Genomic DNA, 72,089 nt, shown 5'->3' with positions numbered 1-72,089 from the left:
ATGTATGCAAAGCCAGACCATAGCTCTTTTCTTTTACTGATGGATAGGTTGTATTATAATAATCACTGGATAAAAATGCCAAGAATGTTGCCAAAGAGACAGTTCAAGACAATGTATATTCACACTGTTATTTGTTAGAAATTTTATAAATTGTTTGTATATTTGAGTAATATGATGGGGCTGAAAATTCTCTGCTCCACAGGCAGGCATTCCATTTTACTATCACTGGCATACACTCATCAAAGAACTCTTTTCAGTGAAGAAAGATGAATGATGATGTTATTCTTATCTTTAACAAAGATATTGTAAACATCATTAGTTTTAATTGAACTAAAATGCTCAAATACCTCATCATTCCCACAAGCAATTCTCCTATTTCATCTCTCGGCATTCGTTTTAATTGCAATGATCTTGTCATAGACAATAACAACCTTGAGAGTTCTTGCCATTATTGATTGACATTATTTAGCCTTGAAAAAGTATATGCTGGATAAGCCAATTTTGTTAAACATTCTTTATCATTCAGGACAAAAAAAGGAATTAATTCATCTTATTCAAAGCCTGACCTTTTGTTGGATGTCTTAATTCCCCTTTCCTGTGAGGAAAACAATCATTGAAGCCAGAGTTACAATGCTGTGGCACCCTGCTGCACACGTGGATTGCAATTTTCCAGATTAAGCTAGAGTTCATCTGTGAAGTAAGTTTTCAAAGTCACTTCCTATTGTTTTTTAAAAAGTTATTCAAATCACCAGAGTTTTTGTTAAATGAAAGTTTCCATTTTTGCCACCCCATTGAACACACTGAGGAAATCAGAAGGCATATTGCTTGAGGTGAGTATTCTTGGTAAATGATGCAGAGGTGCTGGGTCATTCAGAATGAGCAATGTCCTTGATGTGGGTTGCCACTCCCAAAGTTTGATATGGGCACCTTTTTTCAGCTTGGCTGCCTCTTTTTGATCCAAAATAGATTTAGTCATGCCTATAGCATGAGTGCCATCAAATAGTCTCCTGTTACATTAGCTTCATCTTTTACAGTATTTTGAAAATGCCCTTGAAGTTAACTTTGAAAGATATTTCATTTCCCTGTTTATATTTTTATTGAATTCTCCCTAGCACAGTGTTCTACTTTTTTTAATTTGAAAAAGATCTCTAATAATTATTCTTCAAAATTTGCTAATTGTGTTTTAAATGCTTCTGCAAAAGTGATAGTATCAGACTATTTTGTCCCAGGGTTTTTTAGCAAAAGGTTTCACAGGTGTTAGGTTTGTTATCCCTCCATCGTAAAAACCCATATTTTATATAGACATCAAAATATATTTCATTTTGCTGATGCTTACTATTTATATGGTAGCATTTTAAATGTACTAAACATCATATATACTGTGAGTCTCTGGAACACAATTTCTGAGATCGCTCTCAATACCTTCAGAGTTTTCTAATTTTATTTTTCTAATTTTGTATAAATTCACAGTCACAGGTTTCAAAGCTTCTGATTAAGTCTTTCTGGTTTAAGCCAATATTTTATACATCCATTACAAAATGTAATTTCAAACAACAATAATGATACTATAATAAAAAGTAACATTTTGGCTATTTTGTAATATTGTGGCAGTTACTGTGGTGGAAATTACAGCTAAATTTGGTTGTGTTCATATAAAGTTATTTGAATCATAGATTGAAATATTTATCTTTGTGCATTTTATTTCCAACTTGAATGTGGCCTTTGCTAATTAGTGAGAGATATCCCTATTGCCTTGAGATGTTTTTATGGGCATTTAAAAGAGCTCTAGGTGTTCAGGTTTTTTGACATCCAGAACAGGATTTTGAAAATCAGAAGGGGAGACTTGAGAGAAGGAAGGGTTCAATCCATGTCAATGGAATTAGGAAGAGACAGATATAAGAATTCCCTCTTTCTCTGAAGTTCATATGCCTGGGGGTGATTGAGCTGGAGGGAAAAATGAGAAGTCAAACATGGGAAAGATTCAGCCCACAGGGAACTATGTGAACAGGTTCAGGGGCAGCATTAGGAGACTCACCAACGTTCATTTTCACGAAGCTGCCGAGACGGTCCACCAATTCCTGTGGATCATCCAAGGCCCTTTGAGAAAGCACCAGCCCTGTGGGGTATGCCCTTTTTATCCTTAGCAGCAGGCATAATATACTAATGCACCATCCAGCAGAGAATGTATCTGCTCTGATACTTTGCAGACATCTGATCAATTTTCCCTGGTAGATACATTTTCAGCAGCCTCCATTTTTAGCAGCTCAGATAATTTATAAGGCCCCTGAAGATAGAGGGTGAGAGTTTTATGCAATCTAGGAACAGAGATGAATATAAAATGGAAAGTACATGGGAGAAACTTTTAAGATCATGAAATCCATCCTCAGTACATAAAACATTTTATTGAATGTGGTTGTGTCAGGAAGAAACAATGATTGTATATGAGTGTATATATTCAAAACAAAAATGCCAAACAGTCAGTTAACACACAAATCTATAAAATAAAAGGAAAGCCCAAATGGGTTGCCAGTGAGAATTATTTTCAAATTTGCATGTTTTAACTTATTTGGACAGACAAGAATTAGCCTTGAGGACCAGTGACTAGTGACCATTCTGGTCTTGTCACAGCAGTGTTTGCTGTTGATGATGTAAACGGCATGCTAGGTTTTCAATTATCACAAAAATACTAGATTTCTTATTCAGCACACAAAAACCTTTTGTTCTTTGGACTTTCATGAAAAAGCAAAGGATTAGCTGACATGGAATATACATTCTGTCGATTCTTGTGTATGTATGCGACAAACCTCTCAAAGACATCAACAACACAACAACACCAAAAAAGACTCTGCCCCAGTTTTGCAGTAAAATTAATTTCATGGGTACATACGCCATGCTTATTCTATGGGTTGGGTGCCTAAGTGTGCAACACTAGGGGATATGCAGGCCCTAATTTAAGAATGACTATTTGGTTTCATGTCATTATTACAATTTATGGAGTATACCTAAAGATTAAATTGCAGCTATTTTTATCAGTCTCCTCAGCAAAACTATAAATTTCTGAGAGATTATATACCAATTGTAAAAAATACTTAAAATAAATCTTAATTGAAACTGAATCTTATTGAAGCAGGGCTAATGACTGAGGATGAAAAAAATAAATGAATCACATGATTTTTCAGTCCATATGCTGTAAAGCCAGTTTTCTTGTTTTGTAATCTAGGTATCCATTGCTTCTTTGATTTATTTAGTTCCCTGCATATATTAATTCTACCCATATTTTACTGTCCCATTAAAATGCCATCTCCAGCAAAGTGGTTTCCAGAATGCCTTAGCTGAAAGAATTCATTACTGTCACTATTTCTTCATTTAATGCTATTTGGTATTTTTCATAGGGTATGTGATTTTCTAATTCACATTTTACTTATTTATATGTATGGCTGATTTGTTTGACCAGAGTGAAAGGGCCTCGAGGACAGGGAAAATGTGTTACCCATCTTTGTATCCTCCAGACATAGGGAGTAGGGAACATTTTCTATAAAGGATGTAAAAGTAAATATTTTTGTTTTTTTGGGCCACAGGTGGCCTCTGTCCCAAAACTCCACTTTTTTTAATAACGATTAAGAAATGTGAAAAACATTCTCAGCTTGGAAGATGTACAAAACCAAGTTGTGAACCAGATTTGGCCCATGGACCAAAAAAACAACCCCTGCTTCAGAGTATCTGGCAGTGCATATATAAAAACAAAATGTTTGTAAAAAGAATGAGTAATAATAAAAACTAATAATGACTAAGTAATATATTGGAGTATTCAACAATATCCCTATTCTAATCCACACATGTAAAAGTAAAAAAAAAAAATTCTATTTCCATTAAACCAATTTACCAGGTCATCTTCTTTCCTCCAGAAACGGTTTATTCAAAAAACAAATAGAATTGACATTTTTCTACTACTGAATTTTGCTTAACTGTCATTCTCCCTGGGTGTGTGGGATGTTAGATATTTTAAAAAGCCATATTCACTGTGTGTAAGATCCATATGCAGGAAAACAATAAATAATATGAAATACACTATTGTAAAGGAACAAGGCTTAAAGTCTGTGAGTTCTCAAATAATGTATCTATCACTAAATATTTATTGAGTCATTTCTCCCCAAAGAGGAAAGTACTATGAGTGCTTCTGCTTACGATGTAGAAAGACTCAGGAATCAGTCCTTCCTACTCTAAACATGAGAGAGTGCCAGAAAATTTAAGAAATTATAACTAGCTTCGAACCCATCCAAGACTTGAGATTGTAACACAAAGAAGGAAACTGAATTCCAGAGAGGGCAAAGATCTCCTGAGGAGAGATGGGAAACATGACCTGTTTCTCCCTTGGAAGAACTGAAGAGGGGAAGGCGGTTGCCTTAGACGCAGGTGAGAGGAAATTAGCTAAAATATTGATGAATTTTTAAAGGCTAAAGTGTAAGCTAGTGCATCAGTTTAGAATACCTGGAAGGCCCAAAGACACATTCACTCCAAGGCTCTGCTTCATGAACCCTGCCGAGTGCTGTCAAGAAATATTAGAGGCAGAGCTGGAGGCTGCTGCAAACCCCTCAGTGGCTCAGGCATACAGAAAGCCAGTGTTGCATTGAGGTAGAGTTATTGTCACAGGATTGTCATCTTGTAAGTGAAAGACTTACACCTCTGGGAAAGGGGCGGAAAACTGTATTGTCCCCAGGGTTATTGTGGAGGGATAGATATAAAGCCCCTCTGCCTCTTGAAGAGGGATAGCAAGCTCTACTTCATGCCATCAGAAATCAAGAGAAGATCTATTGCTTCCAATGAAAGCATTCTGCTTCCAGGAGAGAAACAAGAAAACCTCTTGGGCCAATGATACTGCAACAATACAAAGCAGATTCTCTCTGATGCTAAGGGAAGAAATGACAATTCTCTCCTGCTCTAGAACCTCAAGAGATATAAGATAGAATTTGGTTGCTTTGAGGACAAAGGAGCAAGAAAAATGAGAAAGCCCCACCCCCAAATGCCCAGATTCAAGAACTTTCCTAATATTAAAACTAGAACAAGGAAACAGAGGATCTACCTAGCTCCACCATGAGCTTGGCATTGAAATAGTCTACCCAGGGAGATAGAGTAAGAGAAGCAGTTGGCAAACAACAAACAGTCTGTGGGCCAATTCCACTCAGCAGTCTGTTTCTGTAATGCTTGTGAACTAAGAAATGGTGTTTACAGTCTTAAAAGATTGTAGAATAAAACTAAGGAAAAATATGGGTCGGAGACCATATGCAGCCTAAAAAGCCAGATTATTTAGTATCTTACAGAAAAAGTTTGCTGACTCCTCTATTGCACAATTGTATAAAAACATCTAAACATGAGGATGGAGTTGGAAGACAATGAAAAACCCTATAGCTTGCCAGGCCCCACTCATTAAGCCCTATAATGTGAGGCAACCCCTGAAGGAATTTGAAGCTTAGGTGCACCAAAGTTAATAGTAGTGACACAAAACCCATGCCTGGCTCATCTAACTCAACTACAAACTAAATTGACATAACGCCTTCACATTAACAGCCTAGCAGAAGAGGCATGTCTATTTCTAGGTATAAAAATTATTTATTTCATTGTATTTTTACCTCACATTGCAACGTACATATTTCTTTTTTTAAATATAAAACACAAAAAGTAGCAAGAAATAAATAATCTATTTTAAATGATAAAGCAGTCAACAGAAGGAGACTTGGTGAAGACTCACATGTTAGAATAATCAGAAAGTAACTTAAGTAATAACTACAACTAATATCATCAAGTATCCAGTCAAAAATATAGAAAATATGTATGAACAAGAGCTGAAAAAAGCATGGAAACAAACTCTCCCCTAGTCCCTCTAGAAGGGATACAACTCTGTTGATACCTTTATTTTAGCCCAGGACAATCTATTTTGGACATCTGATGTCTAGATAATCAATTTATGTTGTCTTAAGACATTAAGTTTGTGGTAATTTCAGACAGCAGCAGTAGGAATCTAATAAAAACACAGATACAAAGTCTTTGAAAATATTAGCACATCAAATCCAGCAATGTGAAAGAAAGATACTATATCATGAGCAAGTATGATTTATGCCATGAATGTCATCTTGATTAAACATTTGCAAATCAATGAATATGGTTCATCATATAGAGGCTAAAACCAGAAATAAGGCTACACATAATCATCCCAGTAGATGCAGTGAGAAGGTTAATTTTATGAGTCAAATATGCAAGGTCATGGTACTTAGAACCACTGTTTATTTCTCTGAAGATATTTTTTAAGATGAGTTTAACAAGTAAATCAATAGATTTTGAGTAAAACAGGTTGCCTTCCCTAATGTGGGTGGGCTTCATCCAATCAGTAGAAGGTCTTAAAAGAAGGGATTTCTGCCAGCAGACTGTTTTCAGAGTTGAGCAGCAACGTCAACTCTGCCTTGGGTCTCCATTCTGTGGGCCTACTTTGTACTGGGGGTCTTAACATTTGCAGTTAGATAAGAAAAAGAAACTAACAGCATCAATATTGGAGAGGAAGAAGAAAAACTTTTCACAGATAATATAATTGTCTACAGACAAAATACTCCCAAATCTACAATTAATTACAATCACAAAAACTAATAAGAATGTTATTAAAAAGTCAGGAAACAACAGGTGCTGGAGAGGATGTGGAGAAATAGGGACACTGTTACACTGTTGGTGGGACTGTAAACTAGTTCAAACACTGTGGACGTTAGTGTGGCGATTCCTCAGGGATCTAGAACTAGAAATACCATTTGACCGAGCAATCCCATTACTGGGTATATACCCAAAGGATTATAAATCACGCTGCTATAAAGACACATGCACACGTATGTTTATTGTGGCACTATTCACAATAGCAAAGACTTGGAACCAACCCAAATGTCCAACAATGATAGACCGGATTAAGAAAATGTGGCACATATACACCATGGAATACTATGCAGCCATAAAAAAGGATGAGTTCATGTCCTTTGTAGGGCATGGATGAAGCTGGAAACCATCATTCTCAGCAAACTGTCGCAAGGACAAAAAACCAAACAACGCATGTTCTCACTCACAGGTGGGAATTGAACAATGAGAACACATGGACACAGGAAGGGGAACATCACACTCCGGGGACTGTTGTGGGGTGGGGGGAGGAGGGAGGGATAGCATTAGGAGATATACCTAATGCTAAATGACGAGTTAATGGGTGCAGCACACCAACATGGCACATGTATACATATGTAACAAACCTGCACGTTGTGCACATGTACCCTAAAACTTAAAGTATAATAATAATAAATTTTTTAAAAAAAGAATGTTTGGCAATATTACAGGGTATGAGATCAATATACAATATCCGAGTGCATTTCTAACACTATAATTGAAAAATTGGAAATTGACATTAATTTTTATTATTTTTATTTAAAATGACATTTAATTGATATGTGTGCAATAGCATCAAAGCATGAAATATGTATGAATGTAACAAAATATATGTGCGAAACTATAAAACATTGATGTGGAAATTTTAATTCGGCAATATACCAGGATAATCAATTGGAAGACTCAATATTGTTAAAATACCAGTGTTCCCCTAGTTGATCTACAGATTCAGTGTAATCCCAATCAGTCCAGCATGCATTTTAGTGGAAATTAGCAAACTTTTTCTAAATTTACATGAAGAAACAAAATATCTAGTAAAACAACAATTTTGGACAATTTGTACTACCTAATTTCAAGACTTCAAAGAAAACTATACTAACCAAGACAATGTGGCATTTGGATAAGGCAAATATTTATATTAATGGAATAGAGAAAACAGTCCAGAAGGAAAGCTACACATGTATGGTGAGTCCATTTTTTGTACAGCTGCCCAGGTAATTAAATATAGAAAGGATAGCTGCTTAAATTAGGTGCTGCTTTAAAATGAAACATCCAAAGCAAAAAATGAGCCTTAACTTACACCTCGCCAATTACAAAAATCAAATCAAAATGTATCATAGACCTAATTGTAAAAACTAAAACAAACTTCAAGCCAAATATTTTTTAAACAGAATACCTAAAGCATAAACGCAAAAGAAAACATTGAGAAACTGGAATTAGTCAAATTCATAACAGCTACCTTTAAGGAGTGGAGGGAACAGTTCACAGAGTATGAGAAAATATTTGTTAACACAAATATATGATAAAGGATTTCCACACAATATGTGATGACTTCATAACTCCATAAGAGGCTCCATAAAATAATACGGGAAAAATATTTACGCAAATGTTCCACCACGGAAGAGATATTAATGGCAAATAAGTATATAAAATATGCTTAACATCTTTAGTCATTAGGGAAATCCAAATTGAAACCATGGTGAAATACCACTACACATGTACTCTGATAGGAAAAAAAGGCAAGCCACATATTAATATAAACATGGAGTTATTAGAATCCTTAAATATTTCTGGTGAGTATGCAAAAAAAATGGTAGAGGCATTTTGGAAAACATTTGCCAATTTTGTATAAATTTCAACATACATTTAATAAACTATTCAGTCGTCACACTTCTAGATGTTTACCTAAAATAAAGAAAAACATATGTCCACAAAACATACACAAATACACAAATGTTTATAGTGGCTTTTATTTATAATACTCAAAAACTGGAAACACGCAGATGCCCATTAACTACCATTCAGTAATAAAAAGGAATGAATTACTGAAACGTGCAACAAGGATGAAACTCAACAGCATTACACTGGACAAAAAAGTTACACTAGACGAAAAAAGTTATATATTGTGCAATTTCATTTATATGACATACTGGATATGGCAAAATTATAAGAACAGAAATCGGATCAGTGGTTGCCGGGAACTGGGAATTGTGAGGAGCATATTGACCCAAAAGGGAACAAGGGAACTTTTAGTGAGGATACACATATTCAGTAGCTCAATTGTGGCGATGGTTTCATGACTGCACACATTTACTAAGAACCCATCAAGCTGTAGATCTAGAAAGACTGAATTCCACTGCATGTAAACTGTATTGCAAGAAATCTAAATTTTCAAAAAGGGGGAAGAAAACAGCCTAGGGAGAGCTGAAGGACTGGTTTGAGGGGGTAGAGGCATTTACTTTGGATATTTAAAACGTGCGCAACATAGTGGGAGGATTTGTAGCACAAGGAGAATAAGGATGTTCTTTAAACAAGATATGTGGCTTCAAAGACAGAGAAATGTTAGTTCTGAATGAAACTTTGGGGGATATCCTGTATGATTTATTTATTTATTTATTTATTTATTTATTTATTTATTTATTTATTTATTTATTTTCAGACAGAATCTCGCTCTGTCGCCCAGGCTGGAGTGCAATGGCGCGATCTCGGCTCACTGCAAGCTCCGCCTCCCAGGTTCACGCCACTCTCCTGCCTCAGAGTAGCTGGGACTACAGGCGCCCGCCACCACGCCCTGCTAAATTTTTTGTATTTTTAGTAGAGACGGGGTTTCACCGTGGTCTTGATCTCCTGACCTCGTGATCCGCTCACCTTGGCCTCCCAAAGTGCTGGGATTATAGGCGTGAGCCACCATGCCTGGCCGTCTGTTATTTTTTATAGAAATAAGCTGAATACACTTAAGTGTGGTTAAGTTAGATGCTCAAGGTCACATAGATGGTCAACGGACATTCTTAAGTTCTTCCCATGCTGTCTTCTCTAGATGAAAGTAATGCTTAAGATTGACTTGGGCTTTGATCATGAAAGTGGAAACATGTTTTGGTTGAAAATGGTAGGCAAAATGAATTGAACATGGGAACAATGAGAGTCAAGGAATCCAGTAGACATTAGCAATCACACTATATATTATTTTCTACAAGGCCTAGAATTTATTTTTCCTGATTTCCAATCAATGCAGCTTATACAAGAGTGGAAATGAACACCTTCATAGTAGTTGTGGAAGTAACCTGGCTGATTATAATGAGAAAACAATATCAGGTTCCCATAAAACATGATCCCATGTTTTATGGGATCCTGATATTGAGTTGGTGGTCTGCACCTATGTATGCCATGGCCCCACGTAGCTATCAACATCAGGTCTTGCCAATGTTAATAGATTTTTCTCTATGTATCTTTCCTTTTATAAAATTTGTTTCATATTTTAAAGTGATTGCTAAAAGAAATTTTAAAAATCAAACAGTGAAAAAAACCACTTCCTTCATTCCTCTTCACCTTAGACATGAACTCCTGTGTTATTTTTATGGAGAAATTGGGAGAGTGCATCCTTCCAAAATTTTTTGTGCATAAAAGCAAACAAGCACTTTGGAGTGGCTAATGCCAAAAAATTGTTCAAATCTATGCAACTTTTTGTCTGTATATATTTCATTAACATATAATTCATGTACTCAAAAATTCATGTACTCAAAACAACTCAATGGTTTTTACTATATTCCCAGAATTGTGTGTGACCATCACCATAGTAAATCCTAAAATATTTTCCTCATTCCTAAAAGAAACCCCCCCCACAGTAGCATTTCCCACAGTAACCCTAGCCCTAGGCAACCACTAATTCACTTTCTCTTCCTATAAATGTTTCTACTTTGGACTTTTTATATAATGGAACTCATACAATATATGATTTTTCTTGATGCCCTCTTTCAGTTAAAATACTGTTCTCAAGGTTCATCCACGTTTTAGCATGTATTAGTACTTAATTTTCATTACTGAATCATATTTTATTGTATGGATATGTCTCATTTTATTTATCCATTTATCAGTTGATGGTCATTTGGATTGTTTCACTTCATCCATTCATGAATAAAGCATCTATGAACATGCCTGTACAAGATTTTGTGTGGACATACATTGAGGTTTTTGTTGGGTATATACCTGGGAGTGGAATTGCTAGATCATATAACCATATGTTTAAACTTCTGAGGAACCTCCAGAATTTTCAGACTCATTATCTTATATTCACACCAGCAGTGCATGAACATTCCAATTTCTCGAAATCTTCATCAACAGTGGTTATTATCTGTTTTTTTTTTTAATTATAATCATCCTGGCGGGTGTCAAAATGTATCTTATTATGGTTTTGTCTTTAATTTCTCTAATGGCTAATGATATTGAGCATTTTTCATGAAATTATTGGCCATTTGTATATCTTCAATAGAGAAATCTCTATTGAGATCCTTTTTCCGTTATAAATTGGATCTTTATTACTGAGATCAAAAAATTCTTTACAAATTCAAGTCACTTATCAAATATATAATTTACATGTATTTTCTCTCATTCTATGGATTGTCATTTCCCTTTCTTCTTTTGAAAGTATAAAATGAAGTTTATCAGCTATTATAATAAATTATACTGAATGCCAGCTCTATATTTTACTTTATTATTTATTATTTTTTATTTCATTTCAATAGGTTTTTGGGGGAAGAGGTGGTGTTTGGTTACATGAATAAGTTCTTTAGTGGTGATTTCTGAGATTTTAGTGAACCCATCACTCAAGCAGTGTACACTTTACCCAATATGTAGTCTTTTATCTATCACACCCCACCCACCCTTTCCCCTGAGTCCCCAAAGTCCATCATATCATTCTTAAGTCTTTGCGTTCTCATAACTTAGCTTCCAGTTATGAGTGGGAACATACAATGTTTGGTTTTCCATTCCTGAGTTACTTCACATGGAATAATAGTATATGATTCTATCCAGGTTGCTGAAAAGAAGTCATTGTACAAAAAAGATAGTTGCACATGCTGCACACGTATGTTTATAGCAGTACAATTGCAATTGCAAAAATAGGGAACCAGCCCAAATGCCCATCAACTAAAGAGTGAATTAAAAAAATATATATATACATATACGTGTATATGTATATATGTGTATATATATATACACACACACACCGTATGTATATACATATACATATATATATATATATATATATATATATATATATATATATATATACACACACACACACACACCATGGAATACTACTCAGCCATAAACAGGAACAAATAATGACATTTTACTTTCTTGATGGTATTCTTTGAAGTACAAAAGAGTTTATTTTGGCAAAGTCCAACTTAGGTATGTTTTTTCCTTTGTTACATGTGCTTTCAGTGTCATATCTGAGAAACCGTTATCAGCCTAGGTCACTGAAACATCCTTCTATGTATTTTTCTAAGATAGTTGTAGTTTTAGCTTTATATGTAAGTATTTGGTTTAAATAACTTGACGGTTAAACGTTTAAACATTTTGGTTGAAGTTTTGTATATGTTGTGAGGTAGGGATTCAACTATCCAACTTCATTTCATTTCTTTCCTTTTCTTTTTGCCTGAAAAAATTCAGTTTTCCCAGCACTATTTGTTGAGAAGACTATTCTTTCTTCATTGAAGGATCTTGGCACACTTGTTGATAATCTGTTGACCACTGATGTACAGGGTTGTTTTAGGAGTCTCAACTCTACTCCATTAGTCTGTAAGTCCATCCTTAGGCCAGTTCCACACTGTTTTGATTGCTATAGCTTTGCAGTAAATTTTGAAACTGTGAAGTATAAGTCTTTAATATTTGTTCTTTTTCAAGATTGCTTGGCTATTCTGGGTCCCTTAAATTTCTGTAGGGGTTAAGTATGGTGGCTCCTGCTCTGTAATCCCAAGTACTTTGGGAAGCCAAGGCAGGTGGATATCTTGAGCTCAGGAATTTCAGACCAGCACGAACGACATGGTGAAACCCCATCTCTATAAAAAAAAAAAAAACAAAAACAAAAACAAAAATTAGCTGGGCGTGGTGGTGCACAGCTGTAATCTCAATTTCTTGTGGTGCTGAGGTGTAAGGATTACTTGAGCCCAGGAGATTGGGGCTGCAGTGAGCCATGTTTATGGCACTGCACTCCAGCCTGGGAGATGAAAAGAGACCCTGTCTCAAAAAAAAAAAAAAAAATCACCTTTCAATTTCTATAAAGAAACTGGCTGAGGCTTTGATAGAGATTGCTCTAAAAATGTGGATTAATTTGGAAGTATTGTTATCTTAATTATCAGCTGATCCTTTAACTAAAGTATATTTTCATATTTAGGTCTTTAATTTCTTTCAACAATGTTTTGTGGTATTTCTTATTTAAATGTTGTACTTTATTAAATTTTCTAAATATGTTATTTATTTTAGATTCAGGAGTACATATGCTTGTTTGTTACATGTGTATGTTGTGTCATGGTAGAGATTGGGCTTATAGCATAGCCATCACCCAAATATTGAACAATATACCCAATAGGTAATTTTTCAACCCTCACTCCCTCCCACGCTCTCCCCTTTTAGAGTCCTCAGTGTCAATTATCTCCATCTTTATGTCCCTGTGTACCCTTTGTTTAGCTTTCACTTATTAGTGAGAACATGTAATATTTGGTTTTCTGTTCCTGCATTAGTTTACTAAGGATAATGGCCTCCAGCTCCACCCATGTCTTTGCAAAGGTCATGATTTTGTTCTTTTATATGGCTGCATAGTATTCCATGGTGTATAAGTAATACGTTTTTAAAATCCATTCTCTCATTGATGAACATTTAGGTTGATTCCATGTCTTTGCTATTGTGAATAGTGTTGCAATGAACATTATGTGTGCATGTGTCTTTAAAATAGAATGACTTATATTCCTTTGGGTATATACCTAGTAATGGCATTGCTGGGTTGAATGGTATTTCTGTCTTTAGGTCTTTGAGGAATCTCCACACTGTCCTCCACAATGGGTGCACTAATTTACACCTCCACCAATAGTATATAAGTGTTTCGTTTTCTCCACAATCTTGCCAGCATCTGTTTGTTTGTTTTTTAGTTTTTAGTAATAGCCATTCTGACTGGTATGAGATGATATCTCATTATGGTTTTGATTAGCATTTTTCTAATGATTAGTGATGTCCATATACTTGTTAACCAAATGTATGTCTTCTTTTGAGAAGTATCTGTTCATGTCCTTTGCCCACTTTTTAATAGAGCTGTCGTTTTTTTCTTGTAAATTTGCTTAAGTTCCTTATTGATGGTGAATATTAGACCTTTGTGAGATGCATAGTTTCATTTGCCCAGTTGTTAATGGGGTTGTGTTTTCTGAGTTGTTGACATTCCTTGTAGATTCTGAATATTAGTCCTTTGTTGCAGAAATAATTTGCAAATATTTTTTCTCATTACCATTGTAAAATGTATATGTATTTTACACTTTTGTTATTATAAACAAATGTAGTTTTGAAATTTTATTTTTATTTAAAAAATTATTTATTTATTTTTGGGACCGAGTCTTGCTCTATTGCCCAGGCTGGAGTGCATTGGTGTGATCACAGCTCACTGTAGTCTTGATCATCAGGGATCAAGTGATCCTCTCACCTCACCCTCTCAAGTAGCTGGAACTACAGCTGTGTGCCACAACATCTGGTTAATTTTTTAAAGTTATTTATAGAGACAGTGTCTCACTGTGTTGCCCAGGCTGGTCTCAAACTCCTGGGCTCAGGTGATCCACTTGGCCTTCCAAAGTGCTAGAAGTACTGGTGTGAGCCACCATGCCTGAACTCATTTTCTTATTTTTTATTGCAAGTATATAGAAACATAATAGATTTGTGCATATTTGATCTTGTATCCTGCAACTTTGCTGCACTCATTTATTACTTCTAGTAGTTTCTTAGTGGATTCCTTATTATTTTGCACATACAGGATCATGTCATCTGCAAATAGGAATAGTTTTATTTCTTCTTTTCCAATCTTGATGACTTTTATTTTATTTTACTTTTCTAATTGTCTGGGCTAGAATCTCCAAGACCATATTGAGTAGAAATAATGAGAGTAGAGTTCTGTATCTTAGGAGAAAAGCACCCAGTTTGTTATTATTTGATTTGCCTGTGGGTTTTTATAGTGAGGCCTTTTATTATGTTGTTTCTCTCAGACAGTTACCATGATCCTTTTAATTGCTTACCATCACAAGCTCTACTGTTTTGAGAGTGATCTTAGACTTGAACTCATCCACCCTCTGGTGCAAATAATGTCAGTTCCTTTGGGTCCAGGTTCACTTCAGATATGTACACTTATGACTTTCCTCTCCCCCTTGACAAAATATCTGAGCCACAACTTCAGAGATAGGGACAGGGACAGTGGTCCACTTCTCTTGGAGTGATACAATCATTTTGCAGGGCACTGGTTTAGGTGGTAACCCCAGGTGTCCTCAGCTTGCCTTTCCCAGTATGATACTTCTGTTCTAGGAACAAGCTGTGGCACAAATAACTAGAGTGCCAGTGTTCTTGGCTTGCCATGACTGGAGTAGAACCTACAGCGTATGATTGGGAAGAGGGGAGCCTTCTACCTCTCAGCCTCACTCACCTGTAATTTCACCTCTGCAACATGTAGGTGAGTGGGATGAGAAATGCTGGTAGCCTCTACCTCTCAGGGAGATACTGTAATCTCTGACTGAGAGCTGAAAGGAGAAGGAGCCATGTGGTCTTGGCTGCTCTCACCTCCAGCGGAGTTTCCATCATGCTGAACTTGAGAAGGAAGAAGAGTGTGACTCAAATGCCATAGACTTGCTGCTCTTATCAAGTTTTAGCAAATTTAATTGAATACATGCTTCTTTACTTTCTGCACATTCTAGGACTATTTCTAGTGACTTTAATTTCTGTGTTTTCTTTTAAGAATTTTTAACAGTTATGCTTATTTCCCTGGGGAGCAGGTCCATGGATCTCATGTCCCTTACAGACGTGCAACCTTCATATAGCTTATTTTTTTAAATTCAGTGATGTGCTTACTGAGAATTTTCTGTGTCAGAGCACAAATAATTGAACCCTAATCACGTAAATATCTATATATTATACTTTTAATGAAAAATCATACTTTGTAATCACTTCTCTGAGGATAAAACTTTATTTTGATCTCAATTTAAATGTAATACTCTTGTGAAATTTTTTATGCATGCAATGTGTATACATATAGAAGTAAATATATGGAATATATTTTTTAATTGCATATGCATTTTAATTTAGTCAACTATTGCCAATAGTACTTCAGGTATACTGTCAAAAATGTAGTGATGACATGCTCTCTCATGCTGCCATCCACACTGGGTTGTCGAAGTGTTAATTCATTGATAGTGAGAAATGTCTTCACATTTTAAGTTTCATTTTGTTCTTCATAATTAACATTATTTTAATATGCTTCTGAACTTTTTGCCTATTTTTTTTGTGACTGCCTATTCCCCTCATTTGATCAGTTTTTTGGGGTGTGAGGGGAGAAGTCTTTTTATTATTGATTTAGAATGATTATTTACATATCAAAAATTTACAGTTTAAAGATTCTGTTTTAATTTGGCATGTCCCTTTTTATACTTCATTATTTTCTTTTTATTATCTTATTTCATTTTTATTGTTTTAAAGAATAGTTGCAGACATGTGGCATTATTTCTGAGGGCTCTGTTCTGTTCCATTGGTCTATATCTCTGTTTTGGTACCAGTACCATGCTGTTTTGGTTACTGTAGCATTGTAGTATAGTTTGAAGTCAGGTAGTGTGATGCCTCCAGCTTTGTTCTTTTGGCTTAGGATTGACTTGGTGATGGGGGCTCTTTTTTGCTTCCATATGAACTTTAAAGTAGTTTTTTCCAATTCTGTGAAGAAAGTCATTGGTAGCTTGATGGGGATGGCATTGAATCTGTAAATTACCTTGGGCAGTATGGTCATTTTCACGATATTGATTCTTCCTACCCATGAGCCTTGGAATGTTCTTCCATTTATTTGTATCCTCTATTATTTCATTGAGCAGTGGTTTGTAGTTCTCCTTGAAGAGGTCCTTCACGTCCCTTGTAAGTTGGATTCCTAGGTATTTTATTCTCTTTGAAGCAATTGTGAATGGGAGTTCACTCATGATTTGGCTCTCTGTTTGTCTGTTATTGGTGTATAAGAATGCTTGTGATTTCCGCACATTGATTTTGTATCCTGAGACTTTGCTGAAGTTGCCTATCAGCTTAAGGAGATTTTGGGCTGAGACGGTGGGGATTTCTAGATATACAATCATGTCAGCTACAAACAGGGACAATTTGACTTCCTCTTTTCCTAATTGAATACCCTTTATTTCCTTCTCCTGCCTGATTGCCCTGGCCAGAATTTCCAACACTATGTTGAATAGGAGTGGTGAGAGAGGGCATCCCTGTCTTGTGCCAGTTTTCAAAGGGAATGCTTCCAGTTTTTGCCCATTCAGTATGATATTGGCTGTGGGTTTGTCATAGATAGCTCTTATTATTTTGAGATACGTCCCATCAATACCTAATTTATTGAGAGTTTTTAGCATGAAGGATTGTTGAATTTTGTCAAAGGCCTTTTCCGCATCTATTGAGATAATCATATGGTTTTTGTCGTTGGTTCTGTTTATATGCTGAATTATGTTTATTGATTTTCGTATGTTGAACTAGCCTTGTATCCCACGGATGAAGCCCACTTGATCATGGTGGATAAGCTTTTTGATGTGCTGCTGGATTCGGTTTGCCAGTATTTTATTGAGGATTTTTGCATCGATGTTCATCAGGGATATTGATCTAAAATTCTCTTTTTTTGTTGTGTCTCTGCCACACTTTGGTATCAGGAAGATGCTGGCCTTATAAAATGAGTTAGGGAGGATTCCCTTTTTTTCTATTGATTGGAATAGTTTCAGAAGGAATGGTACCAGCTCCTCCTTGTACCTGTGGTAGAATTCGGCTGTGAATCCATCTGGTCCTGGACTTTTTTTGGTTGTTAAGCTGTTAATTATTGCCTCAATTTCAGAGCCTGTTATTGGTCTATTCAGAGATTCAACTTCTTCCTGGTTTAGTCTTGGGAAGGTGTATGTGTCCAGGAATTTATCCATTTCTTCTAGATTTTCTAGTTTATTTGCTTAGAGGTGTTTATAGTATTCTCTGATGGTAGTTTGTATTTCTGTGGGATTGGTGGTGATATCCCCTTTATCATTTTTTATTGCATCTATTTGATTCTTCTCTCTTTTGTTCTTTGTTAGTCTTGCTAGTGGTCTATCAATTTTGTTGATCTTTTCAAAAAACCAGCTCCTGGATTCGTTGATTTTTATGAAGGGTTTTTTGTGTCTCTATTTCCTTCAGTTCTGTTCTGATCTTAGTTATTTCTTGCCTTCTGCTAGCTTTTGAATGTGTTTGCTCTTGCTTCTCTAGGTCTTTTAATTGTGATGTTAGGGTGTCAATTTTAGATCTTTCCTGCTTTCTCTTGTGGGCATTTAGTGCTATAAATTTCCCTCTACACACTGCTTTGAATGTGTCCCAGAGATTCTGGTATGTTGTGTCTTTGTTCTCGTTGGTTTCAAAGAATATCTTTATTTCTGCCTTCATTTCGTTATGTACCCAGTAGTCATTCAGGAGCAGGTTGTTCAGTTTCCATGTAGTTGAGTGGTTTTGAGTGAGTTTCTGAATCCTGAGTTCTAGTTTGATTGCACTGTGGTCTGAGAGTCAGTTTGTTTATAATTTCTGTTCTTTTACATTTGCTGAGGAGTGTTTTACTTCCAATTATGTGGTCAGTTTTGGAATAGGTGTGGTGTGGTGCTGAAAAAAATGTATATTCTGTTGATTTGGGATGGAGAGTTCTGTAGATGTCTATTAGGTCCGCTTGGTACAGAGCTGAGTTCAATTCCTGGATATCCTTGTTAAGTTTCTGTCTCGTTGATCTGTCTAATGTTGACAGTGGGGTGTTAAAATCTCTTATTATTATTGTCTGGGAGTCTAAGTCTCTTTGTAGGTCTCTAAGGACGTGCTTTATGAATCTGGGTGCTCCTGTATTGGGTGCATATATATTTATGATAGTTAGCTCTTCTTGTTGAATTGATCCCTTTATCATTATGTAATGGCCTTCTTTGTCTCTTTTGATCTTTGTTGGTTTAAAGTCTGTTTTATCAGAGACTAGGATTGCAACCCCTGCCTTTTTTTGTTTTCCATTTGCTTGGTAGATCTTCCTCCATCCCTTTATTTTGAGCCTATGTGTATCTCTGCACATGAGATGGGGTTCCTGAATACAGCACACTGATGGATCTTGAGTCTTTATCCAATTTGCTAGTGTGTGTCTTTTAATTGGAGCATTTAGCCCATTAACATTTAAGGTTAATATTGATATGTGTGAATTTGATCCTGTCATTATGATGTTAGCTGGTTATTTTGCTTGTTAGTTGATGCAGTTTCTTCCTAGCCTCAATGGTCTTTACAATTTGGCATATTTTTGCAGTGGCTGGTACTGGTTGTTCCTTTCCATGTTTAGTGCTTCCTTCAGGATCTCTTTTAGAGCAGGCCTGGTGGTGAAAAAAATCTCTCAGCATTAGCTTGTCTGTAAAGGATTTTATTTCTCGTTCACTTATGAAGCTTAGTTTGGCTGGGTATGAATCTCTGGGTTGAAAATTCTTTTAAGAATGTTGAATATTGGCCCCCACTCTCTTCTGGCTTGTAGAGTTTCTGCTGAGAGATCAGCTGTTCGTCTGATGGGCTTCCCTTTGTGGGTAACCCGACCTTTCTCTCTGGCTGCCCTTAACATTTTTTCCTTCATTTCAACTTTGGTGAATCTGACAATTATGTGTCTTGGAGTTGCTCTTCTTGAGGAGTATCTTTGTGGCGTTCTCTGTAATTCCTGAATATGAATGTTGGCCTGCCTTGCTAGATTGGGGAAGTTCTCCTGGATAATATCCTGCAGAGTGTTTTCCAACTTGGTTCCATTCTTCCCATCACTTTCAGGTACACCGATCAGACGTAGATTTGGTCTTTTCACATAGTCCCATATTTCTTGAAGGCTTTGTCCGTTTGTTTTTATTCTTTTTTCTCTAAACTTCTCTTCTCGCTTCATTTCATTAATTTGATATTCCATCGCTGATATCCTTTCTTCCAGTTGATTGAATCCACTACTGAGGCGTGTGCATTTGCTATGTAGTTCTTGTGCCTTGGTTTTCAGCTCCATCAGGTCCTTTAAGGACTTCTCTGCATTGGTTATTCTAGTTAGCCATTTGTCTAATTTTTTTTCAAGGTTTTTAACATCTTTGCCATGGGTTCGAACTTCCTCCTTTAGCTTGGAGTAGTTTGATCGTCTGAAGCCTTCTTCTCTCAACTCGTCAAAGTCATTCTCCGTCCAGCTTTGTTCTATGGCTGGTGAGGAGCTGCGTTCCTTTGGAGGAGGAGAGGCACTCTGATTTTTAGAGTTTCCAGTTTTTCTGCTCTGCTTTTTCCCCATCTTTGTGGTTTTATCTACCTTTGGTCTTTGATGATGGTGATGTACAGTTGGGTTTTTGTTGTGGATGTCCTTCCTCTTTGTTAATTTTCCTTCTAACAGTCAGGACCCTCAGCTGCAGGTCTGTTGGAGTTTGCTGGAGGTCCACTCCTGACGCTGTTTGCCTGGGTATCAGCAGCAGAGGCTGCAGAACAGCGGATATTGGTGAACAGCAAATGCTGCTGCCTGATCGTTCCTCTGGAAGTTTTGTCTCAGAGGAGTACGCGCCCGTGTGAGGTGTCAGTCTGCCCCAACTGGGGGGTGCCTCCCAGTTAGGCTATTAGGGGGTCAGTGACCCACTTGAGGAGTCAGTCTTTCCATTCTCAGATCTCCATCTGCGTGCTGGGAGAACCACTACTCTCTTCAAAGCTGTCAGACAGGGACATTTAAGTCTGCAGAGGATTCTGCTGCCTTTTGTTTGGCAATGCCCTGCCCCCAGAGATGGAATCTACAGAGGCAGGCAGGCCTCCCTGAGCTGCAGTGGGCTCCATCTAGTTTGAGCTTCCTGGCTGCTTTGTTTACCTACTCAAGCCTCAGCAATGGCGGGCGCCCTTCCTCCAGCCTCACTGCCGCCTTGCAGTTTGATCTCAGACTAACCTGACAAAAACAAGAAATGGGGAAAGGATTCCCTATTTAATAAATGGTGCTGGGAAAACTGGCTAGCCATATAGAGAAAGCTGAAACTGCACACCTTATACAAAAATTAATTCAAGATGGATTAAAGCCTTAAATGTTGGACCTAAAACCATAAAAACCCTAGAAGAAAACCTAGGCAGTACCATTCAGGACATAGGCATGGGCAAAGACTTCATGTCTAAAACACCAAAAGCAATGGCAACAAAAGCCAAAATTGACAAATGGGATCTAATTAAACTAAAGAGCTTCTGCACAGCAAAAGAAACTACCATCAGAGTGAACAGGCAACCTACAGAATGGGAGAAAATTTTCGCAACCTACTGAACTGACAAAGGGCTAATATCCAGAATCTACAATGAACTCCAACAAATTTACAAGAAAAAAACAACCCCATCAAAAAGTGGGTGAAGGCTATGAACAGACGCTTCTCAAAAGAAGACATTTATGCAGCCAAAAGACATATGAAAAAATGCTCATCATCACTAGCCATCAGAGAAATGCAAATCAAAACCACAATGAGATACCATCTCACACCAGTTAGAATGGCAATCATTAAAAAGTCAGGAAACAACAGGTGCTAGAGAGGATGTGGAGAAATAGGAACACTTTTACACTGTTGGTGGGACTGTAAACTAGTTCAACCATTGTGGAAGACAGTGTGGCGATTCCTCAGGGATCTAGAACTAGAAATACCATTTGACCCAGCCATCCCATTACTGGGTATATACCCAAAGGATTATAAATCATGCTGCTATAAAGACACATGAACACATATGTTTATTGCGGCACTATTCACAATAGCAAAGACTTGGAACCAACCCAAATGTCCAACAATGATAGACTGGATAAAGAAAATGTGGCACATATACACCATGGAATACTATGCAGCCATAAAAAATGATGAGTTCATGTCCTTTGTAGGGACATGGATGAAGCTGGAAACCATCATTCTCAGTAAACTATCGCAAGGACAAAAAACCAAACACCGCATGTTCTCATTCACAGGTGGGAATTGAACAATAAGAACACGTGGACACAGGAAGGGGAACATCACAGACTGGGGCCTGTTGTGGGGTGGGGGGAGGGGGGAGGGATAGCATTTGTAGATATACCTAATATTAAATGACGAGTTACTGGGTGCAGCACACCAACATGGCACATGTATACATATGTAACTAACCTGCACGTTGTGCACATGTACCCTAAAACTTAAAGTATAATTAAAAAAAAGAACAGTTGCATTTTATAGTTATTTTAGGATTTCATGTCAATAAAAATAGATTGACTTTAACTTTTTTATCACTATCATGTGTTTTGTATACAGAGTTTGTAAACTTTCCACTTTATATATCGGCAGATTGTTAAAACATTGCTAGAATAATCTTTTCCTTCACATTGTAAAAGAGTTGCTCATGTAGGCTTCATGGTGTTGTTGTAGATATAGCTTCTTAATATTATTTTAAACTCCTCCATGGTAGTTATCCTGGTTAGATTTTTCTATCTCCTCTGGTGCCTTTTTCAGTAACTTAGTTTCCTAGAAAACATACTTATTTAGGTTTATCATAATTTTTATAAACTTGAGTAAGATTTTTTATTACTCTGATTTTCATTTACTTATATTATTTCTCCATTGACACTTTACATTTGGGCATTTGTGCTTTCTTTTTATACTTATACATCCACAAATCATTTATGCATTTCTTTTTGTCTCTAACTTCTTACATTTATTTATTAGTCCTACTTTTCTCTCTCATTGCATTAAGTTGTTTTTTAGCTTTATGAAATTCTGTAATTTCCCTTTTGAAGTTGTCTTTGGTTACATTGCTCTTATTTATTTGTATTCATTTACTTTGATTCTTTTTTGTGTATCTATACTATGCTTTACACTAGGAACTGCTTTAACCATATCTCATAATTCTGACACAACTTCATTGTTTCTAATTTATAAGTACTCTGTAACTTTAAGTTTTAGGTTGTCCTTTTTGACTCAAAAGTGATATAACAAAATTGTGGAATGTCAGAGTTGTTTAGTTTCTTTCTCTTTTGTGTCTATTTTTTGAAAAGAAAATTCTAGTTTTATTGGGCTATAATAAAAGAGTTAACAACACTGAAACTTTTTGGAATTCAGTTAGGTTTGCCTTATAACCTGCTAAATGATATCTTTTTTTTTCTTAGTACTTTGTACCATAAGCTCTAGAAAATAACTTTTAGATCCTGCTTCCAGGGACTGATTTTAATGCATGTCTTTACACCAAACCTTTATTTCTTAATAAAAATCAGAAAGCTAGTGCAGTTAACATTCCCCCAGTATCCTCAGCACACTCATAACCTCCTAATTGCAGCTAGACATGTCATGTTTCCTGACATTGTAGGTCTTATAACATTGTATTTTCTTTTGTATTTATAGCTGGTATGTAGCCTTAGCTATTTCCTATTGGGGCTTTATTATTTCTGAACTCTATAATTTGATTCATTTCTTAATTGTCTAGATTCTGTAAATTAGAATGTTTTTCATGAAAAACTCATAAGTATTATATTCCCCGAATCATGATATGTCTCTTGCCTTTGTACTTGAAGAAGAATTTAGTTCAGTTTAAGACTATTGGGTCATACTATTTTTTTTCTGCATAACGTTATAGCCATTTTTAAAGCAATATTCTATCCTTGAATAATGTCATGGAAAAGTTTGAGACCACCCAGATTTTCTAAATTCTGTCCCTCTCCAATTTAGAAACTATTTTTTCTTAAATGTCCAGAAGAGTTACTACCCTTGAAGTAAGGTAACTTTGATAAGGCAGAACTCAGTGTTGACTATTCTGTACCAGATTTTTCTGGGACACAGTGTTTAGTTCCTTCTATGTTAGCATACTCATATTTCATTTAGTAATTTGGCCTTCTTTGTGCTCTATTTCTATGACTTTCTTTGTAATCACCTTCATCTCTGTTTTAAATCTGCCCTTATTTTTCAGTGTCTATCTATCACGAGTGTTTCTAATGGTGAGAAGCCAAGAAACTCTTAGGATATTCTTGAGATAAGGCACACATTTTAATGCATGTTTAATAACACCCTATTTTCATGAGACTGGGTCGATTTTGTATGTGGCGTGTTATCTACAGAAGCCTTCCACCATGTCCTCCATGCACATCTTCCTCACAGTCTGTGTTGTGAGTCTAGATGGGTAAGTCAAGTTTTAAGTAGGTTGGTCATATTGGGAATAGTGAAAGATAAGCTGCATGAGATGGGTCCAGTGGTTTCTACCATTCTAAATGACTTAGAGAACAATCATTAGACTTTCTTATGTAATAGCATCATAGAACAAAAAAAGATAAAAGTTGGGAAATGCTTAGAAAGCTAAGTCAAACTAAAAGAAGGTTTATCATAAGCAAAAAGTGCTTAGAGAGTTACTTATTTCAGCTATTGTCTGTAATATTGTGCAGAAATTGGGCATTTAGCATGTTGAGATGCCTTTAAGAGAAGAGCTAAGACAGAATGCTTGAGTCTTAAGATATTACAAAAACATTACAATTAAAAATGTTGACATTAAACATTTTAACATTTAAGAATATTTGTGAAAAACATAACATCAATAAGTCAACGATATTACAAAAGTATGAATTTTTGAAGAGTAATTCACTTATTAATTTCTTGGATTTTTCAAGTGCATGATTACATAATCTTTTAAATACTTTTATATGCATGAAAAACAATTCACTTAATAAAAAAACAGCAAGGATTGAATGATATAGTTTTGTAAAAATTGTAAATTAATAAGGTAATATCATAAACAGTTTCCTAATATATATTATTAGTAATATAGTTGGTTTGGGGACTACCAATGTGAACTAATTTTATAAGATAAGTAAAAAACACTTTGCAACTCTAACACTCTGCAATAAATGCCATCATAGTAGTCCATGTTTCCTAACTTCCTTCAACTCTTCTTCTCTTCAGAGTTTTCCTTTTCTTCCCCCAATTATCTCCAAATTTCAAACAAAGCTTTTTAGTCTAGTTTGCTCTTCTAGAAGGTAAGATTGAGATTTTCGTGTGCTAAGACATAGGAATGCTTTTCTGGGCATCAGGCCAAGGTTCAAATGTAGAATTTTTTGAGACCCTACAAATGGTTATCTTGGAAACATTTTCTTCTTGAAAACTCTGGGTAATCGCTGGTGAATGGAGCAAAAGAAAATTGAAAATCTTACAATTTAGTTATCTAAAATGTGCAACATCCCCTAAGAAACTAAAATCAAAGTTTTCCTTTTCTCCCCATGCTGCATGGAGCAGCCAGAATAAGACAGGCAAGGTCAACAGAAAGTCAGGACCCCTAAGGAGAACAGCAGGTAGGGCAGGCTCTTAAAACGAAGGCTGCCCTGCCATATGTGGTCATCTGGCAACCCCATGAATCAGTCACACAAAGACAAGCACCTTTGATCTACTTGAAAGACTAGAGATGTGAAATACAAACTTGAGTGACCTTTTCACTTTTCAGCCAGAGCAGTTCCCCCTTGTTCCTTGAGTACTTTTTTTCTCTAAAATTCCATGCCACTTGGGATGAATCCATGTGATTCTGTGATTTACCTATCTCTGTTCTTATTCAGCAGCATCAGAGTGTGTGTTTTATTTTTGTCAAGATGGTTCTACAAACTCTGATTACAAAAAGAGCACCTGAAAGCTATGTAGAACACCTTTTAACTGGAAGGAGACAGGAAGGAGACACAGACACCGAAAGCTGTGATTTACCAGATGAAAATGGACATTTTCTATACACATGATGTCCAGTATTTAAATACATGCCAACATTCCCTTTAAATTAATATTAATCCTGTCATCTTTCAAAAATTTGATATCTTATTTATATATCTTCAACCTTAATCTCTATTTCTAGAGTAGGAGATGAAAAATACCCAACATAGTTAAAATTTGGGACCTCATTAAAGATGTTGGAGATGTTGAGTTGTGTGGTAATCAGAGTTCATGTATGAATCATAGTGTGTTAATATCAGGACTTTCTTGCTGGTATGAGATAGTTGTTTCAAGAGCCATTGCTTGATCTCTGATTCATATATTTATATAATGTTGTATTGGACAGTTATGTTGTAATAAAAACCTACTGGAGTTTATGTCATACTATAGAATATTAGCCATATTAACATTAGAAGTTTACTTGAAACTGAAATATTAAAAACTCCTTCTGCCTTACTCTTTAGCAAGAGGATAAAAACAAAATAGCTAATAATAAGACAATGGATATATTATAAAAATCAAATTATCATTTTAAACAAACTATAATGGTACTTGATACCACAGAGTATAGTTGGTCAACTTTAGTACTCACCGTCTTCCAAATATTAGTTTTTATTAAAATAAATGCGTAGGTCAATTTAATTTTCTTTTAATTTAGAATGACACTGTCTGGAAAGATATGGAGTTATTTTTTAAAATCTTAATGTCACTCATATTTTTGCATAAATATTAGAACAATAATATCAAAAACATTTCCAAGTATTGCCTTTTGGGAATTTTTTCTTCACAACAAAAAGCATAGTATTTATTCAATGTTTAGCCAAATGATAGTATTAACTTCCTGACCACTTGATGTGACTCTATGTATATCTTACACATACATGAGTGTACAGTCACAGCTATGCATACATGAAATAAAATCTAGCAAACTTTTTCAAATTAGGCTTCAATTCTTTCCATGTAACCAAAATATCTTTTGCTTATATCCTTAATGAGGTGGGCATGGTGGCTGATGCCTGTAATCCCAACTACTTGGGAGAAGCCTTTGAGTCCAGGAATTTGAGACCAGCCTGGGCAACAAAGCAAGACCCTATCGTTAAAAAAATCTAAAAAGTAGCTAGGTGTGGTGGTACCTGCCTGTAGTCCCAGCTACTGGGCAGGCTGATTTGAGTGGGGGGGAGGGAGAGGTGTCCCTTAAGCCCAGTAGTTGAAGGCTGCCGTGAGGTATAACTGTGCCACTGCACTCCAGCCTGCATGACAGAGCAAAACCCCATGTCTGGAAAAAAAAATCCACTTTGCCAAATCCAGTGACCTTTCTAGACCAATCAACAGCAACTGACATAGGTGATCGCTCTCTTTCTTACACACTTGTTTCACTTGGTTTCTGGGACACCAACCTTCTTGTTGGCTTCTTCTGCCTCCTCAGGCTGGCTTCCCTGCTCATCAGCTTGCAGATGACCTATTGTGGGACTTCACAATAGGAAGGACACATACTATATGTCCCAACCCAGTCCTTCTTAAGCCTTTTTGCTCTTCTTTCATCTCTCTGACCAATGAATTTAGATAAAACTAAAGGCAGTCCTTAGACTTCTTTTTTCCTTTATGTTTACAATTTTCCTTGGAAATGTTATCCAACCTCATTTTAAATAATATTTACAGTCTTAGATTTTTCCAAATATATATTCCTAGTTCAGACCTCTCTTGAAAATTGCATACATGCTTGTCTACACCAAATTTTATTTATTTATTATTTTTTGAGATGGAGTTTCACTCTGTCGCTCAGACTAGAGTGCAGTGGCGTGATCTCAGCTCACTGCAACCTCCGTCTCCTGGGTTCAAGCTATTCTCCTGCCTCGGCCTCCCGAGTAGCTGGGACTACAGGCATGTGTCACCATGCCTGGCTAATTTTTTGTATTTTTTGTAGAGGTGGGGTTTCACCGTGTAGGCCAGGATGGTTTCGATCTCCTGACCTTGTGATCCGCCCACCTCGGCCTCTCAAAGTGCTGGGATTACAGGCGTGAGCCACCGCGCCCGACCTTATTTTAGTTTTTAGGGATGTGTGACCATTTCTCACTGCAGCCTGAAACTCTTGGGCTCAAGCAATCTTCCTGCCTCAGCCTCCCAAGTAGCTGGGACTACAAGTGCATGCCACCATACCTGGCTATTTTTTTTTTTTTTTTTGTAGCAAATGTATCCTGCTGTGTTGCCCTGGCTGGTCTCAAACTCCTGACCTCAAGTGATCCTTCTAGCTCAGCCTTCTGAAGTGGTGAGATTGCAGGCATGAGTTACGGTACCTGGCCTACCCTAGATTTTCTTTTGGAGTTAAAATAGACATTTCAAAGTTAACATTTTTGAATCAGAGACCATTTCCACCCTCAAACCTGCTTCTCCTCTAGAACTCCCAATGTTAGTACGTGGACTCTGTATTAGTCAGGGTTATCTAAAGGGACAGGACTAATAGGATAGATATATATGTGAAAAGGAGTTTATTAAGGAGTATCGACTCACACAATTACAAGGTGAAGTCCCACAATAGGTCGTCTGCAAGCTGATGAGCAGGGAAGCCAGCCTGAGTCCCAAAACCTCAAAAGCAGAGAAGCCGACGGTGCAGCCTTCAGTCTGTGGCTGAAGGCCCAAGAGCCCCTGGCAAACCACTGGTGTAGGTGCAAGAGTCCAAAAGCTGAAGAACTTGGAGTCTGATGTTTGAGGTTAGGAAGCATCCAGCACAGGAGAAAGATGGAGGCCAGAAGACTCAGCCAGTCCAGTCCTTCCATGTTCCTCTGCCTGCTTTTATCCTAGCCATGCTGGCAGCTGATTAGATGGTGCCCACTCAGATTGCGGGTGGGTCTGCCTCTCCCAAGTCCACTGACTCAAATGTTAATCTCCTTTGGCAACACCCTCACAGACACACCCAGGAACAATACTTTGCATCCTTCAATCCAATCAAGTTGACACTTAGTAATAACCATCACAGGCCCTGTTCTATATCCTTAGGCCAGAAACATTGGCATCGTTCTTACTCCTCTCTTCTTTCTCTCTCTCTCTCTCTCTTTCTCTCTCTCTCTCTCCTTATATCCAAACCCATCAGCAAATTTTGATGACTTTACCTTAAATGTGTCTGGTGTCCAGCCATTTATCCCCATTGCTCCCTCCAGCACCTTGGTTTAAGCTACAGTCATCTCTTACTTGGTTCATTTCAATAGCCTCCTCATTCTCTGCCTCCTTCTGCCCTTGGTGCCTTTCAGTTGATCTTCAATGTTGCAGCCAGAGCGATAGCCTAGAAATCTCCCACTGAGCATATGTCTCCTCACTAAATCTCTCCAGTAGCTTCAGAGCAAAAAACAAAGCCTCCAAGCCCTCACACAGACACAACATGTACTACCTCTCTGACCTAATTTTGTATTTCTCTCTCCTTCGGGGATCCTTTTCTTGTCATCCTTACTTCCTTGAGGCTCCACAAAGGCTCCTGACACTTTTGCTTTTTCTGTTCACTCTGCATGGAATGCTCTAATGCTTTTCTTCCAATGTGCTCATGACTTGCTCCCTCTCTTCCTTTAGGTTTCAGCTTACATAGAACTTTAAGTGAGGTCGTCCATGATTTCTCTCTTTAAATAGCAGTTCTCCCACTCCAACACTTTTGACCCACTTTACCATGCTGTATTATCCACCTTGGCCTTTATTTGAATCTGATACACACACACACACACACACACCCATATATACATTTGCACACACACATACATTTACATATATACGCACATATACCTACATACACACAAATATATATTATATACATTTATAAAGAAATATATGTTTATTCACTGTCTCTCAAAATGAAGTATGCTATGTTAGCAAGATTTTTTTCTGAGTGGTTCACTGATATAACCCTGACTCCTAGAACGGTGCTGGGCAAATAATAGATGCTCAATAAAATGTGACAAATGAATTAAAAAAGAACGTTCTTAGAATATACTTATGAATAGAATATTGTTTTAAATCGGAAGAAGAAATAAAATTAAGAGAGTGGGGGTGGGTTCTAAGATAGAAATTCTCTTGTTGGCAAAAATGCACAAGGTTATTCACATGCTTAGCTGCAGTGAAGAGCTCACCATTGCTCCCAGAAGCTCTTTCTCTTGTATTATGAGTTTCCTCTTTTCTTGTACTGATTCCTGACATACTGACATACATATTTGTGATTGGAAATGGCTTCTGCATTCTCTGATAACCTACCACGTTTCTGCTGGATATTTAACTCACTCCTCAAGAGGGTCTGGCTTCTGTATCCCTATTAGGGTTTGGTCCATGAGATGAACCACCATTTCTGCTAACTCTCTTCATCTACTTTCTCTTCATTATCCTTTTCTTCACTTAGTACCGCTATCAAGCCAGCACTGTGTTAACCAGATTTTTTCTCAACTCTTCCATGTTGAAGCTAACTTACAAAAAAAGTTCCCAGTTTATCTGCATTTTATATCCCTCTTTTCCCATGTCAGTTTATACTAGATCATTTTTTGAATCTCTTCCAAGCTGAAGCATTCATTTAGAATTCATAATCTTAGAATTTATGTTTGATTAACATGACACACAAAAAATAAACTGCATGATAGACTCAATTCTGATTGTACCAGACTTAAAGGCTCTGTTTACAATTGAGCAAAAACTTTAGAAAGGGCCTTCTTCCAGAATCTTGGTATTAGTTTTAAAGACAATTAAAGCCAAAATGTGTCTTAAAACCTCAGCTTTTAAAAATGACTAAGTAAAAAATTCTGGAAAACAAAACAATACAAACACAAGCCAGAGGTCGCATATTCTTCTTTTTTACCAAACCAGAAAAGACATTTCTTCTGTTTCTTATTACTGAACCTTTATCTACATGTTGTTATAGGAATTTGGACAGTTATCAGAAATGACGTATATAGACTATTGATAATTGAATTAAGACAGCACCTTTGGACAGACACAAGATTGTCAAGTAGTCAGCACAAGACCTTGCTTCTCAATGTGTTGAAAAGAAGGCATGGCCCTGATGGGCATAGCAGAATTTAGGGGGTAGGGAGTCATGTAAAATTAAAAAAGTATTCAACATGTTAATATAGTCTGTGATCTATAATATAACATAATATGTGCAGTATTTGGTTTTACTCTATTTCTGACTCTAAAATAAAACCAAAGCATATTTGGTTTACGTGCCAGTTTGTTTTATGTTTTATACAACCTAGAGGAGAAAATCTTTGGACAATTAAAATTGATACTCACACTATGTGAACAAAGCGGAAAAATAAATTTTTGTCTTTCAAATTAAAATTTTTTCTTTAAAATCCCATTGATTTTATTACTTTGTGGTGTATATTTAATTTATTGTGAAATTTCAAAGAAAATTTAAGAAGACCACTTGGTCTATGTATTTATTGAAAGAGGGTATTGATTTGTTAGGATATACTAACATAAATAATTATGCTGTGTGACACATCAGACTGAAAATTGTACAAGAGAAAAATATAAGAGAAGTGTAGAAAAGTAGTGAGAGGGTCGGGTGTGGTGGTTCATGCCTGTAATCCCAGCACTTTGGGAGGCCAAGGCAGGTGGATCACCTGAGGTCAGGAGTTCGAGACCAGCCTGGCCAACATGGTGAAATCCTGCCTCTACTAAAAATATAAAAATTAGCCAGACATGGTGGCAAGCACCTGTAATCTCAGCCACTTGGGAGGCTGAAGCAGGAGAATCACTTAAACCTGGGAAGCAGAGGTTGCAGTGAGCTGAGATCACACCACTGTACTCCAGCCTGGGCAAGAGAGTAAGACTCCATCTCAAAAAACAAAAAACAACAACAACAAAAAAGAAAAGTTGTGAGATAAGGAAAACGACAGATGGAGATGCAAAGTATCAATCCAAAAAAGATTTATTCAGCATCTACTGTGTGGCAGACACCATTTTGATTTTAGCCAAGGCTGTGTTCAATTTCAAATAACCAAATCTGTGAATAGCAGTAGAGAGCTTAGGTGATAAAGAACAGAAAGTAAAAACTGCTTGGAGCTGGAGGTTTGGGACTGTAGGCTGTGCTTGATTATTAGGGGAGTTCTGTTTTACCGCAGCCCAGCAGCTCTGCTGTCTAATGCAAATCTTGACTTCAGTCATTCTAAATCACTACAGGTATAGGCGTTCTGGGTTGGTCTGCTTGCAAGTTATCAAACCCATGAATATTAACTAGGTAGTTCTAAGGGCTTACTTTATAAATTGGGCAAATCAGTAGTAAGAATTTTTTTATTCCTGCCTGCATGGCCCAGTGTTGATAACAGGGAATGTAGTGTGAGAGAGACTGGTAGGCTTTAGGTAACTAAATAAGGTAGTCAACTCAGATCTGGCCTGACTGGTACATTTATTATAATTGTTGAATGGATGCTGACACATCATTATCACTCCCAGCCCATAGGTTACATTAGCATTCACTGTTGGTGTTGTATATTCTGAAGTTTTTGGCAAATGTATAATGACATGTACCCACACAGTATTATATAGAACAGTTTTGCTGCCCTAAAATCTCCTGTGCTCCACTTATTCATTCCACCCTGCCCCCAAGCCCTTGGCAACCTCTGATTGACTATTTCCATAGTTTTGCCTTTTCCAGAAAGTTATGTAATTGAAATCATACAGTATGTAGCCTTTTCAGAGTGACTTTTTTTTTTCATTTGGTAGTATGCATTTAAGCTTCCTCCATGTCTTTTTGTAGCTTGGTAGCTCATTTCTTTTTAGTGTCGAATAATATCCTGTTGTCGGGATGTACCACAGTTTACTTGTCTATCCATCTACTGATGGGCCACTTGGTGGCTTTCAAGTTTTAGCAATTATGAATAAAGCTGCTATGAACATCCATGTGCAGTTTTTTGTGCAGACATAGTTTTGAACTCATTTTGGCAAATGGAAAGGAGCCCGATTTCCGGATCATATAGTTAAGAATATGTTTTAGGTTTTTAAACAGTTGTCAAATCGTCTTCCTAAGTGGCTATACCATTTTACATTACCACCAGCAGTGAATGAGAGTTTCTGGTGCTTCTTCATTGATGATGTTTTATGTTTCATTTTATTAGCAACAGTTATTGCAGACTTTAAGACAGGTAATGGTATTAATCATGGGAATGATTAGGCTATTTGTTTGGCAAAATAATTTATATTACTTAGAAATATATGTAAATAATAATTATATATTTGTATACATATATTTATATTAATAGTATTGGAGGTAATAAGCAAACAGGTGGCATGTTGGAGGTTTGACATAATTATCAAAGAAGATGCTGTTGCTAACAATATTAGAGGTTATTATATGAAACATATATACTTGGGCTTTATCAAAGCCTTCATAGTAGAGGATTATAGATAGAAGCTCATTCATGTTTGGCCAGCTTTTCTTCTGATGATGCCACAATATCATTCCGTGGGATTTTACATAAGAATAAAGTTGTTATGGTATTTTAAAAAAGCTCTCATCCACTACATCACATCCAAGACAATATATCAGCCTGTTATTTAATTGTATTTTATTTTCTATGACTTAGCTTGTTTTGGTAGCAATATATTTAGGAATAAAGTGACTCACTTATCTTCACTTTTATTCTCTGGTGGTTAGAAAGGAAAGGCTATTTTATAGAGATGTCTAACCTTCAAAATTTGTGCCAAGCAATGGCCTCAACTGTCTTGTCAACACCGGGTAGCTTTAGGGGTATAGAATATTATAACAATCCTTTTAAGTTTTTGGAATTTTTAGTGCCCTTGGACCAAATTAAGAATGGCTCTATCCATTTTCCAGTGAATTATATTATATTAAGGAATATTATATATCATCTACATATAATGTAGATATTTAACTTATTGAATTGACTGTTTGAGCTCTTTAATCCTGAAGAAATAGTTTTTGTTTTACTGTGCTCCTTTCACATCCACTGTATGGACCTGATTCTACCTGTCTCTGTAGAGTAGCCAACAAGCAGTAGAAAGCTTCTACATCTTAGAGAAAACATAGTTAACCCATCAATCATAGTCTAATCACACCTTGTAATAATTTAAAGCAAGAGGAATTTAATTCAGGTAAATGGTGACAGAACTTGGAGTTATATAGGAGATGGCAAGAAAACCCAGAGATTAAACAAATAGGAAGCTGATACCACTCCTCATTGGAAGGGCAAAGAGAAGAGATAAGCTAAATAGGGGCTGCCTTGGGTCCAAGGATTCCAGGAATAATACGGAATTGTGGCAGGTTTTGCCATGTGGGTGATGAAATATGGAGAACACACAGCTGCATTCAAAGGCTGCTAGAGGCAGCCTTGAGGGAGAGATAGAATGTCTCATTTCCCGCATACGTTCTCCAGCCTTCCCTGGGGGTCACCCATTGGTTGAACTCAGGTGGAATCCAGGATTAGTAGGGCCCAGGATACGCAGCCTGCAGTAACTAACATGCCTATGAAACAGAGAGGCAAGGGTAAAGAAAGGGCATACAGTCCAGAGTTCAGCATGGCTAACCACAACCTGAAAACGCCACAGATTTTACCCAATTTCTGTACATATTGAGGTTGTGCAACATTAATTGGCCTGAGTTCTTTTCTTCAACTCTATATTCATCATTTGAATAAGTGAAACAAATGATTCTGATGCAGATAAAACTGTCTTTATGGGAACATTTACTTTGGAGTTTATATTTTGACATTTTTTAACTTAAAATTCATGAAGTGTATTTCTGTCTCCTTTCTATATTTAGTTAATTGTGGGATTTTGCAAGCTTTTTAGCATTTTGATAATATTAAAAAAGGGAGTTTTAAAATGATAAAAAACGTTGTCTAAATATGTATTCTATAATAATTTGATTATCAAAGTAATATAAGGTGCTTTTCAGTAATTTATTCTGTAAATGTAAAAATGTCACTAAATTGGAAGCATAATGTATGTTTTTGTGCTACTTATATGCCAATATCCTTTAAGCGATCACTTGACTCGAGTCTCCTGCTTTATATTGGTTTTCCATAGATGTGAGCACAGATCTAAAGTTTCCTGCCTCCATCTGTTCAGTGAGTATTATAATTTGATACACAGAAATAAGGTTTAAAAATTTTAACTAGTGGGTCTTTCTAGACTTTAAATGTTTGATCTTTAAATTTAGCTTTTATTCCAACAAACTGCTCTTTCGTGATCATAACATATTTTGGTACCATTGCATATTAGTATAACATATTGCTCCCCTCTAAATTTTTCCCAATCATTTCATTGGTTAATATAATGTAATATTTCTTATACTGTATCTGGAGAATTATCCTTGGGTATCCGTGACTTACTGATTCAGTATAAACAGATATATCACCTTATATTTTGACTGTAACAGTTGGCTTTGAGAACTCAAATAACCTTGGGGTCTATGTTATGACTTACAATGAATCTTTGAAGTTAAGATATATTTTACAGCCTCTCCTAGTCAATACATGGATATGATGATAAGGTCTACCCACAATATCTTGGAAACAAAACAACTGAAATATATTTAACCCTAATCCAGGTCCTCTTTCACTGATATCAGGATAGGATAGACTGTATTCTACAAGCTAAAATTTAAAGTTAAATTTTTAGATTGTAAAAATTTAAACAATATTAATACAAAAGGAGTGGTTAATATTATTTCCAGAAAAAAGGGGACATCCTGAAACCAAATTTAATGTGTCCACAATATTGTAAAATGAGAAGTCAATGATGACTAACAGATCCTCTCCATCCTGGTTGGCTTATGGTACATATTTAATTTATTAATATTCACCAGCAGGTTCCAACAATCATTCCTTGCTTTAATCACCTACTGCATTAGTCTGCTTGGCATCAAATTTGCAACAAAGATGAAAGATATATATGTAATTTCTCAGCTTACATTTTGCAATAACAAAATACCATAGACTGGGTAGCTTAAACCATAAAAATTTGTCACAGTTCTGGAGGCTGAAAGACCAAGATCAAGGTGCTGGCAAGATAGGTTTTATTCTGAGGCCTGTTATCTTGGCTTGTAGGTGACTGCCATCTCACTGTGTCCTCACATAATCTCTTTGGGAGTGTGGCATGGAGAGTGAGAACAAGCTTTCTGGTAACTCTTCTCATAAGGGCACTAATCCCATCATGAGGGCCCCACCACCCTTAGGACCTCATGTAGCTTTTTTTTTTTTTTAATTTGATTTAAGTTCTGAGATACGTGTGCAGAAATTATAGGTTTATTACATGGTAAAAGTATGTCATGGTGGTTTGCTGCACCTATCAACCCATCACCTAGGTATTAAGCCCCACATGCATTAGCTCTTTACCCTGATGTTCTCCCTCCCCTTGCTCAGACCTCATGTAATTGTAATGATCTCTCAAAATCTCCATCTGCAAGTCCCATGGCATTGGATATTATTGCCTCAACATATACATTTTGGAAGGACACAAATAGCCAGTTCATTATACCTGCTCAGTCACCTTCTGATTATTATTTAGGTTGAACCCTTGTCCAGATGAGAAGGAATCACAAATACAGGCTTTGATTTGAGACTGTAATGTATTAGGAGTTCAGAACAGTGGAGGACAAGGCAGGAAAAGCCCACAGCCTCAATATACAGAAGTAGGACAGGACATTATGGAGAATTCAAAATAACAAGCCAAGCAGGCCACCCAGTTGAGTCATCAATCTGAGTTGGATGGTCTGAGAAAGTAAGCCCAGGCAGGAGAGAGGTTATAGGGGCAGAACTGTGAAGAGTAAAAGTATCCAGAAGAAGGATGGTACCAGGAACCAGGAAAAATTCTCCAAAGCCTTATGAACAAAGCCACGGTCATTTTTATGGCAATGCAGAAGATGCTATGAGAGGGCCCATCTGACTTAGCCATATATTTGGCTTGCAACTTTGACTTTGCTACATGAAAAGAATGTTTTAGTTAAAATTTGATCTATGTGTCAATTCTATATTTTAAATAAACATATTAAATAAATTGACCTTGCATTTTTTACATGTAGTATCTTTCTTACTTGGATAATGTAAGTTCAGCTCCCTGAATACGAACAATTCTAGGTATACCCTTAGAAGTAGGGTTTTAAATAACAAAGCCAAGGGACAGAGTGTTAGTAGAGATCACACTGCAGGAGGTTCTCCCTGTTGCGACTACTCTTCCAAGATGTCATTTTCCATCAGCCAGGGGTAAAATTACAAAAAAAAAAAAAAAAAAATCCTCCAAATCACAATGACTTTAAGCAAAACAAAGATGCATTTCTTTCTTTCAATCACAGTCTAATTTTGTATCATTGGGAAAGATGACTCTGCTTCACTCTGTTACTCAGGGATCTAGGTTCACTTCCTCTAATGGCTATCTTCTAGAAACTTGGGTTATTTGCTGGATTTTCGGCATCGGATAAAAGAAGAGGAGGGTTATGCAGAAAGTATATGAATGTCAGGTCTTGACATGGAATACATTATTTCCACTCATATTCCATTGGCTAGAACTCAGTTGCATGGTCCCTGCAAGGGTGGTTGGGAAATGCAGTCTAGTGTGTCTAGGAGGCAAAGGCACCAGATAATGGTAAACACATATCTTATGATTGCTATATCTCTTTATCTGCTTATCTCTCTACAGCCTCTTCTCCACCAGTAGGAAAGTTGTAAAAAAGAAGATCTACAACAAAAGATACTCCAAATTATGCTTATGTTTTAATAAATATAATTTCTAAAAAAATTGATGAACAAAAATCTGGACAGTGGTCACAAAGTCAGTTTCAAATGGTTTTGAGCATATCTGTGAACACACCATATGTTCCAAAAACAATTAGTCATTGTTCAATATGAATAGACAGAATTGTAGCCAATAAATTTAAAATAAATTCTTGAATATACTTAGCATTAGAAGATTTGATATTATTTGAAAGCTCTGGTTACAGTTCTTTATGGCTGTTTATTTGTCACGAGAAGCATTAAGTTTTCGCCTAAATCCATATTTCAATAGAGTATTTATGCACTTGGTTCAAGAAAGAACTTGCCAGTGGCCTTCTGAGAGACAGCCTTGGCACTAGCAACTTTGAATAATACATCAGGGAAAAAGCTTTCAAACAAATTCTTTAGGTTAAAAGTAAGCTGTAGCCATAACTAATATGCGATGACTTTTACTTTATATCAGAGGGAAGAAATAGCCTCTTATTTAGTTAATTCTAGAACTACACTCTCTAGGACAATGACAATTAGCCACATGTAAGTATTTAATTAAAATTATATAAAATTAAAAATGTAGGTAGTTACTCTGGCCACATGTCAAGTGCTCAGTAGCCTTAAGTAGCTCGTGGCTATCATATTGAAGACAGAAGACATAGGGCATTTCCATCAACGTTGCTCCTGGGTAGCAGTGATCTAGAAGTTTGCTGACCCATAGCCATGCGAGAGGGAGAAACAGAGACAAAGAACTCTGGATCAGGATGTCTGTTACTTATTCCTTTTTTTCTTTGTGCACAAATATGAATGTGTTCGGTACATTTTAAAAAATCAAGCTTAAACAACTGGGTGTTTGCTTTGATGCCTAAGGAAGGGCAGCTAGCTCATTGGGGACTTTTATTTATTGCTTTTGTGCTAGCAAACAGACTACTAAAACAATTGAAAAGAAAGCCATTCTGTTTGGTGTGAATGGGCATAATAAATTAAATACAATGCAATTTAACCTATGATACTTAAGTAACAAAATATATCTGTATACATTTTAAAATATGAAAGCCAAATAGGCTACTAAAGTTTCTTTCTCTCTCTCTCCTCTCCTTTCCATACACTCTCCCACATCCTTCTATTTTTTTCTGGTTCCTGGAACATTCTGTTTTTTTTACAAGCTAACAAGTTTGATGTGGCTCTGTGTCTTATTCCCTTCCAGGCTTGCAGCTGTTTTGGCAACAGAAGAAAAAATCCCCATAACAAATCAAATAAAAGCCCTTTATGTGAAGAGGAATTGAAAACAGCAGGCCTCAAAGAGGACTGCACATGAGATGCCTTGTTCTGGCTTTCAACACAACTCAAATCAGAAACACATTACCATAATCTGAAACAGCCCACTGCTAACACAAGACAGATGGTGGGTAATAACCCATGCATCATTAATAAATAAATTCCAGCATTAAAGGCTTTACAAAGTATGACAACATTATCTGGGCACAATTACTGCCCCTCTCCCACCCCCAACATCATTTCAGTGTGTTATGGGATATGCTAGGTTTATTTTTTTTTTTTTTTCCCCTCCAACTCCATGGATCTGAAGGAAGTTTAAATACGACACAAGTTTTAACCAGATGAAACCTATCTCAGTGTACAAGACAGGTCTGAAACTCCATAAGGGAAAAATAAAATAGCTGCCAAAGTTTAATAGCTCACATGTTCTGGTGTTGGATCAGCCCACAGCAATTTATTGCACTGCCCTCCATGCGCTGGCCTCACCCTTTCTGGTACGCCTCTGTGCCTGTATTGCAGTATACACTCCAAGCAAGAATCTTGGCATCACATTTGCCACAAAGCTGAAAGATATATGAGTAACTTCTCAGCTTTCCTTTTGCAAACGATACCATCTGTCTCTTTTCCCCCAGCTCCCCCCACCAAGGGGGGAAGAAAAAACAGCCTCTGATTAAATTGAAAAAAGGAGAGAGAGAGAGCATTTTAACTCCATAAATGTTGGAAATTTAAAAAAATTATTTTGTTTTGTTTTAATTTGTTTGTTCAATGGGATAATGTTATTCCAACAGAATGTGAGGAGTATAAGAATGCAGCAATGTGACACAGAACTGTGCAGACCTCTTTGGGTGATGTTGTCTGGAATTCCCCAGGGTAGCAGCGTTCCTGCAAAGCCTAAGTGCCTACTTCCTATGCGTGCCATCCTAAGCCAAAAGTCAAGCATGGTCCTGGCCATCAGTTCTGGAAAAATACAGGCCTTAGGAGAGCAAATATTATATTAGATTCATCCTATATAAATTACATATTCCTCCTCAAAAGTGGGTAATATAAGCATTTTTGTCAAACAGACCAGCATCATGTTTTTAATGAAAGAGATAAACTATTTTACATTAACTCACTTGACAGGTGAAGAGCTAGGAACAGAGAAAATAATACATGCTAACCAGGCTAATCCAAGATTACTAGAAGGCCAAGGGAAAGTATCTCCGTGGCATCATCCATTGACCCAAGTGGTCAGTCATGTGGATGTGATTTATAGTCCGTGAGTACAGAGTTGCTTCTCCTGATCCAGGCCCTGTGGGGGTGGGGGAAAAGAAAGAAATCCCTCTCTGGAACAGCTGTCCCTTTTCTTTCAGCACACAGAGAATTTTCCTTCCACTTAGACTCATGTGAAGGCTGATCAGCAAGACTTTTCTAATTAGCATCTAAACCCTTTGCCTCTATGTCCTCTTCTTTCCCAAACTTAAATCAATATTTTTTATGTGTACATATGTATCTACTTTCTCTTAATTCACTGTGTGTTTATCTTATTTCCTCCATTAAACTGTGAGATTCCTGAGGGTAAATACTATGTCTAATCTATGCCCTAAATTCCCCTTAGCACCCAGTACAGAACACCACACTCAGGCTAAATGAAATGACAACTCAGAGACAGACGCCAAGGCCCCTGGCAGCGCAGACTCGGATGGAGTCTATGAGTTCCAGGTGAGTCTGTTCCAAGGCAGTTTTTCTTTGAGCTCTCTCCAACTTTCTCTGGGAACAGCTGCTGAGGGACGGTCAGAAGAAGGTGAGTTAAGCTTTAATTGGTTCCTGAGGTACGCAATTTCCTCTATGATCTTAACGTGATGAAGGGAAATTTAAATGGACTCGCATATTGAATCGATAGACAGAGAATAGAGCAAAAAATCATACTGATCAAGGAACTTTCTACAAACAGCACATTCTGTAAAAGTAAGGATTATTTTCAAAATGTCTTGGTGTATTTCCAACTCTATAATTTCTGGATTCACATTTGATAGTCTCCATCTTCTATCTTGTGGTAATTCCCAAGCAGGACAATTTACTAAGCTATTATTTTTTCATCATCATCATCCAGGTCAAATAAGTGACCAATACACTTCTTATTTTGCCCATTTTGAAGCACAGGCTATGGTTTTAAGTTGGTTAACTATATTTAACCTCTGTTCTCTGAAGTTTTAAGGCCAAAAATCAAATTCCATGACTACAAACATTAAAACTGTGAAAAACAGTATGTAATTGCACATTCATGCTGTAGTTTAGATTGTTATTTTTACTTTTACATGTAGCAAAGAGCAAAATATAGCATGAAACATATGAAGGACGAGTTACTTTTTTTTGATAGTCAAGAAAGTCTTTGTCTAGGAAATTAAGAGGTGATGTGTTCATTAACGAATGAATATTTTTGTGTGTCAGGACTTGCACCAGGGATTTAGGTTAATGTGATGAGCAGACCTTAAAGTAATGGAGCAGAAGAAATAAATCAGAACAGTGGGCTGGCTGAACAAAGGGGGTATTTCCACGTAGACGACTATGATGAGGAAGCAAAGGGTAGATAGACATTCTTGTGAGACCAGGTAGAGGGTAGATAGACATTCTTGTGAGACAGGTAGAGGGCCCAGGAACACAGAACAGTTTTCTACAGACCTGTACTAGTTGAATGGAGGGAATACACACTTAGCACACTGTATCCCTAGACATGGACAGAGTTGGGGTTTGCCACCTCTTTGAGGTATTTCCAGCCCAGTATTAGTAGCTATTCCTCTTCATTTTTCTGTATGTCTGCCGTTAGAGCATATGGTTCAGTTTAACAAATACTTGTGAAGTTTCTAGTGCCTCATTTTCCTTATCTGCAAAATAGGGGGAAATTCTAAATCTCACAGATCATTGAAAGATTAAATCACACATGTAAGGGTCTTAAAATGATGCAAACATTTATGGAAAATGATATGTTTTAGCTTTTATTCTTACAAAAATTGAATCCCTGGGCTAGGCACTCTAAATACAAAATAATTCCTTTTCCTTGCCATCTGGAAGCTTACCATGTGGGGGTAAGATCAATGTAGGAAAATGATTTTTATGTAATAAGGTAAGTGATACTTGCATTCACTCATGCAGAGGTATTTATTGAGCACCTACTCTGTGCCAGGCACTCACTGTATTAGGCCCTGAGTATGCCCTCATAAAAAAAAGAAGACAGGATCTCTGCCCTCATTGACTTTACACTTTAGTAGGACATAGGGAAAGACAGAGATTTTAAAAATTCACAGAAGTAAAGCTAAGTTATAATTGTATATGACTACCACACACAAAAAAAGATGCTTCCAGAAGATTGTTCAGTTGTTTCTAAGTGTGCAAGGCAGTCAAGTGAGATAAGGACTTATAAATGTTCCTTGAATGGGTGCTGTTCATAATTACAGTTTCTTTTGAGAGCTAATTCCAAAGACTGTTGATTGAAGCCAGATTGAAGTGGGCTGAAGAAGAAGGGGAGATAAAGAAGTGAATACATTGATTCTACTTACGGTACACTTTTGAGAGCTAAAATAAAGATATGCCCAGGAAACTCAGTGTAAGTTCAGCATCCATTTCCTGGAGGAGCTAACATCTTGCCCTGAATCTTAAAGAATGAGTTATGCATGTAAAGAAAAATGAGAAGGATATTATAAACAGAAGGATAGCATCCCTGCCCGTCTCTAGAGATATACATTGCTAAAGTCAAAGATGTGTGAAATGGCAATATATATGTAGTCTGATCTATAAAATTTCCAGATTTGATCATTTTCCAAAGGTCTGGGCTATGCTCTTGGCTTAACATATCTTAAATATAATCCTAGTTTACTTTGTCTAGGTGATAACAATGTTCTGGCTGGTTATCTCAGTCATCTTTTGCCATAATAATGATGCCTAAATAATAACCACATACCCATGACATAGAACAATAAACATTTATTTTTGTTGTAAAGTCTATGGATCATCTACATCATCCAGGGCTTGGCTTTGCTGATTTCAGCTGGGCTTGCTCGTTTATCACTGGTCTACTCTGGGCCAGCTATGGACTGGCTGGCATAATATATAAGGCTTTACTTGGAATGACTCAGCTCTTTTCATAGTTCCTCATACTCCACCAGGCTAGCATGGGTTTGTTTTCGTGAGGGTGGCAGAGTTCTAATAGAATGAATGGGGACGTAAAAGGCCTATTGAGGGCAAGCTGAAACTGACACGCCGTGTCTTCTTCTTCTTCCTATTGGCCAATGTATGACACATGGCTAGCCCAAATGATTAAATTCTCTACTCCTCCTGTATCTAGGAGGAGTATCTAGTACTCCTGTCTAGTATCTAGTATCTAGTACTCCTATGCAGTATCTAGTATCTAGTACTCCTCCTATATATAGGAGGAGTATTTAACCATTTTTGCAATCAGTTTTTCTCATAGGTAATTAATGCTTTTGGAGCATAGTGATTCCTTTGCAGATCTCTCTTCAAAAGAAAGCTGAAACCACAAATACTTCATATTGAGATATCTTATTTGTCAGAATATATCTGTCAGGGTGCATTTGGCATCTTGCTAGTTAGTTTTTGGAGATTAGCCATTCTACCACCACATCTTGCCAATCTTTAGAGTGGCATATGTTAAATAATGAATGTTCTTGCCCCTTGCCAGCTAGTTACTCATATGCTCACCTATTTATCTAGTTTTCCCACCCACCCTGGAAAGGTGGGTTGCTATTGTTATGGTTCCTATTGAGTTTGGCTACCAATCATGTGGGCATGGTAAAGTTTCTGGAACAATCTAAATCTAGGTCCCATCCATCCTGTCTCATGAGATTTCCATTTTCTAAGTCAATAGAATAAACAGATCTACTGGGTCAAGCTTATGTGTTCTTTTTCCCAAATCTACTTTACAGATATTATTCATAATTTGTGCCATAACTTTCTCTAAAGCCTGACCCCTCTTCTCAGGATTTAGATTTGAGGAATAGAAAGTATGTTGGTAGGAAAGGAAGGGAATGAAATCACAATTTGTTCTCAAACTCAAAGTCTTTGCTATAAACCAACTTATACCAAGCAGGCCTATGTAAGTGGTTTTGAGTTCTAATACAGATATTAATAAAGTGGTGCTTTAATTCTTATTCTGTTACTGCTTTTGCCCATGATTCTCTAAAGGGCCTTGTAAAGGCACCAGAACCTTACCATAATTTCTAAGTCTCCGTAACAGTCTTTTTGAGCTTGAGCTTCTCAGAAGCGATGTAAATAGGGTTGTCAACTGAAGGCAGCAGGAAATGCTGGGGAGAGAAACAAAACAGAAGATAGTGCTCATATTAGAAAACTTTCCCATCCATGTGATAACTTGATTTCTGTGTGCTGGCCAGAATTTTTCATCATTTCATTGTGCACGGTTTCATGCTTTCTTCCATTTCCTTTGAAGATTCCTGAGTTCGAAAACATGAGAACAAAAATGAAGAAAAATCTGTTTCTGTGAACTTCCCCTATTCCAGCCAAAAACTCTTGGGCTTGCATAGCTCCTATTTGATGATGGCTCCAGGGACTGACAGATGGCACTGCTCTCCGTTGCCTGATATCTCTGTGATGTGGCTTGGGAAGTCAGAATGTTCTAGGCAAAACTCTACAAATTCCCAGTATCAGTAGCTTCAGAATAAAGGCAACATGGGCCTCTTGTAGTCATTGGATGAGTTATTTCTCTAGCTAAACTTTATGTGTGATTTTTATTCATTGTAGGAAAATAGAAAAAAAAAAACAAAACATTTTAAGATTTTAAACTACTAAATAGGATGATGTTCAACTATTATGAAAATAAAATTTTTAAAATAAATCTATTTTGAAAACAAAATTTTAAAAATAAATCTATTTTAAAAATAGGTTAACATCCTATTTGTAGCAGCAGGAGGAAATTGTTGATATCATCTGTTGGTTTGCCTCCACGTTTTTAAGCTAACTTGCTCTCATGTAAAAATGGCAAGATAGAGAATCATCCCCAAAACCAGCTAACTTTGTACAAATATATTGATTCTAGACACTTTGGGGTCAAAGTAAATGAAGTTTAAGTAAGAGGCAGGGTGGTGGAGGAAGAAAAGACATACTTTAGCAAACCACATTGTGGAATTTGGTGTAAAGATGTATTGTTTTATTTAGTTAAGCACAGTCCAGACAAGTGAGACTGATAAAGGAAAAAAAATTCTGGACAAAAAAATAGAATTCAATTCAACACTCATTTTTTGGAGAAATGAGCTTTTGTCTTCCTTGAGGAATGAATGGATGGTTAGTGAAGTTCAAGGAAACCCAACAATTGTACCTGATTCATATTCTAAGTCTTTTCTTGATGAATTTAGCAGGAACTGGATAAAAGTTGATTATAATTTAAATTCCCACTGCTATTTTGGAAACTAATCAGAGGAAAGAAGGCCAAAATATTCTTTCAAGACTTGTAAAGAAAAAAAAAACGAGAGAGACTTGGCTAAACTGAGTCCTCCAGGCAGATGTTTCTATTGGCAACCAGTGAGGCAAAGGAAAAAATGTTTATTGAAGAAAATATTCATAGGTGGAAGCTTTGAGCTCTGAAGAACTCACTACGGTCTAATCACACCAGATGTAGGGTTTCTGGAAAAAATAACTGCCTTTATTCTTCTTTAATCAATTTCATTTTATTAATTTATTCATATATTTAATACATATTCTCCCCATATTTTTAGTCACATCACACAAAGATTTACATTTGGGAATTTTCCCTCTCTATAGCAATATTCCTGTGCTCCAGCTCCAGCACTCTGAAATATGATCTGTTGCTCAGTTTGTACTGGAACTTAGTATTTACTGTGATTGGATAGGTACCTGGCTTACCATCACTCACCTTATCACTGAATAAATTAATCTTAAGAGAGGGGCACAATATGACTTCTTTTAAGTTCACAGAGTCAGTAAAAGTTCAAACTGAAGGAAGCCCTGGATGTTATGTTGCTGTAGTAAAGCTCAGACAAGATGCCTTGTCACCAACACTGTGCAACAGTTGTCTCTTTGATTTAAAACACAACCACCAATGCATTTTCACAAATATAAGGTAAACTTAGCTGGTCTACAGATTTCAGAACCCAAGCCCTTTTATCATTTGTGTTAAACAAATACTTCCTCAGCATTACAGATAATTATTATCTTCTTCTTAACTACCTCGTATAGACAGGCTTTTTAAAGTTATTTTCTTGTTTGAATTCTGCCATTCAAAAGCACTTAATATAAGCTGACAACCAAGTCTCTGATGCTCTATATAATAAAATATCTGCAAGAAAACTTAAAATTGCAATTTTAAAGCATAAATGTTATCAAGAGTTTCAGAGTAATTTTTGAAGCTTTATTTCTAGCCATCTATTATTGCTGTTTTACTTGCTGACTTGAGATGAATCTGAGTTTTGTGGTCTAAATTGAGAACTGGGAAATGACAGGTAAAGTAACAAATATTTCAAACTTTTCATTTTCTTTTTAGAAGGTCCCTGGAGTAATAGCCCTTAGTGACTCTCATGTTCTGGCTCAGTAGTTCTCAAATTGGCAGTTACCAATCAGCTCCAACTTTATGGGTGTTAGATCTGTGCAATCTCATAGGGCTTCACATATATAACAGCCCCACACTTGTTTTAATGTTCCTCTATAGCCTTATTAAAATTCTAAATTTTTATCAAGGGCTCCACATTTTCATTCTGCACTAAGGCCTGCATACTATGCACTTGGTCCTATTGCCGATCTCCCACCATCTTAACCACTAAGAGAATTAGTTACAGGACTATCACAAATCCAGGGAAAGAGACAGAAAGCAAGAGAGAGAGACTCAATTTATAGGCAGCACTGTCCAATCAAAATGAGACACATAAGTAATTTTAAATTTTCTACTAGCCACACTAAAAAGTAAAAAGAAAAAGATGAGATTATTTTAATAATATATTTTGTTTATCAAAATGTATCTGAATATACTTTTAATATATTTATATATTTAAATATTTGAGAAGTATTACATTTTTTCTTAGTTTTTGAGATTCACTGTATTTTACACTTTTAGCACATCTCATTTAATTAAAAATTCAGTTCTTCAATCACAATAGCAACATTTCATGTACTCAATAACCATACCTGTTAGTTAGTGGCTACCATATTAGACAGGACAATAACAAAGTAATTGTGAAAGAAAGTTGGTTCCATGCTAACAGAAATACAGAAGCATGGTGAAAAGTTATTGGCTTTGAAAAGCATTCTACAATTCTTTGCCTTCTGTGTTTCTTTCTCCCTCGCTCATTTTTTTTTTAACGGGACTAAAAAAGGAAGAAGATATTCAGTATAATGATCTTAACAATTCAAGTGTGGTTTACTATCTTGCAGAGGCCAGCAACCACAGTAAATTGGAAGATCCTGGGTATTTCTGGTGCTCAGAGCAAGAATGGTTCATATTTGGCACAAAAGCTGGAATCCCACAGTGAGGAGAGATGGAAAACAAGAATACTGCTCTTGTACAAATAAGTGGACTGGAGCAACGATCCGTGAAATGGTGTCCTGGAAACTCCATCCCAGGCGCCCTCACTGTAATTGTTTTTAAAATGGTGGTGAAGCAAAGAGCATTTTGGAAATCTTTTCCTAACCCCTCACAGGAAAATGTGAAGGCAGCAGTCACCACCTGCAAACAAACAGATCATTGGTGACTGACTGCAGCATCAAACTGTACCTGAGCTTCCCAGAGAAATGGGCTCTTTGTTTCAGGTAATTGGCAGAATTAGAAAAATGGCCTTCATTACAATCTCTCTATATAAATTTTTGATTTATAGGTTTGTGATAAATTAATAGCTTTGAAGTTTTACAAGGGTTGCCATGTATCTCATATCAAACCAAACAGCCCAGGACCAAGACTTTGATCAAGTATTGAATTTGCTTTTATCAATGGGTGTCCAGGGTTGCTTGGGGTCCCAAGAATCTCTGGCATTTAAAGATGCCTGCTGCCCCTGCTGGAATATTTGGAAATGCTATTAAGAATTGGTGCCCTGAAGGCAAGTAGATTACCCAGATTTCCTCTTTCAAAGAGATACTGTGAGACTTGGAAAACAGTATTTATTTTTTACTTCAATTTAATATGAATAATTGAGTCCTAGTATATAAATAATAGAGTCCTCAGCTAGAAAAAAACCTTAGTTGCTATTCAGGTTGTGGCAGTCTCCAATCGTATAGGAATGCTCTTTGCAAACTTCTGTAACTAACACTTCCAGTGATGAAAAGCTAATACTCTTTGTAATGCAGACTGTTTCATTGTGTGTACAATTCTGAATCCCAGATCCTTTTCTCTCCACTCTTCTAATATAGAGCTCAAATCTATTGTGTCCAAATTCCCATCCGTCTTTTTTCTAAGTCAACATTTTAGAGACTTAAAGAACATAAACATCATCTTCCACATGACAACCCTTAAAATACGTGACTCAAACCATTCCTGAAAAGTCCTTTTTTGTCCAAGCTAAATGTCCACATTTTTCTCAGCTATTGCTGTTTTAAGTGTGATTTTCATATCACTCACTGGTCATTTGAGTTTACATAATCTTCAGAATTTCAGAATATCTTTTAAAATATAGAATTAATAACTAAACATAATACCACAGATTATGCTATGACTGAAAATGCTGTGAAGGTATTTTATTGGATTTATCTATTTTTATAATAATGCAGCTTCAGATTTCATATAATCACAGCAATGATGGATCTTCCCTCTTCTGATCTTTATTTATCATCTGATTTTTGTTTTCCTTAGGTACATTTTCCCTTTTTCACTACAAAATAATTTTTAAAATACAGAAAAATATATATATATATTTTTTGAGACGGAGTCTCGCTGTATCGCCCAGGCTGGAGTGTAGTGACGCGATCTCGGCTCACTGCAAGCTCCGCCTCCCGGGTTCATGCCATTCTCCCGCCTCAGCCTCCTGAGTAGCTGGGACTACAGGCGCTTGCCACCATGCCCAGCTGATTTTTCGTATTTTTAGTAGAGATGGCGTTTCACCATATTAGCCAGGATGGTCTCGATCTCCTGACCTCATGATCCACCCACCTCTGCCTCCCAAAGTGCTGGGATTACAGGAAGTCTTAATATCTAAGAGGGAGGAACCCAGCCTGTATTATTCACCTTGAAAATTTTCATCTTACAAATTACTTGACCTTCCCCTTGTTCTTATACATAAATTTCTGGATCAGTTTGTTAAATTTCATCAAAAACAAAAGCAAAACCCTTCAGGGCTCTTGTTTGTAACTGCACTGAATTAATTGATTTTAATGGGGAGAATTAAAATATTGGTTCCTAACTTTTAAATGCCAGACAACATGTTTTCTCCTGAGCATTTTATTTCTCACCCTGACCATGAGACCCAATAAATAAGGTCAAGTCACATCATACCCTAGCAGTCAAAAGCAGAGTTATCATACTGGGAGTGGTAAGAGGTAGGACTGTGGTTACACAATGAAGGCAAGGTAGAAAACAGTTGACAACCGCAGTGTCTCTTATTACTCTCTCACTCAATCATGACAATACATGGACAATAACAGCCACAGCAGTGTGAGAAGAACATGGTAACCAGAGGCTCAGAACCCTCACAGATAAAAGTGTGTTAACCTGACTTGATAAACCAGTAATACCAGTTCAGTTACTAACTGAGGATGTGGGCAATTTCAAATGGGTACTAGAGGAGGAAGATGATGAGCACCTATGATAATCTGAGACCAACTATTGTAGTAGGGACTGCCATTTGTTTTACTACCTTTTCTCTTTTATAATTTCTAGAAAAAGAGACTAACAAGAATCATGGAGAAGCTTTTTCCAATTGGAGTGAACTTATTATATGGAACAAATAGATCTGAGCAGTGCTGGGGTGAACTGTAGTGGATGCTGTGTTTTGTGACACAGATGTCCTTTGTGACTAAGGCACTCATTTCCCCAGGTTCGAGACTGTTGGTTGCTGATTGCTCCCAGCTGAGTCAGTCTCCAAGCAATTTTTTCAGCCAAGGAAATCATCCTATCCCAAAAGTTAAACTCCATTCCCTGATGAAAGCTGTCATATAATAATTAGTTGTTGGGGACAGGGAGAGTTAAAAAAAGCCCCACATTGTTGCCACAATTGAGAAATCTCTGAATAGCCATCCCAACCACTGTTGCCGCTGAGAGTTGTGAGACCTCTGTTAGAACTGCATGATTACAGTTCAGTTTCTCCTGTGTTTAATCCTGCTTTCTTCACTCTTCATTGGTGTTGCTCATCAGAGAACTCCCCAAAAAACTAGCTGCATGAAAACTCAGAGCCTCAGACTTTTGTTCCTTTGGGATATCTGACTTCCAAAAATTACTAAAATTTCCATTAATTATACCTGCACATAATTTCAGTAACCAAGGATTATAATTCAAGTTGACTGTGGGTATTTGAAAACATAAATCATATATTATCTTGCCATCTCACTGGAGATATTAAGATTGAATTCCATACTAAATATATTTTAGAAATATTTTCTCATTCTAATTCTGTTTCTATGAATAAAAGATTTTCTCTTTTCCCCTGACATTCTGGAATTTATCAGTGATACCCATTTAATTTTTTTCAATTAATTTTACTGAGTAGTCAGTTGCTTTAAAAATGAAAACATATATTTTTCCATTTGAAAAAAAATGTACCTATGTCTTTGATAACCGCCTTTTCCCTGTTTCCTTTGTTCTCATTTACTAGGACTCCAGTTAAGTGAATGTTGGACCTTCTAGATGAATAATTTAACTTCTTAACGTTTCTAAATTTTATCTCTTTGTTATTTCGTCTACTTATTGAGAGACTTCGTCAACTTTTAACTTCCAAATTTTTGAATTGGAAGATTTTTAATTTCTATGATTTTCTTATTTTACTCTGATGATTCTTCTGTTGATGGTGCTTTGATTTTTTTCTTAAAATTCATTATAATTTATATTGTTAAAAATGTCCTCCTGTTCTTGCGTTGTGAATGCTTACTTTCAGTTATTTATTTCATTATACTTTAAGTTCTGGGATACATGTGCAGATCGTGCAGGTTTGTTACATAGGTATACACATGCCATGGTGGTTTGCTGCACCCATCAACCTGTCATCTACATTAGGTATTTCTCCTAATGCTATCCCTCCCCAAGCCCTCCCACCCCCCAACAGGCCCCAGTGTGTGATGTTCCCCACCCTATGTCCAGGTGTTCTCATTGTTCAACTCCCACTTATGAGTGAGAACATGTGGTGTTTGGTTTTCTGTTCTTGTGTTAGTTTCCTGAGAATGATGGTTTCCAGCTTCATCCATGTCCCTGCAAAAGACATGAACTCATCCTTTTTTATGGTGGCATAGTATTCCATGGTGTATAAGTGCCACATTTTCTTTATCCAGTCTATCATTGATGGGCATTTGGGTTGGTTCCAAGTTTTTGCTACTGTGAACAGTGCTGCAATAAACATAGGTGTGCATATGTCTTTATAGTAGAATGATTTATAATCCTTTGGGTATATACCCAGTAATGGGATTGCTGGGTCAAATGGTATTTCTGCTTCTAGATCCCTGAGGAATCGCCACACTGTCTTCCAAAATGGTTGAACTAATTTACACTCCCACCAACAGTGTAAAAGCCTTCCTATTTCTCCACATCCTCTCCAGCATCTGTTGTTTCCTGACTTTTTAATGATTGCCATTCTAACTGGCATGAGATGGTATCTCACTGTGGTTTTGATTTGCATTTCTCTAATGACCAGTGATGATGAGCTTTTTTTCATATGTTTGTTGTCCTCATAAATGTCTTCTTTTTAGAAGTGTCTGTTCATATCCTTTGCCCACTTTTTGATGGGGTTGTTTTTTCCTTGTAAATTTGTTTAAGTTCTTTGTAGATTCTGGTCTCCTTGAGTTTTCTAAATTATAGTTTATAATAGAAGCAAAAATCATAATGTTTAATCTAATTATAAATGGACATACAGAAAATATTTAATATAATTAGATTATAAATGGGAGAGGGTAACAGAACATAAAGGGAGATAAGATCTCTATATTTCACTTGAAATAGTAAAATGTCATATTACTAGATTGTAATTACTTATAGATATATAATGTCATACCTACAGGCAGGAAAAAGAAAATAGAAACAAACAAGAGAGAAAAACAGAAAAAAAATGGCATATTTAAGTGTAATATATCAATAATGAAATTAAATAAAAATGGTCTAAATTTATGAACCGAGAAACAGGAATTGGCAAAGTAGATTAAAATGCATGACCTATAGTGCCAGAAAATAAAAGTGTTTTTTAAAAAGAAACTACTGTGCAAAAACATGTACAGAGATGTTTATGGCAACTTTACTTATAATTGCTCATGGAGGCAACCAAGATGACCTTCAGTAGGTGAATGGATAAAGAAACTGCCAAATTCAGAAAATGGAATATTATTCAGTGCTATAAAGAAATGAACTATCAAACCACAAAGAAACATGGAGGAAACTTAACTGCATATTAATGAAAGAAGCCAATTTGAAAAGGCTACATACTGCATGATTCCAATTATATGACATTCTGTAAAAAGCAAAACTGGAGTCATAGTCCAGGGTCAGAGGAGAGGGATGAATAGGCAGAACACAGATGGTTAGGCAGTGACAAAACACTCTGTATGATAGCATAACAGTGGATATATTTGGCCAATATGAAATGGAATGTGCAAAAGGAGTGAACCCTAATGTAAACTATATAGACTCTGGGTGATAATGATGTGTCAATGTAGGCTCATCAATGATAACAAATGTACTACTCTGGTGGTGGATGTTGATAGTGTAAGAGGCTATTCAAGTATAGAGTCAGGAGGTATGTGAGAATTCTTCATACCTTCTACTCATTTTTGCTATGAACCTAAAACTGCTCACAAAAAAAAAATGTCTACTTTAAACAACCCGCTAAAAATTAAAGGACATTTTTAAAGAATGAATAAGTAAATAAATAAACTGCAGATAATGACAGGAAACTATCAAAGGGATATGAGTACCATCTGAAAGAGCTTCAAATGGCCAAAAACTGGAATATTTTGAACAACAAAAATATAGTAGTGTTGATTCATACCCCAAAGTACAAAATAAATAATCATGAGTCCATACTGATATAACTTAATGATTTAATAAGTAAATTAATGTAAGAGAATAGACAAATCTCCCATCCAAAAAATTCTAAATAATTAAAGTAGATACTTTCTTCTTCAGCAAGCAGAATATAACTTCCCACTTTTTATTTGTGGATTGCAAATAGTGAGTTTCTTCCCAAGGGTACAGTATGAAAATGAGAGAAATACTAAATTTACAATGGGGAACCTTCACAAACACTGTTTCAGTCAGGTAATCAAAGTTAATATCGACAATCACAAATCATGTCAATAGCATGGAGCCTTAGTGTGATCTGGTGAAAATGACACATTACATCTATGGTGGTCCTCCCAAAAACATATTACTCAACCTAATCATGAAGAAAACAGTCACATTCCATTGAGGAACAGTTTATAAAATACATGACCATTACTCCTTAAAATTGTCAAGTTCATCAAAAACAAGGAAAGTCTGAGAAACTCTCACAAGAGGAGCCTAAGGAGACATGACTATTAAATTCAATGCGGTTTCCTGGATGCAATCTTAGAAGAAAAAGAAGACCTTAGCGAAAAATAAAGGAAATCTAAATGATGTATGGACTTTGGTTAATAATACTGTATCAATCATGATTCATTAATTGTGACAAACGTGCAATACCAATATAAGACTTTAATGGCAGGGAAAACCGAGGGTGGGTTATAGATCAACTTCCTTTTCTGTCTTCATGATAAATCTGTAAATTTAAGATAACTCTATAATACAAAAATTTATTAAATTCCTGTTTTAAATGACTTAATTTTAGGCTATCTACAAAAAACTTCAAATATAAAGATAAAGGCAGATTAAAAATAAAAGGATGAAAAAGATAGATCATGCAAACATTAATCAAAAGAAACAAAAAGTGACTATATTACATATTAAAGTATATTACAGAGCAAATACAGAATATTTTGTATTTGCACAGCAAATCCAGAAACAGAGAGATATATTACATAATAATAAAAGGGTAAATCCAACAAGAAGACATGACAATGCTAAACATGCATGCACCAAACTACAGAAATACAAAATATGTTAAACAAAAATTGATAGCACTGAAAGGAGAAATTAAGAACCCAGAATTATACTTGGGAAACTGAATACCATGTTGGCAATACTTGCTAGATCTAGCAGGTAGAAAATTGGAAAGAACAGAGAATAATGCAATATCCTCAACAATAGAATCTAATGGACATATATAGACTACTCTATTCAACAATAGCAGAATATACATTCCTTTAAGTGCCTGCAGAACATATAACAAGATGGATCATATCTTGGACCACAAAATAAACTTCAAAAAAGTTAAACAAATAGAAATCACACAGAGTGTGTTTTCTGACTACAATGGAATTAAATAGAAATTAATAACTAAAAGATAAGTGGACTATTTCAGACACTTGGAAATTAGGCAGCATGCTTCTAAATAATCCATGGATAAAGGAGAATGTATCAGGGAAATAAAAAATATATTTAACTGAATTAAAAAAAGCAACATATCAAAATTTCTGAAACACAGTTTTTCCTTTGGTTGGTAGTGTGGAGGCCACACCATACCTGGAGTCACTGTAAAAGATGTGAACTGGCAGGAGTTCTTCAGACCTCTGGCAGCCTTCCCCAAAAAGTCTGGAAGTTGAAAGTCCCAAGACATGTTCAAGCTGGCCAAGCGTAAAGACCTTGCTCCCTATAATGACAGTTGATTCTACACATAGCAATAGGTGTAGACATAGCTTCCATAGCACAATATCTGTACCTCCCAGGTGGAGCTGGGGTCGGCTCCATGACCAAAATCTATGGGGGATCTTGAGAAATGGCCTCAGGCCCAGACACTTCAACCAAGGATCCAAGAGTATGGCATGCTGGGTCCTTGTCCTGGAAGTGCTGAAAATAGTGGAAGAGGACCAAGACAAGGGCTACAAACTAATAACTTCAGTGCAAAGAAATCTGGACAGAATTGCAGGATAGGTGGTGACTGCCAACAGGAAGCATTAGAATAAAAGATGCTGAGTTAATAATTGCCTCATTTAAAAAAATCTAAAACACATCTTATGCAGCATTGAGAGGAAAATCTGTAACTTTACTTATATTAGAAAACAGAAACATTTTTCAGATTAATAATATAAGCTTCCTATTTCTCCACATCCTCTCCAGCACCTGTTGTAAACTAGTTCAACCATTGTGGAAGTCAGTGTGGCGATTCCTCAGGGATCTAGAACTAGAAATACCATTTGACCCAGCAATCCCATTACTGGGTATATACCCAAAGGATTATAAATCATGCTGCTATAAAGACACATGTACACGTATGTTTATTACGGCACTATTCACAATAGCAAAGACTTGGAACCAAGCTAAATGTCCAACAATGGTAGACTGGATTAAGAAAATGTGGCACATATACACCATGGAATACTATGCAGCCATAAAAAATGATGGGTTCATGTCCTTTGTAGGGACATGGGTGTAGCTGGAAACCATCATTCTCAGCAAACTATCACAAGGACAAAAAACCAAACACCGCATGTTCTCACTCATAGGTGGGAATTGAACATTGAGAACACATGGACACAAGAAGGGGAACATCACACACTGGGGCCTGTTGTGGGGTGGGGGGAGGGGGGAGGGATAGCATTAGGAGATATACCTAATGTTAAATGATGAGTTAGTGGGTGCAGCACACCAACATGGCACATGTATACATATGTAACAAACCTGCACATTGTGCGCATGGACCCTAAAACTTAAAGTATAATAATAATAATAATAAATAATAATAACATAAGCTTCCTTAAGTTCTTCTTTCAAAACTTGTAAAAGGGAGAGCAAAATAAATGCAAAATAAACAGAAGGAACAAATAGTAAAGGTAAGAGCAGAATGCAGTGAAATTGACACACCAAAACAACAGAGAAATTTGATGAAAACCAAGTTGGTTCATTGACAAAATAAATAGAATTATCAATCTTTTAGCAAGCCTGACAAAGAAAAAGTAGAGAAGATACAAATTACCAATATCAGGAATGAAACAAGATATCATTACAAATCCTGCAAACAACAAACAGCTAAGGGAGTGCTACCAACAAATCTATACATCCAAATTTGATAACTTAGATGAAAGGGACCGATATCTTGAAAACTACGAACTTACACAACTAATACTATATGAAATTGATAATTTTGAATAGCTCTATAACCATTAAGCAAATTAAATTCATAATTATAAAACTCCCCAAAAATTAAATCTCCAGGACCACATGGTTCCAATGGAGAATTCTACCAAATGTTTAAATAATAATTTACACTGATTCTAAACAATTTCTTTTATAAAATAGAAGAGAAGAGGAAGTTTTGCAAACACAGTACAAGAAAATAAAACTACAGATGAATATTCCTCATAAATATAGTTGCAAAATCCTTAACAGAATATTAGCAAATATAATTAAGCAATATAAAAAAGAAATTATACATGATGACCAAATGGAGTTTATTCCAGGGTCGCAAGGATGATTTAATATCCAGAATCAGTCAACGTAATCTACCATACTAACAGTTTAAGAAAAAAAAAGTGGTGCAGAAAATCATTTGACAAAATTGTATGCACATTAAAGATAAAAATGCTCTTAAAAATAGGAATAAAGGGAAATTAACCTGATAAAGAACATCTACAGAAAAACAAAAAACCCTACAGCTAACATTGTACTGAATGATGAGACACTAAATGCATTTTTCTATTGTTGGAAACAAGGCAAAAATATCAACACCGACCACTCTTACACAATATATTACTAGCATCAAAAATGCTATCCAATGCAGTTAAGACAATGCAGCTAATACAAGGCTTATTAATTATATAGGAAGAAATAAAAGTGCCCTTGTGTATAGATAGCATGGTTGTCTGCATAGATAATCCCAATAAATTTGCAAAAAACATTTAGAACTATTAAATGAGTTTAGAAATGCCACAGAATACAAAGTAAACATACAAAAATCAATTTTATTTCTGTATACTGGAAAATGAATTTAATAACACTATAAGTAAAAATACAAAACCATTTGCAATTGAGGAAATAAACTCAAAAGATATTTTAAATCTAAAAAGTATGTAGGACTAATGCTGAAAATTATGAAGTACTGGTAAAAAATCAAAGAAGATGTAAATAAATAGAGATACATACTATCTTCATGGATTAGAACATAGATGTCAAATCTTTCCAAATCAATACACAAGATTAATGCGATTCTTATGAAATCTCAACAAGCTTTTGCATATATAGGGTTATTCTAGAATGTATACAGAAAGGCAAAGTAATTAGAATATCAAAAACAATTTTGAAAAAGAAGAAAAATGTGGGAGGAATTAGCCTACTCTCTTTTAAAACTTATTACAAAGCTACAGTAATCAAGACTATGTAGTACTGGTGAAGGCATAGGCATGTAGATCAGTAGAACAAAATAGACAACCCATAAATAGGTCCACACACACATGTCCAACTGATTTTTTGATAAATGTCTAAAAGCAATATAAAGAAAAAACAATAGCCTTTCTGCAAATGATGCTGGAGCAATTAGACATTCATAGAGCCAAAAAATTAAATAGAAAATAAACTTAAACCTCACTTTATTTAAAAGTTAACTCAAAATGGATTATGGATTATATGCAAAAGATAAACTAAAACTTTTAGAAAAAAATAGGATAAATCTTTTGGATCACAGTTCTTAGAGCTCACATGAAAAGCATGATTGATAAAAAGAAAAAAATAATAAATTTGACTTTGTGTTAGTCCGTTTTCATGCTGCTGGTAAAGACATTTGTGAGACTGGGTAATTTACAAAGGAAAGATACTTAATAGGACTTATAGTTCCACGTGGCTGGGGAAGCCTCACAATCATGGCGGAAGACAAGGAGCAAGTCTCATCTTATGTGGATGGCGGCAGGCAAAGAGAGGAGCCCTTGTGGATGGAAACTCCCCTTTTTATAACCATTAGACCTCATCAGATTCATTGACTATCATGAGAACAGGACAGGAAAGACTTGCCCCCTTGATTCAATTACCTCCTACCGGGTCCCTCTCATAACACGTGGGAATTCAAGATGAGATTTGGGTGGGGACACACCAAACTCATATCAGACTTTAAAATTTATAAATTTGTTATGCGAAAAAAAGACAAACACTGACTGGAAGAAAATATTCGCATATGGTGTATCTGAAAAAAGTCTTAGATCAAAATATATAAAGAAGTCTCAAAACTCAACGGTAAAAAAAACAAACAAAAAAACAAAATAATCCTTTTAGAATACAGGCAAAAGACATGAACAGATATTTCACTGTAGAAGGTATAGTGAATAAGTACATAAGCACATGAAAAGATTTTCAACTTCATTACTTATTAGATAATTGTAAATTGAAGCCACAATGAGATATAACTGCACACCTATTAGAATGTCTAAAAAATTGTTTAAAAACAAAGTGATGAAAGAAAATGTTGGGTGAGAATGGAGAGAAACTAGGTCATTCATTTATTTTTGATTGGAATGTAAATGGTAAAGCCTCTCTGAAGAACACTTTGGCAATTTTTTAAAAACAAACTAACATGTAACTAACATGTCACTCAGCAATTTCACTCCTAGAAATATTTATTTCAGAGAAACGAAGACTTATCTTCATATAATAACTTGTATGTGAATATTTATATAAGCTTTTTTTTAGTAATAGCCAAAAACTTAAAATAACGCAGATGTCTTTCAATTGATAAATGGTTAAATAACCTGTGTTTATCCATACCATGTTATACTAATCCGTAATAAAATGAAATACTTAAGTATAAAATGAAATACTTTAGTGAAATTCTTTAGCATTTCATTTTATACTTAAATATTTCATTTTGTCACATAAGTATTTCATATTATATAAGTATTTATTTCATTTTATTATCTAAGTATTTCATTTTATTACATAAATATTTCATAAGTATTTCATTATATTTAGTATAAATACTAAAGTACTTCATAACTGATTAGTATAACACAGTATGGATAAACACAGTTTATTTAAGTTTAATTTTAAAAAATATAAAAATATACATTTATGATGATTTTACTTGTATTTCATGGCAAAGAGTAATGGATACATGTCATCAAACCACTATCCAAATAGTGCCCCTGCTTTTTATTTCTCCAAACACAGTTTAAGGCCATATGTTTCAATGTAGTTGCTCATAAAACTCAGTTTATTTTTTCACTGTCTCACAAATATATATAGAGTGCTGCTCCATATCAAGCACAGTATTATGATAGAAACAGTAGTGAGCAAAAATGACATAGTCTCATCTCTAATAGGGCTTTCAGAAGTGAATGAGCTAATAAAGAAATAATCAAATTTTTATGACATGTAATATAAAAGAAGAATGTCTTAGAGAACATGAATAGGATAGAATAGTCAGAAATGGCCTTTTTACATATTATTTAAACTGAGATCCAAAGAATGTAAAGAAATCAACTGTCCAAATGTATTTGCTTTCAACATATTTCATGAATCTGTCTACTATTTTTTGTCTCCTCAACACAACCTAGTTTAAAACACTGTCTAACTGCACTCACATGGATCATTACAATGGCCTTTTTCTTGAGCTCCCCAGATCATTTCTGTTTCCATTATATCCTAGGATCCATATGATTAAAAGGAAAATCAGATAATCTAATTTTTCTGCTTAAAACTCTTCCATGACTTCTAGGATAAAGGTTAAATCTTCCACTAGCCCTTTACATTTGCCTGATCTCACCTTGCCTTTCACCATGGCCTGAGGTTGGGCCACTATCCATCTCACTCTCTCCTTTCAGGCAATCTGGCATTAGGGGCTTAAAAATAGTACTATGTGGTCTGCAGCCTTAGTGCTGCACCGAGCTCTGGCCTCTGCCCCATGTGCTAGTATGTTTGCCTTGCTAGATCTCAGCTCAAAAGTCTCTCCTGAACCTCATCCTACAACAGATGCTCCATGTAACAAACCCATGACATCCTTTATCTTTTCTTTACAGTATGCACAAAATGTGGCTATTTTAATAAGTATCTTTTCTGCTCCACTAGGTTGAAGACAGAAAGGATCTCTCTTTCTCAACGTTATATTTCCAAGCAGAGTATACTGGTTGGCATATGCAAATGTTTAATAAATTTGCTAATTGAACGAGTAGGTAAATGAACTATTAATTTTTTGTTAAATTTACTAAGATTCTTCAAAACATTATGATTGAATTAAATAGAGATGTGATTGTTAAAAAAGGTTGACCCTGGAAATATTCATAAAATGATTTTGTGCTTCATTATGGCCTTAAAATGCCTCAGTATTTACTTCTTTTTTTTTTTCTTTTTTTGTATTTTAGTAGAGATGGGGTTTCACCGTGTTAGCCAGGATAGTCTCGATCTCCTGACCTCATGATCCACTCGCCTTGGCCTCCTGAAATGCTGGGATTACAGGCGTGAGCCACCGCGCCCAGCCTTTACTTCTATTTTAAGTGTGTAGTTTTTCTTTTCATGATTTTTATATTGGCATATAAATACTAGAAAAACATTTCCTGAAAACAAAAATATTGACAATTAAATACAAGATTAGGTCTCATTATCAACTCAGAATTTCAGCTAATGTGAATATGAACAAAGTTTTCCTGTGTGTTTTTAAAGGAAAAAATGATATCTGCGTCTGTGTAGTAGAATGGTTAACAGAACAGGCTTTTGATTTGACAGTCTAGATATGAAATACTGGAAATATTAATTATTTATTTGATCACTTTATTTTTTCACATATAAAATGCAAATATTGCTCAGAAAATAATCGTAAGAATCTGTAAAATAACATTGATGATTATAACTGGAACATAATGCTTCTTGTATTAAACTTATTGTAAGTTTATTATTGAGCTTACTGTAAATAAGCCATAAGTAGTAGATATTATTATCAAGTTAATGAAGAATGCAAACACTATTGCAAGAGAAAGTTTTAAGAAAATGAAATGTGTTCAAATAATACATTTGCTGATTTTAATTTACTAAAATTAACATATTACAAGCTCATTCATATTTCAAAAGTCCTCAATTTGACTGTTATATTATTATGAGGGGTTGGCAAACAACAGCCCACAGGCCAAATCTGGCCCACCATCTGGTTTTATATGGCCTGCCAACTAAAAATAGGTTTTACCTTTTTAAATGGTTGAAAAGATCAAAAAAAGAATATTTTGTAACATGTGAAAATTATACAAAATTCAAATGTCAGTGTACATAAATGAAGTTTTATTGGAATACAGTCATGCTTATTCATTTACATATAATCTATGGCTGTTTTTGCACTACAGCTGCAGAATTGAGTAGTTATAACAAAGACTGTATGTCCTAAAATATTTGGTATCTGACTCTTTACAGAAAAATTTTGCCAACACTTGTTATTATTAGGGCTTCGTAACATGTCTATCACAGATTTTGATCCTTACTGGAATCTCTCTTTCCTTAATCCTGCATTTTTGTGTGTTGACCTGTTCTGACATTAGAACATATCCTTGCTCTACTAATTTTAGACAAATAAAGTTGCCTAAATCCTTTGCTGTTTTTCATTAGTCACCTAAGTGATCTCCTGGTTCCTAGGCCTCCTCTACCACACAACTAACCCCAGTCTGCCTGGGTGTCTGGTCTTAAGTCTTAGATAAGGTAATCTGAGAGCGCTTCTCATGGATTGCCCAACCACTTCACTTAAGTGTGTAAGTGAAAATTGCACTATAAATCAAATTATTACAGAGCAAATCATAGCCTCCCTGAGGAAACTGCTATAATATAAATGAGCTTTGTTTTTCTGAACAAGAATCTAGCATGGAGGGAAGTAATGATCCAGTACAAAAACATAGTAAATTTGTGTGAACGGTTAAAAGTATCAAAAACATATGTCACATTATAAGCTTTCAGAACTGGAAATATCTTTGGAAATGATTCAATTATGATTTTTAGATGACAAAACTGAGGGCCATATGCCTTCTTTCCCAAGGTCAGATAGTTAGTGGGTATCATAGACTGCACCAAATCTCACATCTTCTATTCCCAGCCCAGGCCACTAGCTTCTTTAACAACATGGTAATGAGTGTATTCTCTTATTATAGAAAAATTATGTATTATGTAAGGAGCATAGAAGATACGAAATGCTATTATATTTTATTGGAAGTTTAATGGGTCCAAAATTAATCTTAACTTAAAAGTCATTAATTAAAATTAATTTATTTTTCTTTGCCTACCTTCGAGAAATGTCGAATTCTGTTCTAAGCTGTGTTTGTGAAGGTGGGATTGGAGAGGGTTAGCCAGGAGTGGGGAAATTGATTTAAATAGCTGAATAGAATCAGATTTATTCCACCAAAATTTTAATTTATGCCATTTTATAGGATTTTTTTCTAAGTTTCCCTGTCTGAGGCAGAGACTTTCACAGATATATTACCAAATTCTCTTTCAAAAATAAAACATAAATGACCAAAGACTTTTGCAATTTAGTTTTATGAATGAGTAGTCTCTACAATCAATTCTTCTTGTTTGCATTTTATCTATTCTCTGATAACAGCCAGAAATATCAAGAGAGTGTAATTTAATTTTGCATTTTTAAGTACAAAAGAAACACAAAGGGAAATGTCATGAATGTATATGGAAGAGGAAAAGATTGTGGACATAGTCATATTTTTGCTTATATTTGTTGTTGTAAGAATTATTTATGGTTAACTGTATATAATAACACAGTTATACATATTTTAAAATAGTCCAGCATTAAAACCATCACTCCTTCCTCTTCTATTTTTTTTTTTTAGAGACAGTGTCTCACTCTGTCACCCAGGCAGTGGTGTGATCATAGCTCACTGTGGCCTCAAATACCTGGGCTCAAATGATTCTTCTGCCTTGGCCTCCCAAGTAGTGGGAACTGCAGGCATGCACTATCATACCTGGACATATTTTTAAAAATTTTTTGTAGACACTGGGTCTTATCCAGGCTGGTCTTTAACTCCTGCCCTCAGTCAATTCTCCTACCTTGACCTCCCAAAGTGCTGGGATTACAGGTGTGAGACACATGCCTGGCCTCCCTCTTTTTTAACCTTGGCAAGTTCCCAGAGTAACCAAGGAATGACCATGGGAAAAGTGATGATTATTGGAAACAGTAATTAGACAAATGTAAAATGAGGAAAATGTAGGAAGAGTGAGGTGCAGTGTGTTGGCTACCTGTAGCAGAGAGTAAGTTTTCTTGGTAATGAATTATTATTTTCAAAGTATTAATTTTTCACCAAGATGAACATTTAATTTCATAGCTGATTTAAGTTCTGGGGCCTTCCATTCATCTGAGTGATGACACAGGTGTGACCTGGCACGTCTCAGACTGAGGTAACTTTGGTGTGGGTGAAATGTGAGAACAGTGGGCAGAGTTTTGGGAGCAGAAGATCAGATGTGGGATCAGGTAAGCGTGGAGTGTTTAAAATGGGTAAGAAATTTTAAGTTTCAAGTGAAATTTGAAGCAGTTCAATTGAAAATGCGTGTGGTATATGGGTGAAAATAATCAATTTAAATGAAATTTCAGGAAGGAGAACACATTGATTTTACTCTTTCTCACTGAACTATCATGAAAACTGAAGAAAAAGACCACAGGTCTCCCTGGAATAATACTAGTACCACAGCCATAAATATTTGAAGAATTATTTAGAGTAAGTTTAGAAAAACTCGCTTCATTGTTTTCCATTTACTTTCTATCTACATACTTAAGAAGGATATCAATAATTACCATTAAAATGCACGTATTGGAAAACAGAAAAAAAAGTAGTTCTGGAGAAATTAAAGATGTTTATGGAGATATCCAAAGCAAACACACACTCTAACTTTTTTCTATGTTGACAGGATCTCAAAATCATTCTTCTACCCCCCAATATTTTAAACTTAGATAGTAAATATTTTTGTCCTACATATTGAAATTCTGAATATATTTCCTACTAGAAATATATCCAATATAATTAAATTTTCCCTGTGCTAGGATGTAGTCTTGGCTCAGCAGGAGACCAAGAAGACTTCAAAACAGACTTGATAAGTCAGTTGATTTGCAAAATTTCTGATTCAATTCAGTGCTTCATACCGATTTTGAAAGCTGCACAATGTCATTGCATTCTAATACCAAATAGTCTCTATAAAGTATCTGTGATACCCTCAAATCTACTTGTTTGGAAGACTTTCAGAAGTCTCTCATATCTACACTTGCACATAAAAAAGAATAAAATTATAACGTACTTGGATGGAAAATCTCCATTTTGCCAAAAATATTTGTTTTTTTCTTCAGTGTTTATACCTTCATATTAATTTTCAGAATCAAAAGATTAGAAATATTTCACATCTAGTTATGACTAATTGATGTTGTCTATATTGCTCTGAATCCAGGTGTGTACATGTGTGTATGTGTGTGTGTGTGTGTGTGTGTGTGTATGAGAGAGAGGATACAGAGAACCTTCCAGCAGGGTTTGCCCCCAAAATTGACGTCAGCTCAAATTAATTAATATCATCTTATCTGATTCATTTAGCATAAATGTGTAAATTGTCACAACTGTCAAAGTATTCACTGGCTCATGTGGCTTAATCACTATTTACAATGATTAATTTTGAGATTGTGGAATGATTATCTTTCATCTATTGTACCCTGTTTCAAGAGTGAAAGAACTGTGTGTGTTACGTTTGACATTGTACTCTCAGCATCTCAAACAATTTTTGGCACATAGTAGGATTTCAGTACACATTTAATAACTAAAATACAATGTGTAAAATTATGTAAATAGAAACATAAACATTGTTGAACTAGTCATCACAATGCCCCTAGTATTTCTTTCTAACCCTGTTCCTTCCTTGCACCTTCCTCACCCCACGCAGGCTGCAGCTGCCCTGCTCAATGCTGATGGCAATGAATGTGTAGACATGAATAAGCCTCTTGGAAGGGATGGTCCCTGATTTTGCTCCCCAAGCTAGCTGTGGGAAGAGTATTGGTCAGCAAAGAACCCAGCATAGAGAGATCACATATTCTCTTTCCGATATAGAGCCCTAGGAAACTCCCAGAGAATATGGTTGCGTGGCACATTCTAAGCAGAAAGATCCACAGCTCCTGGAGTGCCCCAAGTTTTAGCATGATGCAAACACAAGAATAACATGTGCATACAACAGGGAAGGAGGAAAATGCCTTGTTAACGGAAATAGAAACTAACTCTGCAGTTTTCTGTTTTGATCATTAACACACATGGACCAAGGAGCATCAACCTCCCGGGAGAGATCAGTATGGGTAGATGACAACTAGGATCAGATAATCCCCTCTTCATACCTAGACCAAGGTGCTTTAGCATTGCCAGCTTCTAACAACTTCAACCTCAATGCCAGAACAAATGGTTTTTGTCATGTTAGCAGAAGGGATGATTGTGACACTAATTTATTATTAAGGAGGAATCTACAAATGTTAGAACTTTTGCACACTTTATTTCTGTACTACAGTTCATACCCACCACGTGTCTAATCCATGGGTCACGAACTACAGCCCTGAGGCCAGTTCTACCCTGCTGCCTGCTTTTGTACAGCCCATAAATTAAGGATGGTTTTTACATTTTTGTAAATTGTTGAAAACAATAAAAAAGAATGCTATGTCATGACACATGAAAAATTATGTGAAATTCAAATGTTAGTGTCTATAAATAAAATGTTACTGGGAAACAGCCATGCTTATTTGTATATACATTGTCTATGGTTGCTTTTGTGCTACAGCAGCAGAGTTGAGTGCTGGAGATGAGACTGTATGTCCGTCACAGCATGAAATTTTCCTATCTGGTCACTTACAGAAAAAGTTTGTCACCCCCTCTGGCCTAATCTAAGAATACTTAAAAAGCAGCAAGCTTTTTATTTCGTGCATTTCTTGACAATACCTGTTGGTGTATCCTAGGATTCACTTTCATTTTTGTTTGTTAAATATTAAAAGGTAAAGCAGAGAAAGTGGCCCTAGAGCAGAAGGCAAAAGACATTTCACAATTTTTAAAAATGTTTTTTAACCAAAATATTTATTGGTTAAGAAAACAGCATTTTTAAATTTCTAATTCAAAATATTACTCTGACAATAAAGATAGTGCTCACGAAGGAGAAGTAATATACCTAAGCTCAAATCTTTCACAAAAGGAAATTGGTGAGGGCTGGGTGTGGTGGCTCGTGCCTGTAATCCCAGCACTTTGGGAGGTCAAGTTCGGAAGATATCTTGAGGTCAGGAATTCAAGACCAGCCTGGGAAACACAGAAAGACTTTGTCTCTACAAAAATAAATAAATAAATAAATACATAAATAGATAAAATTAAAATAAATTGGTAAAACTCAGAATGCCACCAGGTGACCAGATAAAGGGTACAATATGTGAGAAGACTAATCAATGCTTCACCATTGCAATGGAGACTCTAAGATAGTACATATTATCTTTCAAAAGCCACGAAAATAATTCTGCAAACCATAGTGAGTTGTCTTTGATGCTTGTTTGGTGATCTTAAAATGCTTATGGCTGCTTAAAACAAATAATCTGTATCTAACCTCATTAGTTCATCTCAAATTTTCCATCCCAGTGATAGGGAAGTACAATTTGTTTTGAGGTAGGTAACCTCATTATCAATGATCTGATAAGATTTGTCACTTAAAAAAATCACTTTTAGTGCCTCAGCATAAGAGAAGTTATAAAAATACCTTTCTGTATTGGAGAAAAAAAATGCTGTATTTGCGCTACTCATTAGTTATTTTATGTTTTTAGGAGGTCTTTAGTTTTGCATTTTATTTTATTTTTTTATTTTATTTTATTTATATTTTATTTAATTTTATTTAATTTTATTTATTTTATTTATTTTATTTATTTTATTTTATTTTATTTTATTTTATTTTATTTTATTTATTTTATTTTATTTTATTTTATTTTAGAGGGAGTCTTGTTCTGTCACCCAGGCTGGAGTGCAGTGGAATGATCTTGGTTGGCTCACTGCAACCTACACCTCCTGGGTTCAAGCAGTTCTCCTGCCTCAGACTCATGAGTAGTTGAGATTACAGGCATGCACCACCACGCCTGGCTAATTTTTTGTATTTTTAGTAGAGACGGGGTTTCACAGTGTTAGCCAGGGTGGTCTCAATCTCCTGATCTCATGATCCCCCAAGCCTCAGCCTCCTCAAGAGCTGGGATTACAGGCATGAGCCACCACGCCTGGCCTCTTTGTTTTTATTTTCTAATATCCAATCTGGAGGGGTTATTTTTAATGGATTAAACCATTAAATAACTGTGTGTTACCAGATGAGTAATTTAGAATCCATGAATTAATGTTTGGCTAAAGTTAGTTCTACTGAGCAGCACTAATTTAGATATTTAAGGCTAAATGTATAATTTTTAAAAATCCAGGTTTTAAAATTTTTCTTCATTGGTTAATTCATCTTTGCTTTCTTACATATTAAAAGGAGAAAAGTGTGGTTACTCCAGACACATGTTTTCCTTTTCTGCTATAATCCCCTCAGTTCAAGAACTAATGTCACATTCATATTCTCTTAAAAAAGAATATACTGAAATTGCCCCTTTTAATTTTCAAAACATTAAACTCAACTCTATTGGTATAAAAATGGTACTAGATTTCCCTTTTCCCAACTGAAGGCTTATTTTTCCACATTTCTTGAGGCCAACTGATTACATTACTGCTTATTTTAAATATTCAAAGTCTCCCAGAGCCTGCAGGTATATGAGCTCTTTAAAATCTCTCTGAACTACTGTCTTGGTAGTTTCTTACTATGCTCCCCGCTATACAGATGATATACTCAGTCAGTCTTCCTAGAGCATACCCTTTTGACTTCTGGATTTTCATTAGCTATCCATAGAAAACCCCACATTTTTCTGTAATGTAGACTCTACTTAGCCTTCGAAGCACTGTTTGATAGAGATTCTCCTTTAATAGAGTATCCCCAGCTCCTTTAGATAACATCAGATGCTTTTCTTTGTGTTCCCATGACACCTTACATCCATGTCTATTTTAGTTTTTCATGCAACGTGTTTTAATGGGTTTACCAGTGCTGCCCTTCCCCTTGACTTTGAGCTCCGTGAGGGTGTTCAACACCTTCTCCAGAACTAAGCATAGTGTCTGACAAAGGAGATGCTCATTGTATGTCTATTGATGAAAAACAGGTATATTTGAAATTCTCCTATGTTCTTCCAGCATTTAGCCTTACTCTGATAATGTTATATCATGGTAAATCTTTTAATTTTATGTTATTTATCTACAGAATTCATACACTTTTCTAAGAATTCTCAAACCCGCTGGTTGAGTATTGCTTCCGTGCATTAACTACTTGCTTTTCTGGGCTACCCACGCAACGACCAAAGGCTTTTGTGCTTTCTAGAGAAAGCCCTAAAGCAGGAACGCAGGAGAATGCCCAGCCAAATGCTTTGGGTGAGATTAAAAGTACATGCTGCTCTGAAATCAAGAAGCAGGGCAACAGAAGCATCTCCTACAGCTTCCATTCTAGTGTGTTAGAGGTTTTATCAAGAAGGAATGCCAAGCTTTATCAAATAATTATTCCCATATCTTTTTAATTCATTAATATGATAATTTACATTAATTGATTTGCTGATGTTCAACCAATCTTTGATTGCTGGGCTAAGTCCTAATGTTCAACCAATTTCTGATTGTTAGGCTAAGTCTAAGTTGGTCATAATGAATTATCGTATTCATATGTTGCTGGATTCAGTGTGCTAATCCTATGTTTGGAATTTATATAATTTATGCAACTAAATTCAGGAGTAGTATTTTTCCTTTTTCACTCTCTTCTTATCAGGTTACGGTATCAATGTTAAAATTAATGTTAGATTTCTCCGTCTTCCTTCTGACTCTCTGAAAGAAATCGTATAAAAATGGAATTATTTAGTTCTTTAAATATTTCATCAAACTTGTCAGTAAAACTACTAGGCCTCAAGTTCTTGGCAGAAATATTAACAATAGTAGATTCTATTTTTGTTAATGGGCAACTATTTTTTGATAAGTTATGTTTTTCTAGTAATTTATCCCCATTTCACTAACATTTTCAAATTTATAGTTTGCTTACTCTCTTCTTGTTTATAATTGTTATATTTATTGTTCTGTCATGTCTTCCTTTTATTTGGTTACATTTTTCTTTTCCTTAATCTCATCATGGAATTTTTTTTTTTTTTTTTTTTTTTGAGATGGAGTCTTGCTCTGTCGCCAGGCTGGAGTGCAGTGGCGGAATCTCAGCTCACTGCAACCTCTGCCTCCTGGGTTTAAGCAATTCCCCTGCCTCAGCCTTCCGAATAGCTGATACTATAGGTGCGTGCCACTATACCCGGCTAAATTTTTGTATTTTAGCAGAGACAGGGTTTTGCTATATTGATCAGGATGGATGGATTTACTTTATTAGACTTAAAGACAACTGACATGGTTTGGATATGTCCCCACCCAAATCTCATCTTGAATTGTAGTTCCCATAATCCCCACGTGTTGTGGAAGGGACAAGGTGGAGATAATTGAATCATGGAGGTAGACTGCCCCATCCTGTTCTTGTGATAGTGAGTTACTTCTCAAGAGATCTGATGGTTTTATAAGGGGCTTCCCCCTTCTCTGGGCTTTCATCCTCTCTCTCTCCTCCTGCCACGTGAGGAAGGACATGTTTGCTTTCCCTTCGGCCATGATTGTAAGTTTCCAGAGGTTTTCCCAGCCATGCTTAATTATGGGTCAGTTAAACCACTTTCCTTTATAAATTACCTATTCTCAGGCAGTTCTTTATAGCAGGATGAGAATGAACTAATACAACAGCTAACGCTTGGCTTTGTTGTTTCTCTCTATCGTGTCTTATTTTCTATTTTGTTGATTTCTGCTTTTTCATTTTAGTCTCCCTCTGATTTCTTTGAATACTTTTGTTATTCATTCTTACTTTTAAATGAGATATGTAACACCTAATTTTTAGCCTTTCTACTTTTCTCATAAGAGCACATAAGGTTATGCATTTATCTATAAAGAATGCCTTAATTGGATTCCATGTTTATAAATATATAATATTTACATTTTTATTCAGTTTTAAATGTTCTATTATTTGAATTATAATTTCTTCTTTGATATGGACTATTTAGCAGTGTTTTGGTAATGTTCAAACAATGTAGTCTTTCTAGTTATCTCTTGTGTTTGCTTTCTAACATAATCACATTGCACTTCCAGAACACAATCTCTTAAATTTCTTGAGGCCTTTGTTGTGCCAATATAGGTTCAATTTTTATAGATTGTTTAGGTCCGTGTTTGAAAACACTGTATATTTTGCAGATGATGAATACATATCTTTTAGTTCAAGCTTTTGGATCATGTTCAAATGTTCAATGATTTTATTTATCGTGTCTGTTTTATCTATTAGGTACGAGAACATTATCTGAAGATCTCCCACTATGTTTGTGGATTGGTTGCATTTCTTGTATAATTGTGGAATTTTGACAATTTTTGCCTTCAGATCTGTTTTGTGTGATGTCAATATAACTGCAATAGTATTTCTCTGATATATTGTTTTACTCATATGGAGTTTCAACCTTATTGTACACTTTTCTGTTACAGATACCCATTTGTGGATGTGGTATACACCTCCCCTGTTTTCTTTCTGTAGTACAAATGCTACAGTTAGGGGCCATCCTGTAAATGAAAGCCTTATGGTACAGATTATTCGACAGCAATAAAAGGAACCTGAATTCCTGAGCACTATGGAATCACCTTTCTACCCTTTAATATTTATCTTTGGGTGTAAACCATTTGTTTTGGTTTTCTCCTATATGAAATTAAGTTTAATCTTAACTAATACTCAGGCATATGTTCTATGGAAATGTTAAAGATTAATTGAACACAACTCCATCTAAGTGAATTTATTGTCCAGTTATGATCGATATATTTTATATACATAGAACCTAGGTATGTGCTTATTTCAATAACACACAATTGTGAAATGTAATATTTCCATAAGAAATGTTTAAAGTATTATGGTATGTCAAACTGAATATTTGTTACAATATGAAAAAAGTTATCTTCAGGGTGATAGTTTTTTAGCTGAGCTTTAAATAAAAAAAGGTAGAACTAAGACATAGATAGAAGGGAGAATTATTACAGTTATAGAGAAAATACAGGGAAAAAACTCAGAAGGAGAGAGATATCTGTATAAGTAATTTTTCAAAATTAAGTTACTAAATTTTGGAGTATTTGAAGGGAAATAGTAGTAACAAATTTGGTAAGGTGGCTTCAATTCAAAATGTTAAAATCCTTGAATATTAAACTTAAGAGTTTGAATTTTCCTTGTTTGCAATGCAGTTTTGTTGTACCAGGAAGGACAAAATAATCTTGAAATTTGAAGAACTTGTTTAAAAAAATGCTTTATTGAAGTTGTATGATTTTAAGAAGTCATTTAGTTTCTCTGAGTCTCAGTTTTCTCTTATGAAAAGGAATATTAACTACATCTACATAAAATGCAAGCATTTTAAAAATTTTTGAAGGGCTACATGAATGTAAATCACTGCATTCATTAGATAAGACACTTTTAGACATTTATTTTCTAGTGAAGGAGATAAAGAATTTGGTAATTTGAAACAGTTCTACAACAGCCTTACAAGTTCTGTAACAGACTTATATCCAATACGTGCACAGGTGTACAGAGGAGGCACTCCTAAAAGAGCAATGAAGAATTAGCATTGACTATTCTGAATATAGAGCTGACGCGGCTGTCTGGTGCTTCAGGAAGTTTAGTCCGAAAGTAGGTGTAGGATGACTACAGTGGAAGACCAGTGAAAGGTGTACATCATAAACAATGAAGATTTGAATTAAGGTAGTGTTTCTGGGCTTTGGTAATAGTGGTGATACACTCATTCATTCATTTACTTTTTGCAACAAATAGCAATAAACACTTGCTAAGTAATAGAAAATCTTCTAGATATTGATATGGTGATAAATAGATAACATTCTTTTTCTCTCAGTGTTTTTAATCTGTTGAGGGAGATCAAAAGTAAATAGATGCATATAAAATATATCAGATAGTGAAAAGAAAAAGCAAGAAGAAAAAAATTAGCAAGAAGATGCAAAATGAGAAGATCAGATTATTTTGGACAAAGATATCGGGGAAGATCTCACTAAGAAGGTAGAGGCTTGAATAAAATGAGGAAGTAAGCCATACCAAAAGATATGCAATCCATGAAGAGAGAATAGGCAAAGCAAAAGTGTAAAAGCAGAATGAGCAAGGCAT

General features: G+C 35.7%; 1 pseudogene, besides 3 other annotated features; it reads left to right on the top strand.

The window, feature by feature from the left end:
- Nucleotides 1-1,135: part of an enhancer, noted in NCBI's record as "MED14-independent group 3 enhancer chr9:83450894-83452093 (GRCh37/hg19 assembly coordinates)", that runs on past the window's edge. NCBI's record gives its function as "activates an origin of replication core promoter dependent on BRD2, BRD4, P300/CBP and CDK7 cofactors, and independent of MED14, by STARR-seq in HCT116 cells {active_cell/tissue: HCT116}" and the evidence as "EXISTENCE:reporter gene assay evidence [ECO:0000049][PMID:35650434]".
- Nucleotides 38,057-39,329: an enhancer, noted in NCBI's record as "VISTA enhancer hs974". NCBI's record gives its function as "enhancer in: other[4/7]" and the evidence as "EXISTENCE:transgenic organism evidence [ECO:0001131][PMID:17130149]".
- Nucleotides 38,395-38,906: an enhancer, noted in NCBI's record as "NANOG hESC enhancer chr9:83413123-83413634 (GRCh37/hg19 assembly coordinates)". NCBI's record gives its function as "activates a minimal SCP1, AML or CMV promoter by ChIP-STARR-seq in naive H9 embryonic stem cells {active_cell/tissue: H9 hESC(naive)}" and the evidence as "EXISTENCE:reporter gene assay evidence [ECO:0000049][PMID:30033119]".
- On the top strand, nt 54,344-54,782 carry RPS19P6 (ribosomal protein S19 pseudogene 6; annotated as a pseudogene).

The sequence above is a fragment of the Homo sapiens genome, chromosome 9 (assembly GCF_000001405.40).
Source record: "Homo sapiens chromosome 9, GRCh38.p14 Primary Assembly".
NCBI lineage: Eukaryota > Metazoa > Chordata > Mammalia > Primates > Hominidae > Homo > Homo sapiens.
The sequence above is the reverse complement of the archived record's forward strand: the minus strand, read 5'-3'. Positions and strand labels throughout refer to the sequence as shown.